Raw genomic sequence first — 57,762 nt, forward strand, 5'->3', positions numbered from 1 at the left:
CGTCTCGAGGGTGTAAGCCGGTACATCGAGTCGAAGCGAGGGAGGGACGACGCCAGGCCGGGCAAAACACGAGAGCGAAGGGAAAGTCGCAGGTGGGAGCGAGGAGGCTGCAAACGGGAGAGCGTGGGGAGCATCGAGTTGTCCGGGGACTGAGAACGAGAACGGGAGGGTCAGGAACACGAGCAAATGCGAGGGAGAGGTACGGTAGGGCTCTCACCTTTTCCCACAGCTGAACGACGCACGAGGGCACCCGCGTGAACGAGGCCCTCTGTGAGGTGATGCTGCGATGACTAGCGACCCTTCGCACGTCTCCGAGTCGACTCCATTCTCCTCATGAGAGGGGGATGGGGCAGGTGAAGAAGGAAAGAGAGAGCGTGAGTTTTTTGCGCGAGGTGAGGATGCGAGCTCAGGGGAGGACTCGGTTTCAAGAGTGACGATTACAAGTGAGGACTTGAGTGATTTGGTCACGTCTCGCAGTCCCGCATCCCAGCAACAGAAATGGCCAAAGTCTCCTACCCGCACTACGCCTGGGCAGGTGAGCTAAGTTTTGACATTCTCGTGTGGGATCCGAGCTAACTCACGTCGTGCGAGCAGTCGGACATGCCCTCGTCCTCCTCGGAACGATCCACACTTTCCTCGGCTTCATCACGTTCTCGTTCCGTTCCAAGTCATACTATCTTGCGTACGCAGGTGCTATCGTGTCCTGGGGTATTGTAGTGGTGAGTGATCTTTCGCTGCGTGCCGAGTCGACGCCCGAAACCCGCTGACGTCGCCAATTGCTATCGTCTTAATGTGCCGCGTGTCCGTTCGCCTGGGATTCGCCTACAGTACAAATCGCTTGGTGCTCCACAACCGAGTCGAGCTTACGTACAGCGGGCACTGCTTGACGAGAATGTGCAATACCTCCTCCTCGCGTTGTACTGGTTCCTCACCGTGAGTTGGAACCTATTCAGGCCCCCGCAGAGTGCGCGTAACTGGACTGATAAGATCCGCTGTCTCCAGAAACCCATCGCTCTGACCCTCCTGCCCTTCGCGACATTCTCGCTCTTCCATACCCGTAAGATCCGTCTCTGCCAGAACCAAAAGCGACTCAAGATTGACCCCTCGTCCGCTCGTGCAGTGACTTTCCTTCGAACTTCTGTTCTCCCGAAAGTCCCGGCCACACCAAACGGCAAGAACTCGGGCGCCTCGGCCGCACCGCAACCGCCGACAAGTGCTGGAGCACGTCTCTCAAAGGCAATCCAGGTAAGCCATGTCTATGGATCGTCTCAAGTGCAACATACTGAGCTTTATATTATCTTGCCAGACTTGGGTCAAAGCCAATTACGAGACTGCGATGCTCTTTGTCGCGTACATCGAAGTCGGACTCGTCTTTGGCCGCATCCTCCTCGGCGCCATTACCTTCCAAAATTCGTGAGCTCGCCCCAGTCTCACTTTTGCCATTGTCAAGAGACTAAAACCGATTTCGAATGCCAGTCTCTTGACGCCGTTGATTTTCGGACACTTCCTTCGACTTCGATACTACCTTTCGCCTCCAACGCGGACGGCGTTCGGATGGCTCAACTCTCAAGTCGAGCACTATGTCGTCAAGAACCAATCGTGCCCCGCGATCGCCAAGAAGGGTGTGGTCACGATCAGGGAACTCGTGAGTCTTCTTCGTTTCGCATTCTCCACCAGAGCTGCCATACTGAGCACAAGGCAATCTCACTTCTGCAGATTATCCGTTACTCCGAGTCGATCATCCAAGTCCAACAACCGGGAGCGGCCGGTGCTGGCCCGGCGCAACAACGCCGAGCACAGTGATGCGCGACTTTTCCCGCTCTTGAACTCTCTTCTCGCATCCACTCACGCAGTACAAAATCAGTCTCGAACTTTTTGTGTTTGCTGCGCTTTCCCTTTTTCCCCATCTTTTCGAACCTTTCTCTTAGCCCAAACGCAGCGATAACCTCCTCCCCTCTTCTTTCCTCGTCAACACGTGTATCAAATTTCCACATCCTTGTGTCCCTGAGCACGTGAGAACGAAGGGCCTCTGAGGCGAGAGAGAGATCGAACGAAAGACAAATGAGTCTAGAACGCTCGAATCTCGAGCGCATTCAGCCTCATAACAGTAGAATAGGTGGCAGGTGGCGGCACTTGGGATGAAGTATGCGTGTCGTATTACGCCTAATACGGCTTGTAACTACGGCCCTCACGCCCTCCGCCTCCACCTCTGCCTCTCGACGAGAACCCGCCTCGACCCCGTCCTCGACCTCGACCTCCTGGCCCACTTCGCATACGATCGACTCGTGCCTTGTCCTCCTCGAACTTGGATCGCAATGTGGCCAGACCTATTCGATGGAAGCGAAAGTCAGATTACCCAATCGCCATTCTGTAGAAATCCTGGGTACCTGAGTACAGGGAGATTAAACTGACTCTTTCGCCTCGAATCGGCTTTGTTGAACCGATAGAACCCATCTCCGACGATCTTCTTGATCCCTTGATCGTTTGCTTCCTCCTCGAGCGGAGTCGATTTGCCTCGCTTCTTCTTTGCGACCTTGACCGTAACTCCACCATAGCCATCGACGGTCGGACTGATTCCAGTCGGCAATAGACTCTTGCCATGTTTGCCTCCTCCCGTCACGAGAGTCCATTCACCATCTTGAACCTCGTCCGGGTTGTGATCCTGATCGAATCGTTTCCTCTGTTCCTCGGCATGACGCGCGAGTGCTTCCGCAGCTGAACCTGGCAACGGTCCAACATCGGTCGTCTTGCCCTTCTTGCCCTTCTTGTTCTTCTTGTTCGCCGCTTGTTCGAGTTGTTCACGTTGAGCAATCGCGACGTCTGCCGAGTACGATGCGGGTGCTGCCGCGAGTTTGCGAGCGTCGTACGCGTTCATCCAAGTGTCGACGTGAGCGATTACGGTCGAACGGTGAGGTCGAGCGAGCGCATGTCTTTGCGCCGAGGTGGACAGGAAAGATGGTTGTACAGCAATAACGAGGGTTGTCGTCGCAGGGTACGCTGGCGGTGGTAGAGCTGGTGCGGACGAGAACGTGACGATAGCCGATGAGGCAGACGCGGGAGCACTGGTTGAAGTCGAGGAAGACGAATCGTCGAACAAGGGAGAAACGGTGATGCCTTGGAACGCTACTGCATGTTTCGCCGCCGTAACTTCCTTGGTCAAGAGCGACAAGACTCCCTGTGACGCGTTCGAAGACGGCAGGAACGACACTTGCTTGACTTTGGTCGGTTCAAACACTTTCGCGAGCGTCTGTTTCAACCCTTTCTCGGTCATGCCGAGGGGTACACCAGTCACAAACAACTGGTTCGCGCTGCCTTGCCCTGCTTCATCTTCGAGGTTCTCGTCTTCGTCGTCGGCGAGTTGTTGCTGGTGGTGAATCCGAGCAAACAGGTGACTCTGTCCCTGGTTGAACGGCAGGGCGAAGAAGCCGGATCGTAACGGGATTGTCACAGCAGTCTCGGGTTGCGTGGCGAGTTTGGCCATCGTGGTCAGGTGTTTGATCAAAAAGTCTCGAGCGGCGGCGAACGCGCGCAGATGATTTATATCGAACAAGTCTCACATCTCGTATGACATATTACCCAGCCATAGCTTCGGGTAGACCTAAACAATATACATGGCAGATAGTACAACGACAGGCAAATTCAAAAAGAGGCAGAAAATCGCAAAATCAAAACTTCAGCAGCCGCATCGCGTCCTCGAGTCCGGCATCCTCCTGCTTGTCCCGCTCGAGCTTAGCCAGTTTCCATTGTTCGGAGAGGACCTTCATGACCTGGGATTGAGGGATCGATGGGTTTTCTTTCCGGATTCGAGGCGATTCAGTCTATTTCCAAGTCCCTCGAGCCTGCCGAGTCAGTACTTCGTGCTTGTCGAAACAGATATAGACGAGACAAGGAAGCGCACAGCGACGTATTCCAACCAAGGACTCTTCTTCTTGACGGGAGTTTCCACCATGTCTCCGTTCGCGTTCTCCTGCAACACAGTCGTGACTTTCTTCGGCAACCCGTTCTTGTCCAACTGGACCAGTTTCGATCCGCAAGGACAACCATGAGTCGCAGGATTGATCGAGTTGGAATGTCGACCGAATCTGCTCGAGCGGATCTCGTTTCGTGTGGTCAGCTTGGGTAGCGCATCTCTGCCAGAAAGACCAAAGGGGCTCACATTTTACCGCACGAGTTGCCAGTGCATTGCCACCGGTACTTATATACAATCTGGTACGAGTGTGTTGTGGTGATTTCGATATCAGGTCTCACTTGCATGATCCTCGCTGCCCTGAACAGATCAATCCGAACCATTCAAACCGAGTCATAAGCGCTAGGTTAATGTGTTTGAAACGGAGGAAAAGGTCAACAGAACAAGGTCGCACCATAGTTTAAAAGCGTTACCATGAGGAGGCTTGATCTCTCCGCTCAGGATCCAACTTGCGATGTGGCACAGTTCGTGCGCCAGGGTATGTTTGAGCTTTTGCTCGGTGTCGGTCACTTTCGTCGCAAGCTCGATCGTCGTGGTATGTTTCGTCTGATCTCCTGTCTTGGTCCTGGAGAAAATATGCAACGGAACCACCGATTAGTCAAGTTTTGCCTCGCGGAGACAAATTGAAAGAGAAAGAGGTTTTTGAGAGGAAAGCGAGCATACTTTTTCCACTTGGCTCTTCCAGCCGTATTGCGCAACCGACTGTTCCACACGACTTCCAACCCTTCCGGTAAACCTTCACCTCGGTATTCGTCCGCGCGATCGAGACATTTCAACCCGTTCCACCGCTTCCGGAAAACGAGTTTGTCGAGTTGTCTTATAAGGTTCAGCGGCAGAGTCGTGCGATCTGACGCGGTCAGAGTACTCTGCGCGACAGGTGCAGAACTTGGGGGATCAAGTTTGGAGGACTCCTTGGGTTTCTTGATGGTACGCGTGCTTCGAGGTGTCGCGGCAGGAGACGCAGGGGGCTTTCTCGAAGGAGTCCGTGGATGGGGGGGCATGTAATCGCTCTCCTCACTGCTGCCGCTGCTCGCGGTCAGGTCGAGATCGATTCTCGATTTCGTTCTCACGGGGGTCTTGTTGCCTGTCCTGGCTGGGATTGACGTAGCCGGACTGGAAGGTGTGGTGGTCCTGTGAGGAGTCGCAGAGAGTTTGAGCAGGGAAGGAACAGGTTTCGGAGTCATCGAGAGTTTCGTTGGACGCTTCCTAGGGGTCGGGTCACTGATGCACGAGCGAGTAACAGTCGATCAGTATGCGCTTGTGAACCTAAGGATCGGTCGAAAGCGAACCAACGGAACTTACTAGATCAGAACTCCGTCGTTCTCCCAAACATCGTTCATCCCTTTGTACCCGACTTGGCCCCGAGATTCTGGGGAGTCGCCGACCACGTGACTGTTGAATCTCAACTCGGGTTCGAGCATGGGCAATATCGAGACGAGGTCATTCCGACCACCTGGTTCGTCTTCGTCGTCCGTTTCGACAATCACGACTTCTTCCTCCGGGATCTGCTTCTTGCTGTACTCTCGCGTCTGCTGAAGCACATTGGTATTGGTCAAGGCTGGCAAAGCCTTTCGAGCGCGATTCGGGATGTCTTGCTCGTCTTCGGATGCCGATGAGGAAGACGACGACGAGGAGACGATGGAGATCGTAATTCTTCTCTTGCTCTGGGAGATGTGCGAGTGACGTTCGAGTGCTGGAACAGGAGCATCGTATTTGCGTGGTCGAGAAGGATCAGTCGCCTGTGCGGGGGTGGCTGTATGGGCACGTCTTTGTGTTGTAGGTGCAGCTTCGATCGGAAACATCGCATCGGTCACGCGTCTGCGAGGTGTGAACCGAATCAGTCGGCTAAGATGAGTGAAGTCGAAATCAAGACTCACGTGGAAATGCCCAAAAGATCTAAGCTTGCTGCCAGGGAATTGTCGAGGACCCGCTGATTGCTGGAAATCCTATCATAGTCGCTGTCGTCCTCGTCAAGGTTGAAGGACGTCGATACTCGTGGTTTGCTCCGTCTCTTGCGACTCGGCGTCTTGTTGATGCTACTGGAGAGGAGGACGCCGTCAGTCGCTTGGTGCAAGCAGGGCAAGCAGGTGTCCCGACGCACTTGAGATCATATTCAGGTTCACTGTCACTGATGACAGTGTCTTCACGGAGGTCGCACATGTAGTTGTACCCCTCGGTCCTTGCGGCGGTCGCGCTGGACTGTGGTGCTTTCGTTTCTGGTTCTAATTTGACGTTTCCAGGGATCGATTTCTTGCGCGTATCAGGCAGCTGGGCAGGAGGCGACGGCGGGAACAGCTCGTTTGCCAGATCGGTGTGTCTTTGCAGGTCGTGATCAGGAGCAGCAGGAGCTGCTTGGAGCTGATTGGTCTTGCGCCGAGGGCTCGACCTGGTTGAATCTGACTGCGCAGCAGTTTCAAGGCCTGAAGGTGGCGCAGCTGGTGCTGGTGAGACGCGGATTTGCCGAGCTGCAGGATTGTTGATTGAACCGTGCAATGATGAAACCGCTGGAAACCGCTGATCGGCGAGTAGCCTGTCAAAGACTAGGTCCGGGTCGAGCAAGTCTTCTTCCGAGTCGGACATGGCGCGACAGCTCGAGTGGGTCCGCAGCCCCTATCTATAGGAGGAAGAGAGAGCCGGGATGCAGGCGCGATATCCTCTTTCTCTCGAGGTTGCTCCCCTCCCATTCGGATGCTCGGGATATCCGTCAAAAATTCTCAGGATACCTCCTGCCATCGAGTAGTTTCACTCGTCGAGAGTGACCGCACCAAATTCAAACCCCCGCATCCTCCCGAACTCGCGGGAAGAAGCCGCGGCCCGTCTCTACGTCTCTCTCCTTTGCTCCAATTCGTTCAAGATGCCTTCGGTCCCAAGCCATGCCGCTGTCGTCTCGAGCATGTCCGATCCCGAGCTCCTCTCGCAATCTCCCTTCCTCCTCAAGCTCTCTCGCCGGCGACTCGCGCCGTCGCGAATGTCCGATCTGTACACCGCTGCTCGAGCCGCGAAACCTCCGAAAGAGCCTGAACTGTGGGAGTGTTGCGGCAGCAGTTGCAAGCCGTGCGTCAACGACCTGTACCGGGAGGAGCGCCGAGTGTGGGACGAATGTCATCCCGACGGCGAAGACTATGTTGAATCGGCACACTCCGAATGCGATGATGACGGCGACGACGAGCCAGCAAAGCAGGGCAACCCTCAAATCGAAATTGGCATTGAGCAGAGTGTCACACAGCTCGACCTCGGTATCAGCGTCGACAAGGCAACGAAACAAGAAGATCCATAGAGGACGCCGATGACGAGGCCCCGTCTTTGGGCCAAACGCAATCACAGAAGATGCTTCGTGAAACGCATCTAGGCGATTATGTCCTGGATCATCGGGTAAGACTGACCCTAGTTCCCTCGCCTAGCAGTCCGTCTCATTTGGCTCATTCCGCAGCTGTCACTGCCATCTCTATGTACCAGCATCAGTCGTCTCCGTATTTGGGAGGACGTGAACGATCCCTTCACGCGAGTCCGAGCAAGTCGCGAGAGGTTGTCATTCCTCGTCTTCGTCCTTGCCTTTGTTGACGCCCGGTTCAAACAAGCTCAACACTCGCCACCGCGTGTCTCCACCTTTGTCCCACGCCCCGAGACCTGAGCTCTTCCACTCGACCATGATGCCTTCCGGGGTCCATTCGGTCCAGATGCCCATTCCTTTAGTGTCGCCTCCGCCCTTGCGACTCGGCTCGCCGTACACCGCAACGAGGTCCTTTCCGGTTGTTGTCGGCCTCAGGAACCGCGACTCAGGATTCGCTGGCGTGGTTGGGGGATCTGGTAGCAGGATCGGATATTGAGGAAACCGAGAATAGTTTGAATGCACTCCTTTCTCCTTTGCGTCGTCTTGCGCGTTTGCCGCTTCGTCATCGTGATTGTAAACGTCGACTCCGACGCAGTAAAGCTTGTCAAGCTCGAGCTGGTCGAGAGACGACAGTTTGTACTTGGGTCGGTACGCCGATGTTGTCGGTTCGAACGAGAGCGAGATGCCGAGGGAGTAGTACGACAAGTAGACGATGTCGGGGTAGGTTGCAATCGTAGGCAGCGGTACCGACGAAGCGGGTGTCGACGAGTTCTGCGTCGAAGTCGCGAGACGCGACAGGATTGAGGCAAGCTCGTCCGAATTGGGAGCGAGGCCCAGCAAAGAGCTGAGGTCTGTTCCTTCGGCAATCATGTCGAAATCAGCCGTGAAAACAGGTTGAAGAGAGTTGGTGACTATTCATGCGCTCATCGTTTCTTGCATCAACTTCTCTCGCTCTCTCTATTCTCACGCTATCTCAGATGCCCCTCTTCAACACTTCCAATCCATTCAAGAGTAGAAGTAGTACTACCAGCTCGAATCGTCGCAGTGGCCGTGCAGGTGCATCGAGCGCATCGTCTTCACAGCCTCCTTCGCGACCGACTCCTGCCAAACCTCCTCCAGATCCCCGGCTCGTGTCCTTGTCCCAATTGGATCAAGCCTCGGATCGATTCAAACAGCTGAAAGAAGCGTTCGTGTTGCCGCACGCGCTCGTCTTTCAACCACCGCAGCAACCTGGGCCCGCTTCTTCCGACGCACCGACACCAAAACTCGACTACACGGCCAACAACGCACCGGTACATGCCTACGACGAAGCGTTGACCAAACTCTTGATCTCGCTCGATGGGATCGACAGTTGTGGAGGAGACCCCGATATCCGTGCGCGCAGGAAACACATGGTCGTCACGGTCGAGAACGAGTTGGAACGACTCGATCAGATCAAGAAACGAGAGTACCAAAGGCAGATCGAGAACGGGGGCCTGATTACCGAAGCGAACCTGTCAAGTATGTCTCCTTGTGATTGTCTTGCCTTTTTCTATACTGATCTGGGATGACTCATGCTTGCTCGTGTCTTACAGATGACGGTAGCAGTCCCTTCACTGTGAATCAGCGATCGACGTCTGCCAATGGTCTCCCACTTCCGCCAAAAGATTACCCTTCCGGGGCAAAAGTCCCGTTCGTACCCGGGCGCTTCGAGCCTCCTCGGACAGGTGAGGAGAAGACATCTTTACAAATCTTCGAAGCGTTGAGACCCACCAAAGTTGACCCGAACTATGATTATCGTGTCCGCACAAGCAGCCCCTCCTGCACGCACCTCGGTCCCGAATGGGCACGGTAGAGGGGTCCAACCGGCTCGTGGTACCCCAGGTCTCAATCCTGCTCAGAACCCGGCATCCGTCTGGGGCAATTTTCAGAAAAACCCAATGTAGATGCCCCTGACCTCACATGCACACCCTTGCTCCCCGATAAAATTCCCCTCGATCGTCCCAGGCGGACTTTGTCGTTCGTAAATAGAACCTAGAATTGTTGCAACCCCGAGCTCAAGCTCGACACTCCCTCTTCATTTTGTTCCGCATATACTGTCGCTCTGCGTTCGGCGCTCGCTCGCCCAGCTCAAGCCCTTCTTCCCGGCCCAAGAGCGAAAGAGCGAGCGCATCACTTACTGCGTTTGTCCAAAAGGAAGTATAGCCAAGTCTCGGATGCCTTGGCAGGTCATAGGTCATGAGTCCTCTGGGAACCCAGCGGTACAGCATGCACAACGTGCAAGCTCAAGATTCGACGGGCTCGAGCGTCTGCAAGTCGACAGAGTCGGTAAGAGCTACTCTCATCCCTGCGATCGTCACAGGAAATCAATTGTAATTCAACAGCTGAGTGGCGTACGGGCGATTGCGAGAGGCTTCAACGACGTAGCTCGCTCGTACCTTTCGCTCGCTCCGCGACGAACGAATGAATAGACCGGTTTCGCAGAAGAATCCCACGCGAACAGCGCTCGGTTGTTGCGATTCCAACACGAGGTGTACCTGAATTGCCACGTTACTCCGCGTAAAACAGAGAGCGACAGAAGCGAGAAGTGAAGTTAATACAGGGGGAACCTCGAAACTCGGTCGAAAGTATTGACGTAATCTTTCGGCCTTCGCAGGTAGCTGCTCGAATTTGCGGGCTCCTCGAGCTGCTCCTCTACCCATCCCTCTGCTTTCCCCTGCACCCAAACTCGATCGAATATCTACGCTATCGAAGCACCATGGGATTGTTCAGCCACAAGAAGGATGTGATCGTTGGACCGTCTGGCTACGCCTATAACGCCGAGGAAGATGACGGCTCGTCGGCCCCGCGCCGTTCATCCGTCGACCACAACAGGTCGTCTCGCACCTCTCACGAATCTCCCAGGAAGAGCATCGACTCGAACAGCGCGAGGAACTCTGGCGCTGGAGCTGGAGTTGGAGCTGGAGCTGCTGCCGTTGCTACGGCTGCTGCTGCGAGGAGCAGCACCGAAGGCTCTAGGTCGGTCCCCACCGCCAACAACGAGCATGAGCGACGTGCGGTCCCCGAACAATTCACCGCCGGAACCGTACCCCCTACGACGACCGCGAGCGCGGTCCCTGTCGCTCCCATGAACTCGACCCCGGTTGTTCAACCGACGTCCTCGCTCGACCGAGGGTCTGGATCGCTCAGGCAGAAGGTGGTCGAGACGGCGAAAGCCCCTCACGCTCACCCTGGCAGGGAGAAGGACTCGGTCTTGAGCGAAGAAGACGCCAAAAACGCTGCGCACGACCATAAGTACTTGCAACCCGTCATCCGTGAGCCTCAGTCCTCGCAGACTAAGCGAGTTTGCACGCGCTGACAATCTTTATCGCATTCGAGCCTTTTAGACGAGAAGATTCACCACCACCACGTGGAGGAGATTGAATACCACCGCACTGTTGACCGCCACGTTCACCACGTTCAACACCACAGTAGGCAGCAGAGACACTCGATCCCTCCAAAGATTTTGGAGCTGACTTCGTCCTGATCCCGCAGTTCAACCCATCGTGGATGAGCGACATGCCGAGGAAGTTCACTTGTTCCGCGAGGTCCCTGTCACCCACATCAAGGGTGAGTCCCGTCTTGCAACCTTGAGATCCGTATCGGAAGCTGACTCGAGCACGGACGTGCACATTGGCAGAGAACCACGCCATGTCGGAGGAAGACCGAGCTTTGTTCGATAGGCTCAACGTCGGCGGTGGAACGACGACAATCATTCCCCACGAGAAAGTCGTTATCAACAAGGGCGAAACGATGAGGACCGAAAACATCATCCACCATGTCGTGAGTTTTTTTCGCAAGACCAGAGTGTGTTCCCGTTCGCCGTTCGCTGATTTGGCTTCTTTGGATCGTAGCACCACATTGTTCAGCCCATCTACCAAAGGGACCTTCACGAATAGTAAATTCTTTCTGGTTTCTAAGGCAGCGAGCAAATTCTGACCAGCCTGCTCACAGCTTCCGCCTCAACCCGCCCAACCCTGCTCACGCCGCTCCCTACTCTACTTCATACACCGGACCTGGCGCGCTCGGAACCGCGTACTACCCGAACCCTGCTTCCATCGCAGTTCAGCACGGTCAGGCGCAATCCGTGGGAGGTAGCATTCCGCAGGGAGTCAAGGAAGGTCACAAGCTCGTCCCGATCGAAGGCTCGCGTCACGAGATTCACTACGTCAACCGCGAACCCGTTCAATCGGTCGAAACTGGGTGCGTCCGTGCTGTATCTGCTTGCCGCCAATTTCCTATGGCTCATGACTCTTTTGCACATCAGTCGCACAGAAGTCTTCCCTACTCGCCACAACGAGACGGCTCACTTGCCTTCAACCTCAAAGGCTCCCTACCAAGCTGTTGACACGGTCGAGACTACCGTTCACACCGCTCCTCCTACGGCTGCTGCCGGCCAAACCGCTCAAGCCGAACAAGGCATGCGCAACCTCTCCCTTGGACTTGCCAAGTAGAGTCACCGAAACCGATCGATGCCTCTTGTCAAAGTCCTGCGTCTTCCGCCATGTTCCGATTCTCAAGTTTGCTCTATCTCGCTCTCCCCCTCTTGACTGAGTCTGTCCGAAGTATTCCCTTATCCATACTTGCCATGTCTTCTTTTTGTTTCTTGTTCAATGCACATAGCCGCAAACGTAATGAATGCCGTACCTACTGAGACACCGCTCGTGCCCCCGACGTAGCCATGGCGAGCCATGCGGCTCGACCCAAAAGTGGGATCGAGCTCAAACCGGACGTTCGCGTGCAAACCTCACGGACAGTGTTCGCTTCTCTTCTTCCTGACAGTTCACCCCTCACCGCCAAATTAGTTGGAAATGGCTCCGATTCACCGCCTTCTGTTTCCGGCCGCAATCCTCGCTCTCTCAGCGGCCACGACTGCATTCGCCGCTGCCGTCGCGGCATCCATCGCACCCCGCACCAAGATCATTGTACCGCTGTACTCGTACTCGGAGGCATGCTGGCCAGAGTTGCAGTCCGCAGCGTGAGTCGCGCACAGCCCTGCACCGCCGCGCCGAGCAAGCCACTTTTTTTGAGTTCCCGGCTACAGACCTCGGGTCTCGACCGTGGTGCGGGCGGTGCAAAAAAAGGGCGTTTCCTCGTTTCCCAAACTCAATCCTAATCCCGTTCGGTTCCTCCGATGACAGGAAGGCGAATCCAACAGTCGACTGGATCGTCGTGATCAACCCCAACTCGGGTCCGATTAAAGATGCGCAAGACCCTTCGCTTTACTGCATTCCGACCCTCCGCTCTGTCCTCTCTCCAAACTCGATCCTCGTTGGATACGTCAGGACCGGCTACAACTCGAGAGCCCTGCGCCTGATCAAGCGAGATGTAGAGACTTACGCAGGATGGAACAAGATTAAAGCTGGACCGAATGGACAAACCGTCGGCTTGGACGGAATCTTCTTTGACGAGACTTCGGACACGACGGACAAGCGCTTGGAAGCATTCGCCACGTATGCCAAAGCTGCGTTCAGCAACCGCAACATCAAGGTAGGCTTGTGCTGTACTGCATGATGTAGAACTTATTTTGACACTGAACCTTGATTCCGTTTCGCGCCTTGACAGATCGTCTCGAACCCAGGCACTGCAGTTGGCTCAACCTACTTCTCGCAAGCAACCTATGTCGTCGACTACGAGTCGGCTTACAGCGATTACAGGTGCAGCCGGGATTGTTCTGCACTCCGCTCACCTTCAGGGCTGATGCGCTATGTATATCTGAAACAGCATCTCGAACCTCCCCACCTCGCAATCTCAACTTCGACAGTCTGTTGTCATGATCCACGATTTCCCCTCGTCCTCGTCGACCCTCGAGCAAGTTCTCGCACCCCTGATCAAGGCTCAGGTCGGTGCTGTATTCGTGACGGATCTCAAGATCGCCGAAACGGATGTCTATGGCAAGTTTGGCAACAACTGGCAAGCTTTCGTCAAGGAAGTGGCTACCTTGAACGGTTGAGCGGCAATTGCTCACTTCCTCCTGAACCCGCTTTCACGATGATATGCAATATCTATTTACGTCCATTTGTGCAATTTTATTTATCTCAAGAACGCCCGCTTGCGGCCGGAGCTTCGTTCCGGAGTCGACTCCACATCTCTTCCGCAGCCCACATCATGGCCTGTCTCCCACCTTGCGCATTCTCTTCGAACCGGCCTTTGCTGTACTCCTCGACCCGCTTGCCTGCTGCTCGCTGTGGGAAGAAACTCGCGGCCGGGAAGGACTCTGGTCTAATGGGGGAAGTCGGAGAGATGCCATGCGGTGGGTACGCGTTCGAAGCGATCGGACCGAGCGTAAAGATGAGGGCCGATTGAGAAAAAAGGGTCGTGGGCGGCATGGTCGGATGAGACAAAGGATGGTCTCCAGGCGAAGGTTTCGGGTAAGATGGGTTTGAAGTGTCTGCAGAAGCGAGTTCGGCGTCACTGCTTTCGCTGTCGTCTTCGTCGCGCAACGAAAGGGTTGGAGCAAGTTGCTCCCGGGTCGGTTGAGGCAGGTGAGGCCAAGGGTGTGGCAGGTACGAGATTGATTCGCGACATTGCAAGAGAGACGACAGCGAGAGGTTGGTCGACGCCATGAGGAGTTTTGGGGGTTCTTTGAGCGTGGCCGTCGGTGTCGGGGACGGATCGGACGGGTTCGGCAGAGACGAGGGCACAATGAAGGACACCTCTCGCGCGTAGGTCACTTCAGGAGTACCGAGGATCTGCCACACGAAAGCCGAAATCAGCCTCTAGCGCTCGACGCGAGCGAGAACGAGAAGGGGACGCACGCGACTGATCCATTTCGGACTGTCTTGACTGATCCCGAGTATCCGTTCACTCCTGATGGTTCCATCGGGCAAGATCTGGCGGTCTACGGTGTCGACCGAGACGACATGCGGCGCTCTCGGATTCGGGTACTTGTTCAGGACCGAGTACACCTGGGCCGGCCATGGATACTCGAACGGGAAGGACGTGTTGAACAGCGCGACCATGTCGGAGGCGAATTGTCGAAGTGCCGACCGAGAGTGTTTACGCGAAGCCGGCGAAGCGAGCGCGAGCGTGCGATCAACGTACCCGCCGCGGGGGCACTAAAGAGCTGGCAGGAATGGAGTGCGAGGTACAGCGGGATATCGAGTTCTAGTCGTACAAGGCTGGTTCCGGAGTCCTCCAAGCCTGATGATCGGATAGCGAAAGACGAGCGAAGCTGCGGTGCGATCGGAGAGAACGTTTCGCTCGCGTCGACGCTGTTACTCTGTTTCCTTGCGTCGCTGCTCGATTGGTCCGGTACAATCCATGCACAGACCGACGTCGCTTGGGACTTTGCTGCCATCGTATCTGCCGCATGAGGAACTGTCTCTTGCGCTGTCTGCTCTCGCTGCGCACCGGATTCTGACCGGTCAGTCGCTTTGTCCAAGCTGAGCGGGTCGCTCTGAAAGGTCCTGGACACTGAGAGCGTCGCTACAGACGTCGACCTCGTGTTCGCTCCCGAATCTCTCCCTCCCGACCCGAACCTTTCTCCTCGTTTGTACTCTCGCCTCAAAGCGTGCGCTTCGTCGCACCTGAGCGCCCCTTCGACGAGTGGCGTGACGCTGTTCCATCGCTCGGCAACCGCTCGCAGTGGTCGAGAGGTACAAGACCACATCGTTTCGACGTCTCTGCCCACGCTCGACAGCATCTTATCCAACGAGACAGGACCCGGCGGCTTCGCATCCGCAGCACTCGTCGAAGTCGTCGGGACCGCTGCGTCGGGTCGAACCGCGTTTGCTCTCTACGTCTTGCTCCTGTACCTGCTCGACCGGCCTCAACGGCGAGCAGCGTACATCGATTCGACGGGCACTTTCGACCCGTATCGCTGCCTCGACATTCTCAAGAAAGCACTCGTGCCGCGGTTGCGCGATCGAGGCACGCGATTCCAGTCGAGGGATACAGCCGCGTCAGCACAGGACGAGGCCAACCGAGAGCCGACCGATGAGCAAGTCGCTATGGACGTGCTCGACCGAATCTCGGTTTCGCGGTTGACGAAATCAGGTCAAGCTCTCGACAAGATCGTCGACGAGCAAGAACGAGACGTAGGCGACACGTCGGTCAAGCTCGGGATGGTCGTGATCGATCAAGTCGACCACCTCGCCGGAGGCGATTCGATCAGTTCGACAAAGTCAGCTCAAGGTGCGAAATGCTGCCTTCCTAGTGCGCGCATCTAGGCAGTTCAAACTTACTCAATTTAAGCCATGCCGCAGGTCATGCAAATCTGATTGCATTTGCGCGGCGCTTGACATCTCTCGCTCAGTCCGCTTCTACGCCTCTTACAATCCTCGTACGACGTCTTCTTTCCTGCGTTGCAACGGTTTTGATCGTAAGAATAACTGCTGACAACCCGCGATCCTATCCGCTCAGATGCTAAATACTCTCGAACCGGCTCCCGCTCCGACCTCGACCGCCACCAAATCTCCTGCAGCGCAACTCGTCTCTGCGAATCCACAGCCTCCTCCTATATCCTCCCTTCCACTCTTGAGTGCATTCGCACCCTACGGACTCACGAACGCTCTCAGTCCAACCTCGAGCGAGAGTTGGCCAAACTTGATCTCGACAAGTCTTGTTTTGATCAAGAGCGATCAAGTGTTCTCGACGAGAGGAACACCTCAGGGAACGGGGATGAAGAGCGGGAAGAACCGAGAGATGGTATCGCTCATTGAAGTCGGGAAGAACTCGCGCGGGATAGGCGGTACGGGCCAGATTGTTGGCTTCAAATTAGTACGCTTACCGGTTTATTCCAAATCTTGAGCCGTGCTGATGCGAGTGGTGCACACAGGAGGACGGCATCCGGATGAGCGAGATCTGATATGATCGAAGTAACACCTTCTTCAAGTAATGCCCATGCTCCTACAGCAGAGATCTCGGATACAACGAGTACAACACAACATGGATCAAGGATTTTCGTCTATGCACGACAACCACGAGACGTTCATTCTTCTTTGATGATCCCGCCAGTTTCCTTGACGGCTTTCTCCCACGCGGAACCGCCCGGCGTGACCGCTTCGAGTCCACCAGTGTACGAAGCTTCGCGCGTCAGATCTCCAATGATGAGAGGCGCGAGGGAACGAATCAAGGCAGGAGGCGGCAGGAGTGAAGGAATGGACCGGGAATCGAGAGATGGAAGCACGGATTCGGTCGAGAAATGAGAAAGGAGGTTCGTGAAGGACTCTAGAAGCTGATCAGCTGTAAAACGAAAACTCGATGATCAGCCTGGGAAGGAAGAGAGGGCGCCGAGGCAGACAAGGCGGGCTCGGCTTACCATCTTGTTTCTCCACGCCAACTGCCAAGTCTCGTTTCGTTTCGCCCTGATCTTCGTCTTCGACGTCCTCGCCTGCGCCGCTGTTGTTTGTGGGTTTCTTGGCTCCAGTTCTCCGTCGCCTTTCTTCCTTCTTTGCACTTTTCCGAACCCGCGCAATCTGTGCCCTCCCGAGGCGCTCGATTAGTTCGAGATTGCGCTCGAGCACCTGCCACACCCTCTTCTCGTCCTCGACCGCTTTTTTCGCCTGACTCAGGAAATCGGAAATCTCGACATTCAGCCCGACGAGCGTGTCTTGTTCTTCTCGTGTCAAGCCCATTTCCTTCTCTTCGTGTCGCACCGTACTACTCCGTATCACTGGTGGCAGAGGTTCATTCGCGACGAGGCCCTTCTCCCACTTTTTGACGCGCTCTCGTCCGACCGCTCGCGTTGCCGCTCTGAAGTATCCGCCGTCGGTGCTGCCAGTCGAATCGAACTTGGGCGCGAACCCGCTGGTCCAGACGCCATAGTCGAGCATCCTCGTTTCGCGCGTGAAGGACTGAGGTCGGCTCGGGGCGGCCGGCGTGATGAGGGCTGGAAGGAGAGGTGCAACGGCGGGATGCTGTCCTGGGGCCAAGTTGTACCGCGCCGATACTGGAAGAGACGGGGTCGAAGGGGGAAAGGGGGGATGCACCGTGCCAAGGGATGGAACTGGTGCGGCGTAGGAAGACAGGGAGGCGGTGGATGCAGGATGCACTGCCACGAGGTCCGTTTCTTGCACTGTATAGTTCAAAAGCGTGTCAACGATGGTATTGTCGGATGTGGAGAGCTCGAAAACGTACAGAGGGCGATTTGTTCGAGTTCCCGATCTGAAAGAAAGGCAGCCGAGGTGAACAGATCCCCGTCGTTTTTGCCGCCTCTGTGCAGCATGTATTTTTGCATCTTTGTCGCTGCTGTCGAGTCGGCGTCTATTTGGAATGTCGCACGTCAGTACGAGCGGGGATATGGTTGTCCAGACGGGCAGGTTCACCTTCTTCCGCCTCTCGCTTGATCCCATTTGTTCTCGGCTCGTGGGCCCTGTATCTCCGTTCCACCTCGTCCAAGAGACCGAGAATCGTATTTTGAAAGGTGTCCACCTCGTTGAGTAGCCGCGTGGTCTCTTCCGGCGAAGCATTGAGCGACGTTGCACTGCTGAAGAGCGCGTTGGTCGATGCTTCGTTGAGGCACGCCTATAGGACAAGGTTGCGGAATACTGTGCGTCAGGACCCATGCGGGATACGAGCGAGGTTAACAACGCAGAACGGGAACTGACTCGGAGGACCGAGATGGGCAGGAGCGGGGCATCCGATGCCAAACAGTGTCTCAGGGTCGGAGGTGCACTCGGTACCGACAAGGGTTGGTCCCACACGAGTTCGGGTGCCAGACTGGTTGCGACCATGCGAGCGGGTCAGCGCGATAAGGCCGATATGGAGCGAAGGCTGGCAGAGCATACCCTTGGGCTACGACTCGCAGCTGGTTGCGCTCACGTTCCCGCATGGTGGACGAGTCGAGAGGTCCATCCGAGCCAGTTGTCGCGAGGTGTGTCGGTTGGTGGTGGTCGGGGAAGAGTGCTGGATCGAACGCGGCCAACGACGGGTCGGACTGCTGCAGGCTGCTGCTCGCCGCGAGCAGAGTCGGCGACACTGCTGGAGCACACGAGGACGCGTGAGTGAGCAAATGGAGCGCGTCGACTGAGGCGCGACCGTCATTGAAAGTCGAGCGGAACGAGGAGGCGCGGAGGGGACGTGGAGGGCCGTGACGGGCGAGGCGAGAGCAGACGCGGCGCCGAAACGAAGAAGGGAACTCACGAGGTTTGGCCATTGCGAGTCGACGTGTGTTTGCCGAGGTTGGCGCACTTTGCGTCGCACAACTTGGGCGAGCCGCGAAAGCGCGCAAAAACCTCCTCCAATTGCAATTTCAACTTGGAACCGTGAAATTCAAAAATTCGGAATCTTGTAATCTTCGTCGCCCGCCGGATCTTGATCTCTCGTCTCGCCTCGCTCGCACCTGTCTCACCCAAGAAGCTCGAGCATGTCTTCACGCATTCTTCGAAGGTCTCTCGCCCTTCCGGCGTCGCTCACTCCCGCTTCGCCGAACGTGACTTCTCCATCACCGACATCGTTCGTCCTCGCGTGCAAGAAGCTCGTCCTGTCGTACTCGGAGGTGCAAGGCTCCGCAAAGGGTATGAGGAACTTTTTGGCTTCGGGCCAAGCCGCGAAACTCGCCAAGGAGTACCCGGGAGTCGAAGTGGTCATCAGGAGGGAAGAAGGCAAACACCCGCTCCTACGCGGAGTGTATCGTAAGTTTTCGTCCACACTGACCTGGGATCCTTACACAGGCGTGACACTGACCCGCCCGGGATTTCCCTCTCGCGCACGTAGTGAACGGCCGAACAAAGGAAATCTGCGTTCGTTCGCTCGAACCGTCTTCGATCGCCCAAAAGGTCAAGCTCTTGCTCGACAGTTCGGGAGCCAAGATTACCCAAATTCGACGGCCACAAGTTGAGAGCACCAACGAGAGCGTCAGGGGGATGTGGTCCGCATTCCACGAGGAAACTCGATAGAGGCCCGCGTTGTATATCACCACTGTCTTACTTGTACGATCATTTGCACTTTACACTTTGAACCCGCACAGCGGAACCCAGTCCAAAAGACACACATCTCGACGTCCCTTCCTTAAATACCGCCAAGGTTTCGCTGTTCCGACTTCCTGGAAATCTTGCAGCACGGGCAGAGAAGTGGATTCGTGACAATGGGTACTAATTCTTTGGCGTATCGCTTTAGCTACAACTATCGCTACATTGACTGTTCGGGTCGTTTTCCATGTTTGCGAGTTTTATTCTTCAGAACCATTCGATCTCGCCGATGTAGTTCCTCGGGATCATACCCTCTCTCAGCTTGAGCCTTGCACGCCACCATTCCTCGTCGTCTTTGTCGAGGATCACCAACACATCGTTCTTCGAGAATGGCAGGTCCGTGGCCTGATTTTTCAGGAGCGAGGGCAAAATCATCAGGTAGAGCTCGCAAGCTAGCGCAGAAAAGGAAACCTTTACCTCGACCCCTCGGAAATCGTACTTGGCGATGGCCGTGCCAATCGCGCCCGCACTGCTCGTCGTCGCTGCGGACGTGACCGTCCCACTTCGGCTCCTGCCGCCGTCCCTCGGTGTCGCGGTGATCGTCGAGCTCCTGCTCCTGCTCCCGCCGGCACCCGTATAAGAAGAGAGTCCGTTCCCATCGGCGACCGAAGCGAAATCAGCTTCGACCTGCCTCAAGTCGAACGCTCCTCCTCTGCCTCCTTCAGCTGCTCCTCTCGGTGGTTCAGGTCGAGCAGATCGAGTCGATTCCTGCAAGAAGTTCTCATCCTCCGAGTCCCACGGCTGCGGATTCGAGTTGCCCCGAGCGCGCCCAGTCGCAGCGGTTGCTTTCTTGGCATACGCGGGCTCGTTGAACTCGTAATCACTGTTGTTCGAGTCGTTTGATCGAATCGGGTACAGATCGTTGCCGTTGTTCTCGTTGCGCCTCTGATCGTTGTAGGCTGTGCTCTCGCCCTTCTTGTTTTTGTTGCGAGAAAATGGAGAAGAACTGCCGAACGGAGACGTGAAAGAACGGTTCCTTCCTCCAGATGATCGTGACACGAGGGGTGGTCGATGGTAGGAAGACATCGTGTCGGACGGGTTCGACGACGAGATGGTCGTAGCGCGCTTCCTCCCGGTCGAGTACGCCTCATTGTCGTCGTCGTCGAGAGAATCGAACGAATCTCGGGCAGGGTCTTTATGATCGCTGGCATTGTCGAAAGTCGACCAGTTCATCTGTCCAACCCTTTCCCGCAGCCCGTTCTGTGCAGCGGCTCCTCCATTGCCCGTGCTACTCTTGCTCTTTGTCAACTTTGATGTAACCGAGGACGAACTGACTCGACTGAGGAGCCCAGGTCGACTGGCAGGTTTGACATTCGAGGGCTCGATTGCGCTTTGTGCCTCGGAGAACGGGTCTTGCGCATCGATCAGACTAAAATCCTTCTTCGAAAGGGTAGGAGAGGACAATCCTGATCCGCCTGCTCCTCGCTGCTGAGATGCCGGAAATCGAGGAGATCTCGATTGCGAATCGTCGAAATCGGATTCGAACTTTGTGTCAAAGTTGTATGCGTCTCCGCTGACCGGGCCTTCTTGTCTTGACGAAGTGGATTTGGTGAACGAGTTTGAAGCACCGCTACCGCTCCTGCTTCGCCCACCAGCACCACTCAGGCTGCCGAGCATGCCGCCGAATCTGCCGCTACCCTGAGAACCGGATCTGTCGCGGGTTGGACTTGTCGACTGCGAAGTCGATTCACGCTGTTCGAGCTGCTTCTTCGTTTGGTGGGATCCGCCACTCGCGTACTGACTGCCGAACGAGTACCCTCGTTGTCCGTACTCCTTCGGAGTCAACCCGTCATCTCGGAACACTTCTCGCGTACCTCCTTCGTCGTCGTCCGAATCGTACTCGCGCTCGATCTCGGCCCCGTCTTCGATCCACCCGGGGATGCGATTGTCCTTGCCACTGCGCGCCTTGATCGTCTGTCCAAGCTGTTCAGCCCAGGGTGGAACGTCGACGCTGCCGCTCAGAAGCTGTTTCGCAGTCACGTTGAACCCGTACGCTTTCGAGTTGGCATCGGAGCGCTCGACGATGATCGATCCCTCGATCGACGCGCCTCCAAACAGTCCTTTCGAGCGCGAGTACGAATACATGGCCGAGACGCCGCCTTTCGCAGACAGCGTGCCCGTGCCTTCGACGTTGCGACCCAAAGGTCCGGCCGAGATTGACATGTTGCCACCTCTGGAATTTGCAAGACTCGGGTCAGTGCAGCTCGCAGCGTAAAAGACGTCGAGTGGAACGAAAGCCATACACGGTAAGGGAACCTTTCGCCATGAACGATTTTACGGCGGCGCTCGAATTGAGAATGATCATGAATTCGGTGATCTCGGCTCCGGCTTGGAATCCTGCACCGACGCCAGCAGTGCCGATCGCACTCGGGGCGGACCAACTGCCGTCCTTGAGGCGGGCGATCACGACACCGGTCCCTGCGCGCGCGCTGAAGACGAAGCCAGCTTTGACAATCGTGATGAACGCGAACCCTTTCGCCTTCCTGAGGATCGAGGGCGGGATAATGTGGTCGAGCCCATTGACAGCTGTGCGGATCGTGAATGAGGATCAGCGCTGCGAGAACCGGGACAGAGGAAGAAATGGGGGAAAGGCAGTACGATCGGCAAACGAGGCAAAGATCTTGCACGCCTTGCGACATTCTTGCTGCAGCGAGACGGGAAGTGGGTTGCTGCGAGACATGGTGGCAGACGAGAGGGTTGCGAGGTGCTAGAATGCAGCGGGGTGCGCAAGCCGAACTCGGCAGAAGAGGGGGTCGCGGTTCGGAATGGCCGGGCAGCTGCGGGATGCCAAAGATCAAGCGTCTCGAGCTGTCGCCCAGCTACTAGGAGAGCGCCCGCTGGATCGGTCTGTTGGAGTAGAGGAGGGATGAGGGAGGAGAGATTCAAGCATGTCATAACCGCGGAATTCGGAACTCGGCGCCGGGCGAACAACCGCGGGCGCAGCAACCTGCAGCCATCCCTCCTTGTCCCGCCATGGTCAGTCTTGCAACGGCGTCCTACGAGAGTTTGCTTCGACACTGACTCCAGCGTGAGGACAGGCAGCGGCGCAGACTCTGGCGTTGCCTTCCCCTCACTCGGATCTCATCACCTCGCTCTTGTTCTCGCCGCAGTCTACCCACCTCGCAACCGCTTCACTCGATTCGCAGATCCGCATCGTGCAGCGCAACCCGGCGACCCAGGTGTACGATCACGAACCCGTCGTGTTCAAGGCGCACGATGGCCCGGTCCTGTCTCTCGCATGGAGCCCACCTCGCCTCGGCCTGATCCTCGCGTCTGGCGGCGTCGATGGCACGATCAAGATCTGGAGGCAACCCGATCAATTCAACTCGACCAATCTCAACAGTAACCGCACCAACCTCGCTTCCGCTTCTGCGCACTCACGACCGCTCAACTCGTCGCCGCACTCGTCGACCCGTCACTCGAGCCCGAATTGGATCTTGACAGCAACCCTGAACGAACCGCGAGGGACGGTGCGGTCACTTGGGTTCAGTCCGAGCGAGTTTGGCCTCAAATTGGCAAGCATCAGCAGCGATGGACGACTTCGAGTATGGGAGTCTCTCGACCCGGTCAAAGCCGACGAATTCACCCTGCTCGAGGAAATTGATCTCAACGCGCTGCCGTTGCATCCCACCACCGCGAACGCATTTGCCGCTGGCGCTCAAAACGGAGTTCCGGGCGGTGGCACCAACGCCAGTGACGTGAGCTCGACTACCGGCATGAGCTCCTCGAACGCTGCGAATTCAGGTACGACCATGAACACAACCTTGTCGACCATGACTGCAGCGGGAGGAGGAGCGGGCGCGAGTAGCAGCGTGAGCTCTTCGGTCGAAGGAAGGCGATTCAATACTTCGGGAGGCACGGTCGAAAGTGACGGAGGGTGGAGCTTGAGCTGGTGCAGAGAGCACTGGTGGCAAGAACGGCTCGCCGTGTCTTCCGGTACGAACGGAATCATCCGAGTAAGCTGATCCTGTCCGCATCATAGGTCCAAACTTCACCGACTGACTCCGATAGGGTCGCAGTTATTTCACTTGCCTCCACATGGGCCATGGTCCAATTTTTTGAACCTGTATCCGACGCGGCAAGTTTTGTCCTCTGCCACAACAAACCCCGACCAGCAAAACCCTCCGCCTCCGGTACACCTTCCGCCAACATGTTCGATCAATTGGGCTCCACCGTCAGGGCGCTCATTCCAGTGGCTGGCAGCAGGGTCGAAAGATTCGAAGATCAGGGTGTACAAGCTGTTCCCTCCGAGTCTGCAGCTCGCTGCTGCTGGCACGGCCGCGACGGGCTCGTTCGAAGGTGGAGCTACAGGAGAGTGGACTGCGCAGCTCGACGTCGAGCTCGACGAGTCTGGCCATCACAAGAAGAGCGTTGCAGGGACGGGTTCGGGCGCGGGCTCGAGCGCAGGCGGCGGCGGGAGCGGCACGCGTTCGGGTTCTTCACCCGTGACGCCTTCGAACCTAGCAAATGGTGCAGCGGTCGCGAGCGGAAGCGGAAGTGGTGGAATCGGGGCGACCAAAGTCGAGTGGAACGTAACTGGCACGGTTTTGAGCACTTCGGGAGGCGAGGACGGCATCGTGAGGCTCTGGAAGTGTCAGTCGGCATCGCCTTTTCCCTCTCTCTCGCGAGCTGCCGCAGCGACGCTCAGTGAAAAGCTGACGTGTGTGTCAATTGCGCCCGAGCATAGCGACCTACACGGGGCAATGGAGGCAAATAACGAGTCTCAAGACCGAGACGCCGCATGCTGGTCAAGCTGGCGACAGTCGACTGAGCGTAGAGCATTAGCCATGGATCGTCGACCCGGAATGGGGTCCGAGTACGAGAATGTATTCCCAAGATCTGCGACCAGTTCATCTTGCTATATCTTCGCGAGAGTGGGCGCTCCTGGGATTTGTAACGTGTACTGCATATCGTGGGAAAGTTATCGAGATATCGCGCGATCTTGAGAGCAGGAAGGGCCCCGAATTGATCGAGGATTACTGTTTTAAATGGACGCGGCGCATGCATACTCTGACCCACACCATCTCAAGCAGCAGCACGTGTTCAAGCCTTGCCACGAGCAGTCGACTGGTGAAGCACAGAATCTGGAACCGATCGCGCAGTCGTTGAGCGTACCCCTTTTCTGAACGACCTCGCCTCGCCGCCCCCTTTCAACCCGCAACCCTCTCGGCGGTCGATCCCTCGCGCATTTCGCCTCTCTCCACCACGCACACGCTCACCAGCTCCTAGACCGACTTTCCTTCCAGTATACCTTGGACGTAAGCGGCGGACAGACGAGAATGGTTACGAGCGTCAAACTGGTCGTGCTGGGCGACGGAGGAGTCGGCAAAACCGCTCTCACCATCAGGCTCTGTTTGAATCACTTCATCGGTCAGTCAGAACCGGCGCCGTATCCTCGCTGTTCTCGTGCGATGTCTAGAGGCTGACGCCCTTTCTCTCGCATTTACCCCGGTGGTGGTTGTCGACCTTTCCTGCCTGCAGAGGTGTGCACCTCTCCTTTCTTCCTCAATTGCCTGTTCTCTGCTCGGGTCTATGCGCGCGACTGACGTCTATCGTTTGCCCGGTTGCCGATCTAGACCTATGACCCAACAATCGGTACGTAATTCCCCTTTCTCTCCCGCGCAACGATCAACTGCATGAGAAGCTGATGCGGTTCGAGAGGGCAACGTAGAGGATTCGTACCGAAAGCATGCAATTATCGACGATCAGCCGTATCTGCTCGAAATTCTTGATACGGCAGGACAAGGCGAGTTCTCGGAAGGACCACCTTGTCGATTACTATGCAAACTCTCGCTTACAGTTTTGGCGTGGACAGAGGATTACACGTCGCTAAGATCTCAATGGATACGGTGCGTTCAGTCTTTGCCGGAACCCCCGACTATCGTTGCATTCGCCTGACGCGTGTTCGATTTAACAGGGAAGGAGACGGTTTCCTGGTCGTGTACTCGACAACATCTAGATCGTCCTTCTTGCGGATCCACGAATTTATTCAACAGATCACGCGCGTGAAAGACTCGGACCGAGTGCCGATAGTCTTGGTCGGGAACAAACTCGACCGGATCAACGAGAGGGAGGTCGACACGAGAGAAGGGCAGGATCTCGCGAGACGGTTAGGATGCGAGTTTGTCGAGACGAGCGCCAAGACGAGGGAAGGATTGGAACAAGCGTATCACACTGCCGTGAGATTGAGTAAGTCGAGCCTTTCTCCTTCAGTTTTAACACCTCTGCAGATCGCGAGGCAATCTGACCCGCGGTACACTGTTTCACTAGTTCAAGGTCAGAATGCAAGCGGTCAACAATCGGGTAGCCCATATGGGGCTGGCAGCACAAGCGGCGGTAAAGGCAAAAAGCCCAAAAAGCCACGAAAGTGCACCATCGTTTAGATGGGGCATCGATCGCTTCGCCACTGTCAGCTTGACTACCTGGATTGGCAGGACAGGACGCGTTTCATATGTGGGGACCGCCCACGTCCACCTACGATCTCGACTGCTTGTCCGCAGATCGTCTCTCCAGCGCCTTCTACTTGGGCAGTCAATCCTGCGCCCTTTTCTTACCCTTCCTCTCGTGTGTTTGTGTGTTTGTGTGTGTCACATGTGTCCTCCTGTTGAGTAGTGACTATACCCCTTTGCCCACCTGTTCTCTCTTTCTCCCCCGCCTCTCTCTCTCTCTCTCCTACATCTCGACAGATTCCCTCTGCCTCATCAGTCTTGAGACTAATTTCACAATATAAAGAATCAAAGTTGAGAAATCGCTGGACAGTGATAAATACTTTTACAACACAGTTTACTCAGACCTTGAATCTCTTGCCTCGCAAGGCGAACGCGATTCCGACAATGAGAGCACAATAGACTGTCAGGATCGCAAACGAAGTTGCGTTTGTAGCGTACATGGTCTCGATCGACACGTTGACGAGACCGGTCAACAAGTTGGCCTGTCCAATGCAAATGTTTTAGTGTCGTATCGGAGGCTTACCGCGTACTGCAACATAACGTACGATTAGGAAGACAGCGAGACCATTGCGATTGATAGCTTCGAAGATGAGTGGCGAAGTCCCAAGTCCTGAACGTGGAGGGGGTTGTCTCGCTGCAGGCTCAGGTCGGAGCACATGAGAGGAAAAGATGCTCGAGCTTGCGCAGAGGTGCACGACGAGGTAGAGGAATAAGAAGGACGTATTAAATGCAACGATCCAGAGGACGTATGGCATGTTTGCCTGTTGAGGAGGACAATGGTGGATCAGGCATGAGCTTTGGCGCAAAACAGTGAGACTCACCAATCTTCTTGACACTTCCCAACCCGAGACGCGGACGAGGAGGTAACAAGTCCACCAAACGACCGCATAACTTCCCAACAAATTTGCCAATTTGCCAGGCTTCGATCTCCACGTTTTTGCACGCTTCTCTTCATACTTTCGCTTCATCTCGGGGGAAGCATCCGGCGAGAGCAATCGTCGATGAGTCGAGAAAAAGTACGGGTCCGGCGGCAGGATGTAGAGTCCCGAAGCGAGACCGAGCAGATGAATCGCGAGGTACCCTGCAGCGAATCAGGCATCAGATTCGGCGCATCGTGCACGCATTACGAGCAAGAGACTCGCGGCCTACCTGGAAGGCTGACGATGCCCTCCTTGTTTTGCGACACTAGGCCGGTACGAGCTGCAAGGAGTGTCCATTCTTGCAACGGGGTCGCCGTCAGGAGCATCTGGTGCCCTGCAGTCACAAGGAAGGATGTGTTTAGCGTCAGACAAGCAGTCTTGACACACAGACTATTCGAAAAGAGCTGTACCGAGAGAGATGGCGAGTCCGACCCAGTGCATGTCAATCGAGCTGGCACAACGCTCAAATACCGTGCCAAAAATGTTGATGAAGGCCATCGTGAAGAAAAAGTTCCAATGCACTCCATATTCGCTCACATGCTCCTGTGGGATTGCGGAATCGGATTCAGCAAAGTCAGGAAAATCGGGAAGAGGGGGTTTTCCATACGGGATACTCGACACCTTTGACCATGACGACTCTGATCATGCCGAGGGCCAAGATGGGTAGTGACTTTTTGATCGACGACAGGATCGTCGGCAGGTATGGACGCGTCCCGTTCTGGCGCAACAAGGGGAGGGCCGAAACGACCCCAAGGGAAAAGACGAATGATCCGACTCCGAGATCCATCTACAGCGAGCATGAACGGTTTTGAGCAAACTCATTACACGTACTCTGCTTGTTGTGAGTCAGTTGCAGCGAGACTCACGAGCGAGGTCCCCCAAGTTTCAGCTTTGGCGAATTCGCGTGGAAAGACGGGAAAGTCGACCGCAAGAATACAGATCACGGTCATGACCATCATGATCGCACGGTACGAGGTGACGAAAGGCTTCGAGAATGGCTTGACCTCGAACCGAGCATCGGCAGAGGCTGCCCGGGATGCCTTGTCGGGCATCGGTGACAGTGGAGGAACATCCTCGGGTACGGGCAAGGCATACAGTCCGAGCGCGACAGTCGACACGACAGCGTTGAGCGCGAGTGGATGATCCGACAGGAGGGTCAAGGCGAGGAGGAGGGGCACGATCAGGGTCGCGAACTCGATCGAGGCCAGCTTCCACGACGGAGTCTGAGCGCCATGACGCGCGACCACAACGGTCCACAGCGCGTAGGACGTCTACGAGGCGCAGACAGATGGATCAACGCGAGCAGACACGAGCAATACGAACAGCGAGGGTGACGCACGAGGGCAGTCAGGCAGACGAGGTTGATGCGGGTGACGGTCCCTCCCGTCGAGCCCGACACGAACAGCTCCTTGTCCTCCTTGTACCCCATTCAGAAGCGAGCGCGAGAGTCCAGAGCCAGCTTGCGAGCTGTTGAAGCGCGGAGCCCAGAGCCAGGAGCGCGAGAGATCTGAGCCGGCTCAGAGGGAGATCTCACGAGAGACGCACCGGCGACGATTGGCTCGCAACTCCTCCTCCTCATCCTCGCTCATCGACCATGTCTGCCCCGAGGATGTTCAGCCGGCTTCTTGCGAGCACCTCTGCTGTTGCGCGCCCGACCGCTGCCCGATTTGCCGTCTCGGTCGCGCGTCCTCTTTCCACCTCCGCCCTCCGATCTCAAGGTGAGTGTCCCTGCTCCCCGCCACAGGCCCGGGCCGCGCTAGCATGGGCGTCTAGACTGTACATGCTGACACTCTCGACGTGCATGCTCAGCTGCGCCGACTGGCAAGGAGACTCCGTTCGTCGAAACCGCTGGGCGCAACCCGGCAGAGGACTCGCAGCCCTACTCGGCCGCGCTCCAAGAATACGGCGCGTGGATCATGGCGTCGCTGCCCAAGTTCATCCAGCAGACGTCGGTCTACAAGGACGAGTTGACCCTCTACGTCGACCCGCAAGCGATCGTGCCCGTCATGTACTTCCTGCGCGACCACTCCAACACGCAGTACAAGGCCGTGATGGACATCTGCGGTGCCGACTACCCGACCCGACCCAAGCGTTTCGAGGTCGTGTACCACCTGTTGAGCGTCCGACACAACTCGCGCATCCGGGTCAAGACGTACGCCGATGAAGTCTCGCCCGTGCCCTCGATCGTCAAGGTCTTCCGCGGTGCCGACTGGTGAGCAGCGTCTCTCGCTCAGAGCGAACGTCAAAAGTCTCGGCGACTGATCTCAATCGGGTGTCTGTCAGGTACGAGCGAGAGGCGTGGGACATGTACGGAATCTTCTTCAGCGGCCACCCCGATCTTCGTCGCATCCTCACCGACTACGGCTTCGAGGGACACCCTCTCCGCAAGGACTTCCCGTTGACTGGGTACACCGAGGTGCGATACGACGAGGAGAAGAAGCGCGTCATCTCCGAACCGCTGCAGCTTTCGCAAGCGTTCCGCAACTTTGAAGGAGCAGCTTCGGTAAGCTCGCCTGGCTCCAGCACGTCGAGCATCGACTTGAACGTGATGAGCTGACCATTGGCTTGCTTGCACTGACTCTCAGCCCTGGGAGGGAACCGGAAACGGTATCGACGCTCGTGCCCCTCAATTTGTCTTGCAGCCGCCAAAGGAGGAGGCCAAGTCGGACGAGAAGAAGTAGACGTGTAGTTACCAGTCTGTCGAACCAGCTGTCCCCTGTAGAATCGTGTACCTATCGTTCCTTAAAAAGCGCTTCCTTTGCAAAAAGGCATTGAGCAAAATCCGATCTCTTTGGGCTGTGTTATTCCGATGTTCTAGACCTCGGAATTTACATCAAAATGATCGGTCGCGACGCGTCTCGTCTAGATAAATTTGCTGATTGCAGTGCCATCACGTTCTTCTCACTCCGCTTACAACATGGACCAAACGCGGATGGCGATGTCAAGAACAACTTGCGGGCCCATGTACCACGGTGCCGAAGTCGAAGAGCAGCTTGCAGCACACTTCGCCTCGACCCTTCTCGACTGCAATCGTCGGCTGCGCGAACGCGTGAGTGCTGATCTCCATGGCCTTCCCTGTAGCACGACACTGCAAGCTGACCATTGTGCACTTTGATACAGGAACCTCTCACGAATGATGCGCTCGAGCATCTGCGCAAAGAGCTTCTCACGTCGCGACAGCCCACCTCTCCCGCTGTTCCGGCGTGGTCCCAGCATCCGGCAGATCGTTCTGCTTTTGACGATACAAGAGCTCGAGGTGGCTCGTCGAAACCATCGAATTCTCCTCAAGAACCTACGCGAGCGCGCAGGCGCTCCTGCCCCGACCCTGTTGCGCACTATCACGGAACCGACGGGTTGCAGAGACTTCAAGCTATGAATTCCTTGGACGCAGATTCTACTGAGGAAGAGGACCCATCAGAATCGAGCAAGATCATCCAATTCCCTCCGCGGCGCCAGCTGCTGCATCGTCGACATCGTTCGGATCCGGGACCTTCGTCCTCCGCTATCACGGACACGCACACCAAACGCGATCTACGCCGCACTCTCTTGAAACGGAGAGCGACGCTTTCCAAGCACTTCAATCAGCCCGTATTGAGCTCTGAACTTCCATCTCGTCCACGGGTCCGACCATCGTTTACGGAAACCGCCCAATCGATGCGCCTCAAGACATTCAACTTCCCCTCGACTTCTTCGTCACCTTTCCTCCTCGTTGGGCAACCCGCTTCTTCTCCCGCCGGCGTCCATTCTCTCGCTTCCTCTTCGTCGTCATCCTCGTCGGGACGATCACACTTCTCCGAAGACAGTTCCTCCGAATCGTCTTCGTCAGAGACTGAGTGGTCAGAAAGCGACGATGACGAGGATGATGAGCCCGAAACAAGAAAGAACGCGTTCAACTTGTCACTTGATCTCTTCCCGAGACCCCCCTGCCCTCCTCGCCACTAATACAGGTGAATATCTGTCTCAAATACTGTGTCATTCGCTCAATGTTTCATACTGTTGTCTGCTTCAATCTGGTTATTGTTGTCGCTGAGTGTAATAGCTATGATCTGCTTCGAGGCTTCATCTGTCATCTATTCAGCCCAACAAGTCTTATCAGGCAAAGCCTCGTGTCATGTGAATCTCTAGTACGCGCTAGGGTGGAGAGTGAAACAACGGCTTCTGCGGTGATTGGACGATTGAAAGACGAATTTATTGCGAAGAAGGCAAACAGATCAAAGAAGGGTATAACAAGATCGAGCGTCGCAAGCTCCTGTATGGGCCGAGAGCAAGCGATTTGGTGATGGGTATTGAGCGAGAGGAACGTTCCGGCCGATCGTCTACTTCTCGTCTTCAGACGAGTCGATTGTGTCCTTGCTAATCTTGGTCTCGTCGACTTCGTCTTCGAGCAGATGACCGTGTTCCTCGGGATCGAAGGGGTACAGATGAGCACTGATTCAGAGCGAGGCATCAGCGATCGTGCCTTTGCGTCGTGCAGTGCGTGCCGCGTACCTGATATGCTTGGCCATGGTGAACGAGCTGCGGCAATTCGCTCATCTTGTCAGTACCATTCTATTGATAAGAGACAATAAGGCAAACATACTTGATTCGTTCAAAAGGCAGGACACGCTGGGGGGCAGTGCAGAAAACGGTCCGAGTTAGCGATAAAGGGAATTCAGGTAAGATCGAGGTAAGTTCCCAACCTTGAGAGTTTCGTCAGGAAGGATGTCAGTCTTTTTGTTCGGGTCTTGCAGGCCGTTTGCCTTGATGTAGGCCCACATCGCCTGACCGGTGCAGCGGATCCATGAGCGCTTGAGCTATACGTGCTGTGCATGCAACTAGATCCGACGCACCTTTGTGACTCCAGGACGACTCAAGACTTGCTTTCCGCAGACTTCAGACATTTCGGGAGACAGTAGATGAGGCTTGTTGAAGCCCGTGTTCGAAACTTTGCGCTTCTTCTTGGGAGCTCCATCCTCTCCCGATTCGTCGTCGCTGACTGTACTCTTGCTCTTCTTCTTCCGAGGTTTCGCCTTGACTTTCCTGGTGGCAGCACCTCCGTTCCTCGTAGCACGACCTGTCGACGACATTCCGTTCATCTCCTCCTGAAGGCGCCGGGCCATCTCTTCGTCGGTCTCCTCGCGTTCGCGTTTGACTGGCTTCTTCGCAAGTGGTACGACGGGCGACGAAGCAGGTACTTCGGCAGACGTCGGAGATCCTTCCTTCTTGATTTTGTGCAATTTGGGCATTTTCGGTTCCCGAGCCGCCGAAGCTTGCGGAGGTTCTGCTACATCTTGCGGGTTCTGAACTTCCTTCTGTGTGATCAGAGTGGGGGAGGAACGGGAGTCCTCAGCGATGAGCATTACTGGCGACTGCGGAGCGCTGAGGAGTTAGACGCACGAAGAAGATGGACATGGTGAGTTCATCGATCGCTTTCTTGTGAGTCTTGACGTCGAGTTCAGGATACTTCTCCTGTGTCGGGCTCGGATCTCGTCAGCATTGGCGATTGCAACAAGTCCAGAAACGCAAACAGGGGTGAGATTGACTGACCTGGAGAGCCTTTCGAACGGCTTTCGCCGAGACCGCCTCCTTGTCAGCTTGATCCAGGATGGCCGACTGTATGACCAACGAGAAGCAGCATCAGGCCGGTTCGTGTTCAAGAGCGGAGGTTCTGGTCAGGAGGTTCGATCTGAGGCGAGGAGGTCAAACAGGCAACGGAGATTCGCGACTGACAATGTCGGTTCTTAGAGACTCTGCCTTGAACGACGCCATCTTGTGATCCCGAATGGTCGTGTCCGGTTCAGGAGCAACCGATTCTTGATCAATGTCTGAGACACTGCGGAAACTCGTAAGCGAAAGTCCCAGTATTTTCGACCAAACCTCAAATGTACAGCTTCGCTAAAGCTCAAGGCCAGCCAACGATTGCCCCGCAAAGTCTGCTTATTGAGAGCAGCGAGAAGCAAGACAAAATGTGGTCTAATTTCGACGAATCTACGCGGAATAAATAATGTGACAACAATGCACGAGAATCTTTGCACAATGAAGGGGCAGGATGGCAAGAGAGGATCGGGTCTGTCGCTGGATCATGCCGAAATTGTTTTAGTACGTTATCACCCTCAGCTCGCCATCCTCCTCGTCTCCTTCGTCCGCAAATTGGACCTCGAGCTCAAACCGCCCAACGATCTGTTCAATCGTGTCCTCATCGCTGATGACACGGTCGGCCCGTCGAGATGGCGATCCAGGCGTTCTTGCGGCTTTGCGCTCGAGAATCATGACCGGCAGGATCCCGACGTCAACTCGCCGCGGCAAGCCAAACACTTCGATCGCGTTCGCGTCGAAGTGCAGCCAAGGCGGGAGCGATTGGCGTTCGGACGTTGCAGGGGATGCGAGAGAAACAGTGTCGAGGTATGCGTGATAAGTGGTCTTAGGAGGTCCCCCTCGACCTGGCGAGGAGTTGATGGATGCGAACGGCGGAGGATCAAGACGAGGTGTGAAGCGTAGCGGGTGCCCGACCGCAGCTCGGATCCTGCACATGGTTCAGTACTCAAGGGTCAGAATTTTGGACTAAGGAGTCGCTCGGACATAAGTGGGAAGCGTACCTTATGGGCTCAAGGTAGGACGAGTTGCGTTTGTGATGGGACGTTCCAGGCGATGAAGGAGGGAAGGCAGCGGAAGTCGGAGTCTCGGGCTCGGTCCCCACGTGCGGCGAAGCGTTCGATGAATTGATCGAGCCAACGTATCGCATAGCGTCGTTTCCTCCGTCGTGCGACGTCCTTAGCAGGCTGTGAGCAGAGTCGGAGAATCCCGAAGGCGAGCGCCAGTTCTCGCGTGGCGTGGTGTAGTAGACAGCAGAAGTCGTGGGCGAGCCTTCCGCGTCAGAGGGCACATACACTGCACTGTGAGGCCGAGGCGAACGTTGATCGATATCCGATTCGTCCTCCTGGGCGTCTTCAATGGCCGAGATCCGATGCTGATTGCGTAGAGCTGTGAGCGACGGTTGGGAAGTGAGACTGCGCTCGAACGCGGGAGGTTGTCTCTGGTTTGTGAACGGAACGAGTCGGAATGCGGGACCTCGTTCACCCGACGAGTGCTCAGACGAGAAGCTGCCGTCACCCGAAGGCGATGAGTACTGTTGGAATTGGTGCGAGGCGTTCGTCTCTTCGTCGAATTGGCTTTCGTCTCCCGGCCCATGTCGGCTGTTGGACGAGCCTGAATGCGATCCGACAAGTCGGATGCCGCCGTCCTGTTCACTTGCATTGCTGCCAAAGCCGCTCGACGAATGTGTCACGTCGTAGGTGTCACGCGTCGGGGAAGGTACTGGAGAAGTAGACGGAGATGCGTTCGGGCTGCGCAGGGGTAGCGGGAGGAAATCCCTTCGTCGGATTGGAACCGAGGCTTGGCTGCGTTGCCTCGAGGCAATCGACCCGCTCGAGCTCTCGTGGAGGTTGCCGGACCCTGCTCCAGATCGATCCGAGTAGAACAGGGACGAGCTTCCGCCGCTCTCCCAACTCCTGCCGCTCTGCAACGTTCTCGGGCCGCTTGATCCGGTCACACCGCTGTCCTCGCGGTACGTTGCGCCTGGACCGTCGGCGACCATGACGATCGAGTGTTGTTGAGGCGCACCGGTTCTTCCCGAGTCGTTTTGGTCCTCGTCCTCCTCGGCATCGAGGCCAAGGCCGAATATGGGGACTCCATGCGAGACTTCAGGAACCGGAGGTGCGAGCTGATTGTTCGAGGCACTGCCGGAATGTTTGAACATCGAGCTATTGCCGCGGAACATGCCGAGTACATCGAACCTGCGAGCTTGTGGCGGACTCGGGGCGCCGAGAGCGAGGGGCACTCCCTGTTGAGTTGCCCTCCGTACGATTCCAGGTTTCTCGTTGAGCATGGACTTGTCTGCGGTGGTCGCGATTGATTCTGGGTTGGGAGAGTTCTCGTTGAAGAGTTGCGTCGAGTGATCGCGTCGCATCCTGCGATCCTTTTCGTCGCCATCTGAGCCACCGCCGAGCAAGTTCTTCTTCTTGCAGCAGAAGAGGAGGAGGCCGAGCAGGAGCAGACCGAGTCCCAAGCCAAGGCCAAGTCCAAGGCCCAGCTTAGCGGATCGACTTAGACCGTCAGGAGTAGGATGGATTGCGCCAGTATTCGTCGAGTTGCCCGGACCTTGAGTGATGGCGACGACCAGGGTTGCTTGCGAAATGGCATTTGTGGTCGGATCGAGACCAGAGAAGACAATTGAAGCATTCTCGTAGGAAGGTACCGCGGTAGGAGCGGTGCCAGACACCATGAGGTTTGAAGCGTCGAGTTTGAGCCATTGCTGTGCTTCTGCAGGCGAAATTTGAGCCGTGAAGTTGATGGCACTGTTCGAGCGTTTCGATTCAACAACGTAGCCTGCGATGTTTTCTTTGAACTCTTTGCCGATGCGGACGTCGACGAGGGGGATCGAAGAAACCGTAAAGAGGGAGTCGACAACGACGAAGGAAAGATTGGAATGCAGGGTGTCGTTGTAAGTGTCGCTGATGGTGAGGGGAATCGAAAGGTTTTCTCCCTTTTCGAAAGTCGGTGGAACCGATCCGGTGATCGAGAGGTTCGAAGGGTTTAGAGTAAGGAAGGTGAGGTTCGCAGCGCCAAAGTCGGCTTGCACGTTCGAGACGTTTGCGGCGGACACTGTCGAGTTGTCAATCCGAAGACTGTCGAGGGGAAGGGTATACGAGACGGGTCCTCCCGGGGTCACGTTCAGGCTCGGGATTCCTGCTCCGAGCGACTCGAACGAGTGAACTGCGATCACGAGTTTGAACGTTTGCGAGACGTCGCCGTAGCCGTAGTAGTCGCTTCCGAGGAGTTCGAGTTCGTATTCGCCATTCTGCGAAGGCGCGAGTCCGTTGAGCGTGACCGTGTCGTTGTCGAACTGCATCCAGCGCGGAAGGTTCGTCGTGCCGGCTTCGTACAAAGTGTAATAAATCTTTGATTCCCGGCTGTCGGCGAACGTGTACTGCTGGAAGCCGAACGAGAAGGTCCACTCGGGCGGGACCTTGAGCGACCCGTCTGGAGTGAGAGTACCTCCTCCACTGATCTGGGCCGCGGGTCCGAGCTGCTGTTCGATCGGCAATTCAACGTACGGTGCTGCAGTGTCGGCAACGAGGAGAACAAAATCGTCGCTGACGCCTGTCGCGACACCGGACGCGTTCGCACGGACGGTCACGACCGAAGTTCCGATGTCGCCGTTCGAGGGATGACCCGAGAACGTGTTGGTCGTCGCGTCGAAGCTGGCCCAGGATGGGAGGGACGAATCGGTCGAGAGAGCGAGGCTCGAGCCCGACGACGCGTTGAAGGTTCCAGGCAAGAGCGTCCAGGACCAGCCTTGGTTCACTCGGGCGACCGGTGGTCGTTGAGCTTGAAGTGGATATACGAGGTTCGGAGGAGCTGGAGCGGCCATTGCGAGAGTAGATGCGAGGATCCAGGACAGGCAGGCGCCGAGCAAAGTGAGCGTGGACATTCTGCCTTGAAGCGCCGTGAACGCGTTTCAAGGGGGATTCGTCTAGGATGTGCGATCGAATGTCAGCACGAAACGATTCTTGCTGGTTCGTCAAGCTAGACTATCACGCGTACTGTGGCCCGCAAAATGCTCAAGCTTCACTGTCGTCGGCTGACGAGCGTCTGATACCTTTCGACCGATCTGAGCAGCCTGCAGAGTTACAAAGCAGTGTCAGTGAGCTTCTTCGATGGCGACAGGTACTGCAGACGTGTTGGTGGCCCACCTAGCCTTCGCGTTGTTTGTTGAGAAGCGCGACTTTCTCGGTAGTCGAAGATGCAAACGAGTGTACGGCGTGAAGCGGGCTCGCGAAGGGTACGCAGGTGCTGACTCGCAACTTCGTGTGTGGGCGTGAGTAGTGTCTAGGGCGAGGGGAGCGATGCCGGGTTGGAAGGTTTGGAACGCGGATCGCGAAAGTCGCGTCGACAGTCGCGATCGACGCGGTCGACGCGTGCGCGACAGAAAAAATGCTGCCGGGTCTGACCACCCCTTGCACAGCGAGGCTCTGATCTGGTTCGGACTGTGACTCTCTCACGCAGCGATCAGAGAATTCCCACTTCTGGTTTGAGCGTTTGAATTGACGCGCAGAAAGAAGCAGGACAATTCTAGCGAAAAGGAGAATACTAGGGTAACAGGTGCATGGGAATTTTAGATATCAACGGGAAGAGCTCGTTCAAACAATGGCTGAGGGCGCGAGCAGGGCATGTCAGTACGTGCAGCTCCCGTGTGCATGGCGATCAGCTGTCGGGTGAGACGGTTACTTACCCTTGATGATGGCTTGCGTGAAGTCGGTGGTGTGGCTAAGAGTGCAAAGCAGGTGTCAGTCAGCACATGCGGACCCGTGCGAAGCGCTCGAGACTCACGATTTGCCGCCCATGTCAGGAGTTCGGACCTTGCCATCAGCGATGACCTTGTAGACAGCGGAGGCAATTTGGTTGGCGTGGTGGTCGAGACCGAGGTGTCGGAGCATCATCGTGGCCGAGAGAACCATCGCGGCGGGGTTGGCAACATCTTGACCTGAGAGATGATGCACCAGACCGCGGTCAACATAACGACCTCACAACTGGCAGATGAAATGAGAAGCAGGTTACCCATGATGTCCTTGGCGACGTGTCGGCATCCAGGCTCGAAGAGCGCGAATTCCCGTCCAATGTTGGCTCCGGGAACGATTCCGGGACCGCCAACGAGGGCGGCACCGATGTTGGAGACGATCGAACCGTACAGGTTAGGCATGACCATGACGTCGAATTGCTGGGGTCGGTTGACCAATTGCATCGAGGTGTTGTCGACGCTGTGAACAAATCGAGGCGTTCAGTAAATCATTGTTCTGCTCCAGGGCCCCATTCGTTGGTCAAACCGCGCACTCACATCATGTCGGAGAAGGTGATGCCAGAGTCCTTGTACTCCTCGGCAACCCTGCGGCAGGTGTTGAGGAAGAGACCGTCTCCGAGCTTCATGATGTTGGCCTTGTGGACAGCGGTGACGTGCTACGAGATGCGAATCGCCGGTCAGTGCAAGCGCTCGCGAGAGGGGAAAACTCTTGACCCCTACCTTGCGGTTGTTCTTGATGGCAAAGTCGAAAGCGAAACGAGCAATTCGCTCAGTCTTGTGGCGGGTCATGATCTTGAGCGACTCGACGACACCGGGCGACGACTGCAGAAAATGAATGCGAGTGAGCACACTTGGGACGCAGTGAGCATTCGGCAAAGTGGAGCCATACTTGGTGCTCGAGGCCAGAGTACTCTCCCTCAGTGTTCTCACGGATGATGGCAAAGTCGACATCGCGGTGACGGGTGGGGAATCCGGGAACGGACTTGCACAGGACGAGGGAAGCGTAGATGTCGAGTTGCTGGCGCATGGCGACGTTCCACGAGGTGTGGCCGGATCGCTCGACCGGGGTGTAGAGGATACCTGTGTGATCGACGCGCAGTCAGCTCTCGAGCTCGCTGTTGCGTGCAGAGACCACAGCGTCGGCGTACCCTTGAGTCCAACCTTGTTCCTGCGGAGCGAGTCCATCGAGCGCTTGAAGACGGCGGCATCTTCGGGGGTCTCACCCGAGACATTGAACTTTTCGAACTCGACGGGGACGTTCGTGTGCTAGGGGATCATGGTAGCTGTAAGTTGGATGAACCAGTTGACGATCAAGGCTCGCAGGGGCGAGTGGAACGGACCTCGAAGATCTCCTCGACCGACTGGGTGATTTCCTTGCCGACACCGTCACCGGGGATCAAGGTGACCTGGAGGGGGGATCGCGATCAGCAAGGGGCTCATGAGCTAGACAGGGTGACGGAATACTGACCGAGTAGACTCCGCCGTACTTGGTCGGGGTCGCGGGCGAAGGCTTGGTGATGCCAACGCCGAGGGTGGTCGCGAGACGCGATTGACCGGCCTGGATCGAGCGAGGGCGCAAATGTGAGCAAGTCGGGTCAGAGCACGCGTGCACAGGGTGTCAAGGCACGCCGAGCGGGAGAGCGAGGTCCACGCGATGCGCTGAAAGATAAACGACGAGCCCGCGCACGACGGCCCTCGGGACAGGGGCAGGACTCACGAGCGCTTGCCTGGCGGGGAGGAGGATGTTCGACTTGGGGAACATGGTGCGCGACGCTGTAGAAGGAGCACTCGCAGGTGGACGGGAGGAGAGACGGTGCAAACCCGGAGACTCTTCGGACTCGAGACCTCGTGTCTCTCACTCTCGCTTGCCCTCCCTCCGCCTCTCCCAGATCCACTCGACCCGCGTCATGTTTGCCCGTCAAGCCCTCCGTTCGTCGTCCCGCGCCGTGCCCGTACGTCCTGCGCCTGCTGCTCCGGCCGAGTGTCGGTTTCACTTTCTCGGCGATTCGCCTCGCCTCGCTTCTCGCACTCTCTCATCCGCAGCGCTGACCTCGAGCGTGCGGCGACAGGTCTCGGTCCGTCAGTACTCGGCTGTGCCCAAGCAGGCTGCGACGCCCTCGTTCGTCGGCAACAAGAACGCTGATGGTTCGCTCTCTCGTCGCTGCCTTCGCGCCTGTGCGACCTCGCTGACGCGCCTGACTCGCTGTGCATCCCTGCACGTTGACAGGCACCTTCAACGTCACCTTGATCCCCGGTGATGTGCGCTCACTCGCATGAGCTCTGCGCGTGTTGCTCCGACCTGCGATACTGATCTTCGCGGTTGATCTCGCTCACCACCTTGCAGGGTATCGGTCCCGAGATCTCCGAGTCGGTCAAGCAGATCTTCTCGGCCGCCAAGGTCCCGATCGTCTGGGAGGAGGTCGACGTCACCCCGACCATCGTCGACGGCGTGTCGACCATCCCCGCCGACGCCGTCGCTTCGATCAAGAAGAACACGATCGCCCTCAAGGGTCCCCTCGCGACCCCGATCGGAAAGGGTCACGTCTCGCTCAACTTGACCCTCCGCCGCGCCTTCTCGCTCTACGCGAACGTCCGACCCTGCCGCTCCGTCGAGGGCTTCAAGACCCCGTACGACAACGTCGACTCGGTCATCATCCGTGAGAACACCGAGGGAGAGTATTCGGGTATCGAGCACGAGGTGAGCCCGCGTTTCAATCGAGAGAGCGTCGAACAGACGCGGTGTTCTGACGCGCGTCTCGCTGCCAGATTGTCGACGGTGTCGTCCAGTCGATCAAGCTCATCACCCACGAAGCCTCTTCCCGTGTCGCCCGCTACGCGTTCGAGTACGCACGATCGAACAAGCGATTCCACGTCACCGCCGTGCACAAGGCCCCGATCATGAAGCTCTCCGACGGCATGTTCCTCCGAGCGTGCCGAGAGATCGCTCCCGAGTACCCCGACGTCAAGTACGACGAGGACCTCCTCGACCGAGTCTGCCTCAGGGTCGTCCAGAACCCCGCCCCTTACGCCGACCGAGTCATGGTCATGCCCAACGTGGGTGCTCTCGCTGAATACCCGAAGTGTACAACACAGACACTGAGTGATTCTGCCCCCTGCAGCTTTACGGAGACATTCTGTCCGACATGTGCGCCGGTCTGATCGGAGGTCTCGGGTAAGTCTCGTCTCAGCTTTTTTGGTGATGAGCATTCTCCGATGACTGACGCCTGCCGCGGATTCAATAATTTCCGCCAGTCTCACTCCTTCCGGAAACATTGGCAAGGACGCTTCGATCTTCGAGGCTGTCCACGGATCTGCTCCTGACATCGCCGGTCAAGGGTACGTCTGTCCTCGTTTCCGTTGTCCCGAGTGCCGGCGAGCTGACCACCCGCGCTTCCTCCCGCTCACAGCAAGGCGAACCCTACCGCTCTTCTCCTGTCGGGTATCATGATGTTGCGCCACATGAACCTGTTCGAGCACGCTGCCAAGATCGAACACGCCGCTCTCTCTGTAAGTCTTTTGCTATTCGCCAGGACAGGGGCAGCCATACTCACTCCCCGCGAATGACTCTCGCGAACGTAACAGACTATTGCCGAAGGCAAGAAAATCACGGGTGACCTCCGAGGAAACGCTTCGACTGCCGAGTACACTGCCGAGATCCTCAAGAAGCTCTAAACCGTCGGCTTGTGTTACCTTTCCTGTTACCAATGAAAAATTCTATTAGATATCCCCCACACCAAAGCTCGCGCGTTAGATCGACCCCCTTTTTAAAACAGATCATTTCTGCTTCATTTTCTCTTTCCTCTTTCGCACTACTTGATGTAACGCCCGATTCTGCGCCAGCGTCTCAAAACCGTGAGAGAGCGGATGCTGCTCGCCTGTCGTCATTGACGCATGCGCACCGTCGGCCAAGTAGCGTAACGCGAAACATGTGCAGGAACAGCTCTCGTTTGGCATCTCTCGTCGATGATTTCGACTTGGCACATGTTCAGGCTCGTGACCAACAGATCGATTGCTATTTCTCTCGAGTACAACATCCATTTTCAATCGTGCAACCCTTTCCACCCGTCATCCCTCTTGTCAGGCTTGCATCGACTCGTCTCGGATGCTTGCTATCCTCGGCACGCGTCGTTCAATCAAGAGGACGAATGACGAAACAGAGCGAGTTTCGATCGGAAACGATGATTCGGGACGAGAGGTTGGAGTGGATCGGGTTTTGGACCAGCAGGATAGGCGCGCGAGAGAGATTGACGAAAGATTATGTGTGGACACGAGTCGAGATTTGTCGTTTTTGATAGGGTTTATCCCAGTCGAGACATTTACCTCGAGGCGAAGTACTCGAGGAGGACGGAGAGAGCCTCAGACTCTTGTCCGTAGTCCTTGACGACAACCTGGACGGAACCAGGAAACAACGTGATGAGCTCTTTGATCGATGTTCGATATTCCCCTCGAGATGAGCAACTTACGCAGGAGCAGCCGACGACCTTGCGGGCAACACCCTCGCGGTCGACCTTGCAGAGACCGGCCCACTCTCCGAGGAGCTTGGGGTCCGAGATCTTGATCAAGTTGATCTTGTGCTCGGCGCAGAGAGCCTCGATGAGCTTGGTGTACTCGGCCTCAGTGCAGGCCTCGTTGAGGACGCAAAGGTGGGCTTGACGCTTGTCGAGGGCCTTGGCAGCCTCACGGAGACCACGGGCGAGTCCGTCGTGAACCATGGCGATCTTGAGGACTTGCTGGAGAGCATCCTGTTCTCGCGTGAACAAACCAGCATAGTCAGCTTTTCCGGTCCCTAGACGCGTCCAGCGCGTGGAGAGAGGAGATTCGACTGCGACTAACCTCGACCGACATTTTTCCCTTGGGAGCCTCGGTTTCTTGAACCTGGGTCTCCTCGACCTCGACGTTGTCGACAACAGGGGTTTCGCTTCCGTTATCACTCATGTTCTGCACGGGCGAGAGAGCGACGCGGTCAGCGCAAGGTTGACGAAAATTTGCTCGCCTGCAGAGCGTGTCTCTCGGGCGAGCGCTAGGCGATCGGTGTGATAGGCAGGCTACGCGCAGGGATGTGTGTTGTGTGCAGATGACGGTGGCGGAACTCACTGGCTGTTGGAATGGGTGATGTCGTCCTAAGCGAATGGAGAAGAAAGAAGAGCGAGCAAGCGACGCGCGAATTTGCTCTCATCAACGGAAGCGTCACGCCGCACCGGTTCACCTCGACCTCGATTAGTCTGGGACAAGGCGTGATCTCGAGGTCGGATCAGTTGTCCTCCTCATGCAAGCAGACGCAGAGTTGGGACACAGTCAGTCCCGTTGTAGCTCCCCACTCTCACCGCGACCCGCCGACGGCTCATTTCGCTCGATCTCCTTCGCAGTGGACCGCCTCACCCAGACTCAGAACAGTATAGACGAGGTGCGCCAACTGTGTCCCTCGGCTCAGGCGCTGAACTGTGCCTGATTGTCCCTTGCTTTTGGCTAGCTCGTGCGGATCATGTCGTCGAGTCTCTCGTACCTCTCGCGCAAATCCAATTTCAAGCAAGTCAACGAGAACTTTCCCATCACTCAGTCGATCCCGAACGCCGATCCCGATGACGTGTTCGAAGGTGTGCACGTCCCGCCATTCCTCGGACGAGTGTCGCCCTGACTCGCTATCGAAACCCTGGACAGCGAACCGCAAAGAACTCGTCACAGATTTGCTGCGCAAGGCGAAGCAGCTCGAATTCTTGATCGACTCGTTGCCTTCTCCGCCGCCGGAGGAAGATGTGAGGACCGGACAGGATCTCGCCCATCTCGAATCAGAGCTGCAAGCCGCCAACCAAGATTATCTTGAGACGCTGACCGAAGCTGGTGAGCATTCGTGACCGCCTCGATATTCCTGCAGCTCTCGCCGAAGAGCTCAAAGCTTTGTCCGTCTTGTCAGACCGATTACATGCCCGCCTGAGCGAGAGTTTGAAAGCTCTTCTCGAACCGAATCACTCGACGTCCGCTCCGCCATGAGTACTGTACGAGCCGAGACATGCATATAAGCGCGTCATGGTTGATCCTTCATACCCTCTATCCCTTATACCCGGAATGCACCTGCAACTCTCGAACCTGGGCTCTCATGCGACGCTAATCCACATCAAATGGCTGCAATGAACCTCCTTTGCCCAGAGAAGAAAAGAATGTGCGTAGGCGGACCCACTCGAGGGTCAGAACGGAAAGAAAGAAAACAACTCGTGGCACATCTGGTAAACAACAAGAGAAGCAGGACCAAGCGCGACTTGCTTCAAGCTAGCAGATCCTCCTCGTCATGTGGACTCTCGTAGGAGTGGTTTTGTGATGTCGGGGCGTCATCATAGACGATCGGGACGGGCGGCGGCAGCGAGTCTGGAAAGATCACCATTCCGGAGTCAGTCTGTGAGGGTGAACCAGGATGGAAGAGCCTCAAGTTCACGCACCTTGGTCAACCCCGCCGAGGAGATCGTCCTCGTCGCGCTGTTCCTCTGCATGCCCATTCTCGAGTGACAGACCTTGCACGCCATTCGATAGCGGATGTTCCTCTTCGCCGTTCTCGATCTCGATCAAATCCTCGCCGGTACCAGCATTGCGTTCTCGCTCGAGCGCCGCTTCCCACCCTTCCCGGAATTCGTGCGGGAACTCTTTCGGGTCTGCGATCGCGCTCGCTTGTTTCGGTTTCTTCGCGGCTTCGAGTTGGCCACGCCAGGACTGAACCGCGCGAGATGTCTGCGAGGGCGCATACGTGCGGGCAAAGAGAGCGGCTTCGGGCGCTCGGTCGGTCGCGAGCAGGATCGACACGCAGGACTCGTTGTCGCCGAGTTGCAGCGCGGCTGCGAACGCAATGTTGAACAAGCCTTGCTCGACTACCGTATGCATCATCAAATGAGAATCAGTCTCGGAAGTGGGAGATACTATGGGCTCAAAGCGACGAAAAGTTGCACGTACCGGCGAGGTCTTTCAGGCGCGCGAGGCCGTCTCGGTCCCCGGTCGAAGTGTACACGAGCAGCAGGGCCGAGAGGTCGTTGGCCTGTTTGAAGCACTCTTCTGCGAGCTGCACCTTCCATCCTGCGAGAGCGCGGTCTCCGACTGTTCTCCACTTGCTCTGCGATCCGAGGTGAGGCGAATCGCGCGCGATCCGAAGTGCAGTTTCAAGGTCGTCGAGTTGGATGGCCAAGTCGAACTTGTGATCAGGGTCGGTAGAGATCTCGAGCGCGAGCTCCCGGAGCTCTTGCTTTTCGAGGAAGCGGGCGAGACGATTGCGCTGTTCAGGCGGTACCGACTCGAGGATTTCGGAAGCCGAGTCGAGATCTCCGCGTAGGATTGCCGTTTGGTACTCGATGACCGAAAGCGACAACGAGTAGGCATAGAGGTTGACGTCTTTGTCGCAGAGATAGATCCGGTTGTGGTTCGGCAAATATCCGAGAAGGTACATCTGACTGTGAGCTCGTCGGGCGCGGTCAGTATTAAGATCACGACATTGGCGCAGAAGCGTGACTCACGTGTCAAAGTGGGTAATAGTGTGTGTTTGCCCACCGACGAGGTAGTTCAATCGGTTTGCGGCGGTTGTGTAGACAAAGCAGTCTCCGATCCATTTTCCGGTTTGCACTGATTCCGAGATCTCGGCTTCAAGGTCAAACGCTTCCTCGACTCCCTCGTCGTCCAACTCGACCTCACTGTCGAGCCGCTGCTGGTAGGCGTCGCGGTCGAAGCGCAGGACGTAGAACGAATCTTCGCCGGCGATGGCGACGAGGTTGCCGGTACCGGACCAGTAAACCTGTGCGAGCGAAACAACCACGTCAATTCGCTATCGCGAATTTGCGCGTAGATTTATAACGAACAGCACATACACTCTTGGCTTCGACTTCGATCCTCCTCACGATCACGCCCGTGTCCCAGTCGTAGAACACGACGAATCCCATGCCTTTAACTCCAAGCAGTGTTCCGCCGTAGATGCCATCGGTCGTGTAATTCGCGTTGACAAGTCCTGGCCGCTCCTTGAAGTTCCGGTACACCTTGATCTTGTTGCTCGCCTCTCGCACCGCGTACGTGTTTGAGTCACCAGCCCACGCAAAGCCCACGCCAGAGCCGAACGCCTTGTTCCTCCATGCGAGAGAGGTGTAGATGATGTACTCTCCGTCTCCGCACACGGTCACGAAGCGGCCGTTGGGAGAATGCTGCAGGGACGATGCGTAGACTTCGGTGTTGCCGAGCTCCCGAGCCGCGACGGCGAGTTGCTGACCATCCGGGATCGTCTCATCTGAAAGGTACGACCATGGTCAGGAAACAGTCTTGTATCGTCGCAGGTTTCGCAGTAGCGCTCACCCGCAGCGCTCTGGAGCGCAACCGTCAAGACCTCGGCGTTTTTGGCGTATACCACTTTTCCAGCAGAGTCCATGCTGACGCTGGGCTCTTCTCGGCCGAGCTTGACCACGACTGCACCTTCATCAAACCCGAAAGCGACATCGTTGCCCTTCTTGGCGTACGCGACGCACCACGCTCGCTCGAGGCCGTAGTCGAGGGTGTTCTCGAGCCGATAAGTCGAAGAGTGCCAGATCTTGACGGTTCCGTCTTCAGAACCGGACACGAGGATCGGGAGCGAAGGGTGGAAGATGGCGAACGATACGTTCGAGGTGTGGCCTTCGAGAGTCTGAATGCAGGACTTGGACAGGTAATCCCAAATTTTGATCAACCTAACGATGCGCAGTGCGCGTCAGTGACGATTCCGCTGGGCCCAAACGCTAGGACCAGCGCGGAACTGACCGATCGTCTCCAGTCGTGACGAGGTAAGGCTTGTCGCCTCCGTGATAGTACTCGACGTAGTTGACACCCTTTTCGTGAGCGTCGAGCGTGAAGTTGGCGGTCGAGGAACCAAGCGACCACACTTTGACGGTGCGATCAAGACAGGCCGATGCGAAGGTATTCGAATCTTTCGGGTTGAACGCGATGTTCATGATGTAATGCGTGTGGCCCTCGAAGACCTGTGAATCCATACAGCGATGCTCTCAGTGGTCCTAAGCTAACCCTGATCGCGGAGCGAGCTGCGACGAACCTGCACGCATTTCCAGCCTTTCTCCCAGTCCCAGAGCTTGATCGTCATGTCGTCGGATCCGGTCAGGACGAGAGGCTGTGTAGGGTGAACTGCGAGGCAACGGATGTAATCCGGGTGCGCCTCAAGGGCGGTGACCTTCTCGCCTGTGTTGTAGTTGAAGACGCGCAGGTGGAAGTCGTCGGAGCCGCACACGAACCAGTTCTTGCGCGCAATGAAGCGCACGCATCGGACTGGCACTTCTGTGACCTCGAATGTCTTGATGACAGCCTGTTGCACGGGGAGCCGCCAGGCGGGGAGACAAGCGTCAGAGACGTGTCGAGACTCGACACAATCGGCGTCGACATTCGCCAACGCACCCCAGTATCGACATGATAGATAATGACGTTTCCAGTGTAGAGACCGGTGCTATCGAGCAGGGCGTCAGTCGGTCTGTGGGAACAGGACGGGACGATCGCACTCACATCAACCCTAAGGACACGAGTGAGGGTCAGCATGGAACGCACACGCGCGCGTCGAGCGACTCGAGGGCACTCACAAGGCTCGGTCGGGTGGAAGTCGACTGCCTTGACGCGGGCACAGCGCGCCAGCAGCCGCCGCTGTGACGACGCGGGTGAATCACCGTCAGCATTCGGGTCGCAGCGCTCACGAGCGAGTTCTGCGGCAACTCGGCCCAGATCACACAGCCAGGATCAGCTCACGTTGATGTCGAGAAGCATGCGGGGCCGGCGAGGGTGATGAGGAGGAGACGGAATGTCAACACCGCGGCGGCCGGCGCTCCAAGTTGCAACAATAACTCGACAACCGCTCGACCTGCCGCGCTCGCCTGCACCACTCCGCTCGCCTACTCAGCACGCGCTCACGTACGACTCTGCCGGATCCGGTTGCACCGACCTCGACCGAGCCGCGCGCGCGGGATGGCCCTCTCTCGTCCTCACGCTGGCTGTTCAGCCTCACCTGCTGCGATAGCTCCGGCTCGGGAGCTATTTGGCAGTCTCCATAGCGTTCCTATTCAAGCCCTGCATCAGGGCCAGGCGCGTACAGACGCTTTGGGGCCGCTCGTGCACAGGAAACCTGTTCGTCCGCGGTCGCCCTCTCAGCCCACGCACCTTAGCCCCTCGAGCCCGCACGTGCCGTCCCCGCCCCAGCACGAATTCGGTCCGACTCAGGGTGTGAGTGACATCTGCTTGCAGCGTTGCGCGGGCAGGAACTCGGCTCAGGGACCGTCACTCAACTGACTTGCGTTTGACCTTGGCGCGTTGACTTTCGTCTTTTGACATTCGACCCGTGCCTCCAGTCTTCTCTGGTCAGACAGCATCGTTCTGATTGGTGTGTAGGCAGCACAGACTGACCGCTTTGACCCAGTACAGCCAGCAGATCATGTCTCCGGATGCAAGCTCGACCCCAATATCGACCGCCTGGATCAGCACGAGCGCGTCAAGTATCTCGAACAGGTACCCTCCTCCCCTTCGAGCTCTCGAGTTACGCAAATTGCAAGCTGACGCGTGTGCCATGGTCTGATCGCAGCTTGAGCGAGCGAAATCTAGGATCGCTCAGCTCGAAACTCAGCTTGCCGAGGTGTTGCCATTTCGCGTCGAGCCTTCAAGCTTCGAGCTCGAACGCTTGCAAAGTGACAACCATCAACTCACATTGCAGACCTTTGCACTCGCGAGGAAGCTCCGCGATACGGTTCCGAGTACGCGGATCGAGCCAGAAGCGGCGTCGATCGAGTTGCAACAGGAGAATCGCAAACTGCTGGCAGATGTCCACCTTCTCCAGTCCCGCGTGCGTCTATCCCGTCCCACTTCACGCCATTGACGGCTAACATGATCGATCGCACGTCTCGCTTTATGGCCACAGCTGGCTACGTCTGAATCGCAAACTTCGAGGCTGTTCGAGGAGCTTCGTCGATTGCGCCCGTACTATCTCCAAGGCTCGCCACTCATCGTCCACGATACCGAAATAGACCTGTTGTCCGGTCAGACACCGAAGCCAGGAGCGCGGGCCGTCCTGCTTGGGGACGCGGAAGCAGAGCTCCTGCTGCATGCAGGCAAAACTCAGAGCCACGTCCGGAGGATACAAAGGATTTCGCTCGAAAAGGCCTTGGAGGATCATTCCGACGCAATCGCACAGGTCCTTGCGACCGGGCCCCGAGCTCGTTCCGAGGTTGATCCGGATGCATTGCAAGACTCGCAATCGGTGTCAAGCAACAACACGCTCCCGGAACAGTTAGCAAGCTTTCACCTACCCGTGCCGCCACTGGTGGCTCGAGAGCAAGTCCCTGCACAAGCTGGTGTATCGTCATTCGCAGGAATGAGCCATCACGTTGTCAATCCGGGTCTGATGGACAATCGCATTCCGGCACAACCCATCCTTGAGCCGGGAAGCGAGCTGCTCCCGAGTGCCGCGGAATCTCGCGTTGCTAGCGGCTCAAGCGCATCAAGCCATTTAGACGCACCCGTCGCAAAGCGCAGACGCATCGAACCATCGCCCGACAGCGGTATATGGCTCCCGGCATCCGTCTTACCTACCGCGATTCCTGTATCAGTCGATCACTCTCGAGCAATCCACGAGCCATTGCTTCCTCGCGGACGATCAGTCGGAAGACACTCCGCCACGCACGCAACGACCCAAATCCGAGGTGCCAAGGTCTCGCTGCCCGGCAAACCTGTTGGTAGAACTCCTTCGGCGCTTGATCTCTTATCGGAAGCCGCGGGTGCTTTACGCTCGGATCGTGAGTCCAGCCTGATGTAACCTTGGGCGAGGCAAAATCAACGATCTTGACACCGTTCTCTGCGCGCACAGCCGATGTCGTGGCGAGCGCAGACTCCGACGACGTGATGCAGTCTCGGACGGACGAGGCATCAAAAGCGCTCGAAGTCGGATCCTTGTCGTACAATCCCCGTTCGAGAAAGCCCAAACTCGATGCAAATGGAGAAAAGAAAGCAAGATCTCCCTACATCAAGGTGCGTCAAGTCTCGTCTCCGAGCATTCTTCAAGCGCAGGCACGTGGCCAGCACTCATGCTCTTGACACCGCAGTGGAATGTTGAGGAAGACGAGCAACTCCTGAAAGCCGTGATTCAGTGTGGGTGCGCATGGGATGCGGTCGCGAAGCTCTGTCCTACGAGAGCGTACCATCAGGTGAAGCTCTTCCACTGGATTTTTGCGACCCTTGGAGCTAAGACGGCTCGGAGTGCAGGTCCGCCAACGATTCTTGCGGGGTCTGCGTTCAGGCGAAACGCTTCCGCCCGAACTGATGTACCTACAGGTTGCGGTGAGGCAGAGCGTAACCGAGTACGAGTCGAAGAGGTCCGTCAGCCTGTGCTTGATCATCCCGCTCTGAGAGACCGTATCTGATTCAAGCGCAAACTTTCCTCGCTGTCTCTCCCTTAGGAAGCGGAAGAAACCAGCGCGCCAACTTTCCAACGATCCGCAGGGATACCAAGATCCTCCCATTGATTCCGAGCATCCATCCCCAGAGCCGGACGGCCTAGGCTTGCCAGGCGAGGAGGATTTTGTTGAGCACGATGATTGAAACTCGCGCTCGGTTCGCTTGTAGTCATATGTCGGGCTCGCTGTGACACGGGGCATCGATACTTTGACTGCTCTCGTCCGATACAAGAGAAGATTTTTTGGGAAAACAAAGGCCAAATTGCGGTGAAACTAACAGTAACCGAGCAACAAATGCTTCATGCTGAACCCGCGCCTTGTTGTTGCTTTGCCCTCCAGTACAGGTAGGCAAGGGAATGAGTCGGCTTCGAGGCGACAGGAGGCACGATTGCGGGAGCTCCGAACCACAGCAGATCGCCAAGAGCGGTGTTGCGGAACTTCGATTCTGTCACAATCGGGCACAAGCAGAACAATCAGCACCTGCAAATTCTCGTGTGAATCGAGCCGGACGGGATGGACTGACTGAGTGCGGAAGGGAGCGGTGTGAAGAAGCTTGCAGTGTCGAGTTCCGCGGGACCAGGGGTAGAAGTCCCAGCCAGAGTGGGATCGGCTCCCTCGATCCCAGACCCATATGGCGCGAGCGAAGAGGCGTCAAGCAATTGACCGAGTGGCGCGACATGGTCGAGGGAATCGATCTGACGCGGCTTGTCTTGAGAATCTTGCATGTCAAACTCCATCGGGATCTGAGTAGCTTCTTGAGGAAGACTTGTTGCGCTAGATACGCCGTCTTGCCCAAAGTTGTAGCCAGACTCTCCTTCGCCTACACCCTCGTGCTCCCGGACGAATGGTGATTTGACCTTCGGCAGAATGTCGACGTGCTCGTCGGCGTAGGGCTCGAAATCGTATTCGTGCTGCCGGATCTGCTCGGGCACGCAAGTGTTCCAACTCTTGATCTTCTTGAACACTTTGGCGTCGTCTTTGTACCGGAACTCGCACACGTAAAGGGGAATATTCGGTGTCCAGGCGGGCGGTCTCGGTCGTCCTCGGGTGTATCGAGTGTAGAACATGACGAAGCAGCGCCCGATATAATCCTCGATAGCGCTGCACCGCAGGGTCGAGTCAACATCGAAGACTCACAAGATGAGACCAAACGGGCTCAGACAAAGCAGCACAGGAAAGAAAAGAACATACTGTTCTGTGAAGATTCCTGTCTTGAACACTTCGTTCTCGTAGAATTGTCGAGACACGGGGTGGACTGTATCCTCGGGCTGTCATGCAGATCAAATTAGTAAGGCATGTATCCCGTTCTCAGGTCGCGCAGTCATGACATACGCGATAGTACCAGCAAACAGTTAGAGACCGTTGACTCGAGCTAATAGGGATCGGAACGCAGCACGTTGCTCATCAATATGTTGATCGCTAACGGAGAGGAAAGGTTGACGTTTTAAGTCCGGACATACTCGACTGGCCGGTAGGTCTGCCATACTTGCGCAATCGTCGGTTTTCCCGGGTTTTGAGGATTCGACAAGTAAATCCAATCCCCTGAGTTCGGTAGTCTCGTAATTAGAGACTTTAAAAGCTCAGAAATACCAATGCTATGTAATGGGGACATACCAACTCGCAGGGTTTCTCCTTTGAAGCGGATACAATCGAGCAGGACCTTGTCTTTCGTCGTTGGTCGAGCAGTAGGCCGAGGTCCTTGACTGTCGCTAGGATTACCATCCTCGCGTTTGATGCTGGCGGCGGTCGCCCCGGCGTCAGAACCTGCTCCGCGCTTCGTAAGATCGTGGTAGAGCCGCTGTAGGCGCAGCATACGCAAGCATGAGCTGCGGAAAGAGGCTGTGATACATGAGGATGCCACAATGACGCACTTGGAGAGTCAGGAGGTCGCCATAAAGTGTACCAGGCGACTCGGGACGAATGAAGACCTTTGCCGTCTCAAAGAGGCGCGAGAGATCTCGATCGAAGGCTTCGCCATCAACGTATTGTCCACTGTTGACTTTTGCCTATATATGATTGTCTTTCAGTCAATCCGCCAAATAATGAACGGTACCTAATGCAGTATGAGCGCAGGCTTACCTCGATTGTCGACAGTGCAACGGGATTGTTGATGAGCTGATAATAATCGGGTCGAGCCGTTCGATCCGGGAGGTCAATCAACGGCGTCGCCAGAATCCGTCCGCTGTGCGAGCGTTCCGTAAAAGTGTCAGCATAGCTCGGCGCGATAGAGGAATGAGAAACTGACGAGGCATCCGTTTGGCTTGAAAGTCTGTTGAGAATGCTGAGATAGAAGCCATTTGTATCGTGTATCTGCGGTGTACTAGTTGTCTCAGCGAGTACACTCGTTGGGCGAGCGATGTTCGCGGGCAAATGCGAATTGGTACATACCCCGTCGACGCTCAGCCAACCAGATTCAGCATCTGGAACAGCCACACCGTGCGATCCAACATGCAATCCGCTGTCGCCTTCGCCACCCTCAAATTCGGGGTCTCCAGACTGTTTACCCTTCTTCTTCGACTCCTTCCTATGCGGCACAGCGCTCGTAGAACGTTCCAAAACCTTCCGTCCCGGCACATCGTTGTTGTTGTCCATGTTGAGCTGAGTCGGCGTAGAAGGGTTCATTGGCTGACTCGGCAGATGTGGCAATGCCAAGGGAGGGAGAGCGGGCAAAGGTGCTGCCTCAGGGGCGTTGGCCGCGGCGGTGTGACTGATGGTCGGCTTGCCTCCGAGTCTCAGGGTGATTCCAGGCGTCGGCGTCTGGGGTGCCGCAGGAAGAGCAGCCGCTGTTGAAGTCGAAGGCACCGGAGCTGCGAACCGAATCTTGGTGGACGAGCTACCGAGCGACGCTCCGGTCAGTTTGAGGCGTTTCACTTTGCGTTCGCTGTCCGGCGCTGTGGATATCGATGCAGGGGCATTTGTCGCGCTGAGACTTCCGGGTCGCGGCAGAGAATCGACGGACGGCAACGGAGGCGAGCGATCTTGCCAGAGGCGTTTCATGTATTGCTGAGACACGCTCCGAATATGAGCCCATCGTATCAAAGCCAGCGCGCGACAAGCCGGACTTACTTCGAGCGTGTCGGCATCGGCGTAGACTTGACTGCCTTGCTGGTTGTATTGTCTCGCATTCGACCAGATGAGGAGGAGGTCGTACGCGACTCCTTGCGGCGTCGAGTAGCGATTCTGACGTAGACTGGCCTGTACGAAGAGATGTCAGCGATAGCCCACTCCCTTAGGGCGCTGATGCCTGCAAAGAGCCCGCACAACACTCGTCTATTCGACGTCGCTGGCTTTCGTCGGGCGTCCTGTCGGAAATGACTGGATTGCTTACAGAGATGTCGTTCAGACTGCGGGGTTCTTTGATGAACAGATAATAATCTGGGTAGTCTCTGCGATCGGGTAGATCGCGGAAGATGAGCGAGTAGTAGCGTTTGCCGTAGGGCCCTGGAGGCGACTGCAGATGATAGATCGCGCTGAGAATCGCCTCTATCGCTGCTTGCTGATCATCCGGCAGCGGCATGGCACGATTGACGTCGCGTGGCGCCGCAAACAGCTTCCGAGGAACTTCGGCGCGCGCGCGCGTCGCTGCAGGTGTTGCAAACGTTGCTTGCTGTCCGATTTTTCGCCAGGCGTGTCGAGGGGCCAGGGAAGCGTACAGAAGCTTCTCAAAAATAGTAGTATCGTCCAAAATTAATTGGCCAATTACGAACGGAGGTGATCCTGTGCAAGTCTTGGTCCCGCGAATTTAATCGAGCTCGCGCTCGTCCCCTGTCTCGCTTCGCTGGTTTCAGGAGGTAATTAGCCCTCTGCGACGTTCAGAATTGCGATGATTGGCCCCATGAGCAAGGCAAAGTGTTACTCCGACCTTCTGCCGAGGGGGCGTTAGACCCCTCCGAATCTTACTGCTCTCTGCACCCCTTCTTAGCCCCCGAAGCGCATATAGCGGCAGTACCCTCGGCTCGTCACGAGAACAATACTATCATGCTGGGTATCGTCCCCAATGTCCAAAGATAACAACTGTGTACCCCGCGAGCTATTCCCACTTACAAGCTGCCCCTCTTATCTTTAGTCGCTGCGATGGCACTACCAGGCAGAACTATATCAGTTCATCGCCTGATCTCCGCTGTCGACAATCGATATATCCAAAGCATCGGGGGTCTAGCCTGCGGGGAGGGGTAGACAACGTGCTTTTCCTCGATCCTTCAATGGCTTGCTGGAGATTGCGGCATCATCTACTTGATGTGTGCTAGACCGATCTCAGAGGTCGCGCAGGCAGTCTAGTTCGGGCCCGTCAACGCTGACAATGCAGGCGCCCGCCTCCCTCAAATGATCCAAAACTTGGGTCTGGTCTGTAGTGTTCACCGCCCTGACGCCCTCCTTGACGACGATAACTTCCCACCGTTTGGTTTCCGGGAGCTTTGACGACTCCGCGAGCGCTGAAAGAACTGTTGCTTTCACGCAGAAGTCGGTAGCTAGTCCGACAACAACAACTTTGCTAATCTCGGCATCTTGACAAGCGCACTTTGTCAGAGTAAGTTTGCTGACGTTGATTCGCTACGAACGGCAATTGCTGACCTTCAAGAATAGCACTCAGAGGGGAGCGGATCTGACAGGCTGTATGTTTCTCCTCTGTGAGAATCCGAAGAGGTTTCGCAAAAGCCGAGTATGCGTCGAGACCTTTATCTTCGCCCTGTCGCGAAATTGTAATGGTCAAATTCGCCTCGTGCTGCTCGTCTTCCATATGATATAGTATATAACATCGAACCACACACCTTCCGGACTAGTTTCGCTTTACCGCGGGTCATCCACTCTGCAAATTTCTTTGCTACGCGTCCCTCCAGCTCGGCACCCGGAGTGGCCTGGACACAGTGATCCGGCCAAAGCTCTTGTGTCTGTGCGAGGCCTGAAACTGGATGCCTGATCTGAATCTCATTTCCCGAAGCGGCATGCGAGCTTGCGAAGGATATGTGCCCTGGAGGATGATAGTCCTGATTCAGAAGTGCTGTCAGTGGAGATTAAGTGACCCATGCAAGACTCAGCTGCCGCGCCCACCTGTGACGCTATCACTAGCTCGAACGGGTACGCGAGCAGCTGTAGGACTGCGGGGATGATGTCATTGCCGAACGGTACTGCAAGACTGCCCGAAGGAGGCAGGAAGTCGTTCTGCACATCCACAAGGACGAGAGCAGCGCGAGGAAGCATTATTGCGAGTACTGAGGTGACAGGCGAATTCCAGGGTGGATAGTCGAGATGAAATGAGGTACCAATCTCCAGAGCAAATTCAGGCGATTGGTTAGCGTAGAAGCAAAGGCTAGGCGGTGAGAGCTGGATCGTGTCGTCGCGAACCGAGCAGCAAAAAAAGCAGGACTCCAGGTGGATTGATTGGCGCTGAACGGCAAAACAAAAGAAGACTTTCCCCGACGGGGAATCGAACCCCGCTCGCGGCTGTGAGAGAGCCGAATCATAACCACTAGACCATCGAGGACTTATGTTCAGACAGGTGTAATACCCTATATATAATACTTATTTAACGTTCGCTTGAGCGTGTACGTTTGCAGGCGCATGCGTGTTGGGCCTGATGGAGCATGTGGCATCTCTCGAGCTTGCTCGAACAAAGGCGCAGCCTGACAATGATTTGGCGCGTATTCAAGCAGTGATCAAGGTGTCTCGCGACTCTTTGACGGCGGGACCCGGGCAGCGATGGAAGGTTTGGCGAGCGCCTCACTACCTTCTTATTATATGTGCAATACTTTTTCGCCACACTATCGAAATTGGCCAGATGCCCGAGCGGTTAAGGGGATAGACTCGAATCTACTTCAAGTTCGCCATCTATTAGGCTTTGCCTGCGCAGGTTCAAATCCTGCTCTGGTCGCCATTACTTTTGCTTTTTGGCTCGACTGCGCTGCGTATACATTCTGCGCCTCTCCCAGCTCGATAGGGCCGGCGCTGAATCTATCTGCTGGCCGATACAGCTTAGCACAGGGGGTCTGCCTGCAAGCTTCCCAGGGGAGTATGGTTAGACTGCAACACCGGTTTGCCTGTCCTCTCCTTCAGGTTTCATTGAAACTGGTGCTTGCATGCTCGTGTACAGGCGTGCAACAACAGAGTGGCCTGACACCCATTGACACCATTTGGACCTTGGTGTCATGTCGATCCGCGTCATTCACTCTACTGCTGCCTGTCGTGGCTGAAGCTGTGACTTGACCTTGGCAAAAACGAAGAGCTTGAACGTCATGGCAATACTTGTCGTTCAGAGCAAAAGGTATGGCGTTTCCCGGGCTTGAACCGGGGACCTTACGCTAGATGATGCCTGACAACTTCAGGCGTACGCTACTCCCAACTGAGCTAAAACGCCAATCGATTGATTGCCGAGGTAATCAATATACTATACAATCACATACTGCTTGTTTTCGCTTATCGCTGCATGTTTCGGTTTTGCTTTTCTTAGCGAACATTTTCCGCCCACTCACAGGCACGTCCGACGCGCTCTAGTATACGCCTATCGGGAATTCCTCGGTGGCTTGTGCTTCGACTCGCCTTAGGTGTTGACTGACAACAACAAAAACAACATGCAAGCTCAACTCGAAACATTCGCGGTATATTTCTTCTCGCCCTAGGATTGTTGCGTGCAGACTTGCCTTCACTTCGCCTTCGCTATGGTACGCAATATTAAGCTTCGCCAAAGCCGATTGGGCGCTCATACTCCCAACCCTGCCATACCTGTAGGCCTGGTTAGCTGGGGCATAGGAACCTTCTCCTGGCCTGATGGACTATATGGAGAATGTCAGGGCTTTTGTCTGAAGGCTGTACTCGATCTGTTCCGTCTGAAGAGCCGACGGCCAAGAGTAACAAGGGAGAGTTGATGTAGACCAATGCACCACTCATTGTCCAGGCAAGAATGGCCCCACATCTGCCTGCTGCACCTCTGCGCTGTTTTGTGCATTGCGTTAACACTATATCTTGAATGGCGAGGGACTTGTATGTTCAGGTCGACAGGAACTCGTCTGGCAACAGATTCCAAGAGCTTGCAACATTGTACTTTTTGAAAAAAGCAGGCTTCTCACGCATTCATCTGCCACGCTGTGCAGCCGAAGATTCTCTAGTCTGTCTTATCGGCTGTAATGAGCTCACCTGTGAAAAATATGCTTTATTCCGAAACCTGCCACTACTAAGGGCAAGACCTCTGTGCAGCAGCCCTACTAAACCTTGATGCTCAGCCAGTGGGCGGCGAAGCTCACAATTGCAGAAGCTGCCGACCGAAGCAATCACCAGTGAACGACAGCTGTCGCAGATAAAGAGGTGGGAGAACTATAGAGACAAAGAAAAGAGGAAAGCAGACATTATATTGGATAAACTAAGACAGAGGGCAGCTGAGATGTAGCAAGGCTGGGCTCATACACACAGTACAGATAGGTTTTTTGACGTCCTTCCCATCCACCTTGACCAGAATGTGTGCAGAGCAGAGCGCTTGGGAAGCATGTAACCAAAGGCGAATCTTTTAGAGATTCTTGTCCTCAAGGAAGAGCAACTGGAGGAGACTCAAACGCATGGAAGGTCATGCTCGAGGTGACAGCAGTCTCATTCCTAGCAAACCACCCATCAGAATTGCCAGGGCACTTCAGTTGTCCTTGGTGTTACAATCTACAGCTCACATCCGCACTTCCGCACTTGGAGACTTGCAGTGTCAAGCTCCAGATACCCAGACTCGCACTCATGACTTCAAGCTGCTCTGTAAGTGGGCTAAGGTATACTAGGACAACAGCAGAAACACGAGCCATTTGTTGGTCAAGGGACCTCAAAGCCAGTTTCGTGAGCTACATCGATCTCTGCGACATTCATTGAGGCTTCTCACAGAGATGCAATGAGAACTTGCAAAAGAAGCCAAGAGGAACGGGCAAAAAAAAGGTCGACCAGAGCAGGATTTGAACATGCGCAGGCAAAGCCTAATAGATTACGATCTGTATCAGATTCAAGTCTATCCCCTTAACCGCTCGGGCATCTGGCCTCATGCTAGTTGGAATGTTCCTTCAATAAATATACCGTCATGCAAACGAGCCCCAACAGCCTACTCTACAAGTACTTCGGTTGTTTCTTTGACGTGTAAGCCTGAAAGCTCGGCGACCGGCGCCACCATGTCCGAGACATTCTGGATGCCATGGGTTCATAGGACTAGTGTGACCTCTTCTATTTCGACATCCAGGTCAACTGAGTTTCAACTTTTCTCTACCATACATCAACGTGCTTATATGTCGAGGGCTATGATAGACGTTTCTGATCAACATTGAAGCGCGTGACATTGCAGAGGTCACCGCTTACCCTGCAGACGACATTTCTTGCATGAATGCTGGAGCAGTGACTCACTTCCTTGACCTGATTTCTATCGCACACAATACGGAAGTGCCTG

At 56.1% G+C, this 57,762-nt stretch overlaps 27 protein-coding genes across 27 annotated transcripts; 14 read left to right on the top strand and 13 right to left on the bottom strand.

Annotated features, from left to right (window-relative positions):
• Positions 1-498: 498 nt before the first annotated feature.
• Positions 499-1,803, top strand: JCM15063_000161 (uncharacterized protein; the record flags this gene model as incomplete). Its single annotated transcript, XM_076681342.1, has 8 exons — positions 499-535; positions 595-719; positions 829-933; positions 1,003-1,057; positions 1,121-1,245; positions 1,307-1,413; positions 1,477-1,645; positions 1,717-1,803. 8 exons carry the CDS (start codon positions 499-501, stop codon positions 1,801-1,803), a joined length of 810 nt encoding a protein of 269 aa, XP_076531503.1.
• Positions 1,804-2,163: 360 nt separating this feature from the next.
• Positions 2,164-3,481, bottom strand: JCM15063_000162 (uncharacterized protein; the record flags this gene model as incomplete). Its single annotated transcript, XM_076681343.1, has 2 exons — positions 2,164-2,327; positions 2,413-3,481. The coding sequence occupies 2 exons, from the start codon at positions 3,479-3,481 to the stop codon at positions 2,164-2,166; spliced, it is 1,233 nt and encodes a 410-aa protein (XP_076531504.1).
• Positions 3,482-3,665: 184 nt separating this feature from the next.
• JCM15063_000163 (uncharacterized protein) lies at positions 3,666-6,547 on the bottom strand (the record flags this gene model as incomplete). The annotated part of the gene is made up of 8 exons (XM_076681344.1): positions 3,666-3,818; positions 3,899-4,082; positions 4,157-4,267; positions 4,362-4,532; positions 4,631-5,188; positions 5,270-5,785; positions 5,845-6,006; positions 6,069-6,547. 8 exons carry the CDS (start codon positions 6,545-6,547, stop codon positions 3,666-3,668), a joined length of 2,334 nt encoding a protein of 777 aa, XP_076531505.1.
• A 274-nt stretch (positions 6,548-6,821) lies between these two features.
• Positions 6,822-7,244, top strand: JCM15063_000164 (uncharacterized protein; the record flags this gene model as incomplete). Its single annotated transcript, XM_076681345.1, has 1 exon — positions 6,822-7,244. One exon carries the CDS (start codon positions 6,822-6,824, stop codon positions 7,242-7,244), a length of 423 nt encoding a protein of 140 aa, XP_076531506.1.
• Positions 7,245-7,496: 252 nt separating this feature from the next.
• JCM15063_000165 (uncharacterized protein) lies at positions 7,497-8,168 on the bottom strand (the record flags this gene model as incomplete). The annotated part of the gene is made up of 1 exon (XM_076681346.1): positions 7,497-8,168. The coding sequence occupies one exon, from the start codon at positions 8,166-8,168 to the stop codon at positions 7,497-7,499; it is 672 nt and encodes a 223-aa protein (XP_076531507.1).
• A 107-nt stretch (positions 8,169-8,275) lies between these two features.
• JCM15063_000166 (BAG family molecular chaperone regulator) lies at positions 8,276-9,223 on the top strand (the record flags this gene model as incomplete). The annotated part of the gene is made up of 3 exons (XM_076681347.1): positions 8,276-8,798; positions 8,873-9,004; positions 9,093-9,223. 3 exons carry the CDS (start codon positions 8,276-8,278, stop codon positions 9,221-9,223), a joined length of 786 nt encoding a protein of 261 aa, XP_076531508.1.
• Positions 9,224-10,035: 812 nt separating this feature from the next.
• Positions 10,036-11,770, top strand: JCM15063_000167 (uncharacterized protein; the record flags this gene model as incomplete). The annotated part of the gene is made up of 7 exons (XM_076681348.1): positions 10,036-10,591; positions 10,664-10,747; positions 10,812-10,886; positions 10,957-11,099; positions 11,171-11,214; positions 11,271-11,519; positions 11,584-11,770. The coding sequence occupies 7 exons, from the start codon at positions 10,036-10,038 to the stop codon at positions 11,768-11,770; spliced, it is 1,338 nt and encodes a 445-aa protein (XP_076531509.1).
• A 227-nt stretch (positions 11,771-11,997) lies between these two features.
• Positions 11,998-13,269, top strand: JCM15063_000168 (spherulation-specific family 4 protein; the record flags this gene model as incomplete). The annotated part of the gene is made up of 5 exons (XM_076681349.1): positions 11,998-12,048; positions 12,122-12,294; positions 12,458-12,806; positions 12,882-12,973; positions 13,041-13,269. 5 exons carry the CDS (start codon positions 11,998-12,000, stop codon positions 13,267-13,269), a joined length of 894 nt encoding a protein of 297 aa, XP_076531510.1.
• An 85-nt stretch (positions 13,270-13,354) lies between these two features.
• On the bottom strand, positions 13,355-14,278 carry JCM15063_000169 (uncharacterized protein; the record flags this gene model as incomplete). The annotated part of the gene is made up of 2 exons (XM_076681350.1): positions 13,355-14,008; positions 14,075-14,278. The coding sequence occupies 2 exons, from the start codon at positions 14,276-14,278 to the stop codon at positions 13,355-13,357; spliced, it is 858 nt and encodes a 285-aa protein (XP_076531511.1).
• Positions 14,279-14,579: 301 nt separating this feature from the next.
• JCM15063_000170 (uncharacterized protein) lies at positions 14,580-16,125 on the top strand (the record flags this gene model as incomplete). The annotated part of the gene is made up of 5 exons (XM_076681351.1): positions 14,580-14,682; positions 14,751-15,452; positions 15,524-15,600; positions 15,681-16,037; positions 16,096-16,125. 5 exons carry the CDS (start codon positions 14,580-14,582, stop codon positions 16,123-16,125), a joined length of 1,269 nt encoding a protein of 422 aa, XP_076531512.1.
• Positions 16,126-16,248: 123 nt separating this feature from the next.
• JCM15063_000171 (uncharacterized protein) lies at positions 16,249-18,414 on the bottom strand (the record flags this gene model as incomplete). The annotated part of the gene is made up of 7 exons (XM_076681352.1): positions 16,249-16,502; positions 16,579-17,334; positions 17,397-17,522; positions 17,585-17,783; positions 17,867-17,978; positions 18,047-18,239; positions 18,402-18,414. 7 exons carry the CDS (start codon positions 18,412-18,414, stop codon positions 16,249-16,251), a joined length of 1,653 nt encoding a protein of 550 aa, XP_076531513.1.
• A 210-nt stretch (positions 18,415-18,624) lies between these two features.
• MRPL51 (mitochondrial 54S ribosomal protein mL43 MRPL51) lies at positions 18,625-19,156 on the top strand (the record flags this gene model as incomplete). Its single annotated transcript, XM_076681353.1, has 2 exons — positions 18,625-18,892; positions 18,975-19,156. 2 exons carry the CDS (start codon positions 18,625-18,627, stop codon positions 19,154-19,156), a joined length of 450 nt encoding a protein of 149 aa, XP_076531514.1.
• A 279-nt stretch (positions 19,157-19,435) lies between these two features.
• Positions 19,436-21,908, bottom strand: JCM15063_000173 (uncharacterized protein; the record flags this gene model as incomplete). The annotated part of the gene is made up of 4 exons (XM_076681354.1): positions 19,436-19,573; positions 19,646-21,401; positions 21,472-21,754; positions 21,827-21,908. The coding sequence occupies 4 exons, from the start codon at positions 21,906-21,908 to the stop codon at positions 19,436-19,438; spliced, it is 2,259 nt and encodes a 752-aa protein (XP_076531515.1).
• Positions 21,909-22,201: 293 nt separating this feature from the next.
• On the top strand, positions 22,202-24,013 carry JCM15063_000174 (WD40 repeat domain-containing protein; the record flags this gene model as incomplete). The annotated part of the gene is made up of 4 exons (XM_076681355.1): positions 22,202-22,204; positions 22,267-23,184; positions 23,248-23,821; positions 23,916-24,013. The coding sequence occupies 4 exons, from the start codon at positions 22,202-22,204 to the stop codon at positions 24,011-24,013; spliced, it is 1,593 nt and encodes a 530-aa protein (XP_076531516.1).
• A 494-nt stretch (positions 24,014-24,507) lies between these two features.
• JCM15063_000175 (uncharacterized protein) lies at positions 24,508-25,611 on the top strand (the record flags this gene model as incomplete). Its single annotated transcript, XM_076681356.1, has 4 exons — positions 24,508-24,598; positions 24,900-25,077; positions 25,146-25,417; positions 25,499-25,611. 4 exons carry the CDS (start codon positions 24,508-24,510, stop codon positions 25,609-25,611), a joined length of 654 nt encoding a protein of 217 aa, XP_076531517.1.
• A 404-nt stretch (positions 25,612-26,015) lies between these two features.
• Positions 26,016-28,026, bottom strand: GWT1 (glucosaminyl-phosphotidylinositol O-acyltransferase; the record flags this gene model as incomplete). Its single annotated transcript, XM_076681357.1, has 8 exons — positions 26,016-26,159; positions 26,223-26,438; positions 26,499-26,758; positions 26,827-26,931; positions 27,008-27,140; positions 27,205-27,384; positions 27,464-27,868; positions 27,937-28,026. The coding sequence occupies 8 exons, from the start codon at positions 28,024-28,026 to the stop codon at positions 26,016-26,018; spliced, it is 1,533 nt and encodes a 510-aa protein (XP_076531518.1).
• A 165-nt stretch (positions 28,027-28,191) lies between these two features.
• JCM15063_000177 (complex I 30 kDa subunit family protein) lies at positions 28,192-29,278 on the top strand (the record flags this gene model as incomplete). Its single annotated transcript, XM_076681358.1, has 4 exons — positions 28,192-28,315; positions 28,407-28,809; positions 28,881-29,100; positions 29,183-29,278. The coding sequence occupies 4 exons, from the start codon at positions 28,192-28,194 to the stop codon at positions 29,276-29,278; spliced, it is 843 nt and encodes a 280-aa protein (XP_076531519.1).
• A 236-nt stretch (positions 29,279-29,514) lies between these two features.
• JCM15063_000178 (uncharacterized protein) lies at positions 29,515-30,539 on the top strand (the record flags this gene model as incomplete). Its single annotated transcript, XM_076681359.1, has 2 exons — positions 29,515-29,646; positions 29,718-30,539. The coding sequence occupies 2 exons, from the start codon at positions 29,515-29,517 to the stop codon at positions 30,537-30,539; spliced, it is 954 nt and encodes a 317-aa protein (XP_076531520.1).
• A 374-nt stretch (positions 30,540-30,913) lies between these two features.
• On the bottom strand, positions 30,914-32,345 carry JCM15063_000179 (uncharacterized protein; the record flags this gene model as incomplete). The annotated part of the gene is made up of 8 exons (XM_076681360.1): positions 30,914-31,025; positions 31,086-31,112; positions 31,177-31,202; positions 31,277-31,357; positions 31,427-31,888; positions 31,974-32,045; positions 32,124-32,189; positions 32,307-32,345. The coding sequence occupies 8 exons, from the start codon at positions 32,343-32,345 to the stop codon at positions 30,914-30,916; spliced, it is 885 nt and encodes a 294-aa protein (XP_076531521.1).
• A 327-nt stretch (positions 32,346-32,672) lies between these two features.
• On the bottom strand, positions 32,673-36,066 carry AXL2 (Axl2p; the record flags this gene model as incomplete). The annotated part of the gene is made up of 2 exons (XM_076681361.1): positions 32,673-33,099; positions 33,173-36,066. The coding sequence occupies 2 exons, from the start codon at positions 36,064-36,066 to the stop codon at positions 32,673-32,675; spliced, it is 3,321 nt and encodes a 1,106-aa protein (XP_076531522.1).
• A 709-nt stretch (positions 36,067-36,775) lies between these two features.
• IDH1 (isocitrate dehydrogenase (NAD(+)) IDH1) lies at positions 36,776-38,695 on the bottom strand (the record flags this gene model as incomplete). Its single annotated transcript, XM_076681362.1, has 11 exons — positions 36,776-36,786; positions 36,868-36,902; positions 36,966-37,119; positions 37,194-37,393; positions 37,471-37,589; positions 37,654-37,755; positions 37,823-38,013; positions 38,082-38,199; positions 38,274-38,339; positions 38,402-38,491; positions 38,651-38,695. The coding sequence occupies 11 exons, from the start codon at positions 38,693-38,695 to the stop codon at positions 36,776-36,778; spliced, it is 1,131 nt and encodes a 376-aa protein (XP_076531523.1).
• Positions 38,696-38,840: 145 nt separating this feature from the next.
• Positions 38,841-40,605, top strand: IDH2 (isocitrate dehydrogenase (NAD(+)) IDH2; the record flags this gene model as incomplete). Its single annotated transcript, XM_076681363.1, has 9 exons — positions 38,841-38,885; positions 39,003-39,078; positions 39,161-39,192; positions 39,278-39,631; positions 39,700-39,987; positions 40,053-40,105; positions 40,186-40,269; positions 40,341-40,440; positions 40,516-40,605. The coding sequence occupies 9 exons, from the start codon at positions 38,841-38,843 to the stop codon at positions 40,603-40,605; spliced, it is 1,122 nt and encodes a 373-aa protein (XP_076531524.1).
• A 644-nt stretch (positions 40,606-41,249) lies between these two features.
• On the bottom strand, positions 41,250-41,868 carry RPS12 (40S ribosomal protein eS12 RPS12; the record flags this gene model as incomplete). Its single annotated transcript, XM_076681364.1, has 3 exons — positions 41,250-41,321; positions 41,397-41,675; positions 41,767-41,868. 3 exons carry the CDS (start codon positions 41,866-41,868, stop codon positions 41,250-41,252), a joined length of 453 nt encoding a protein of 150 aa, XP_076531525.1.
• Positions 41,869-42,199: 331 nt separating this feature from the next.
• On the top strand, positions 42,200-42,921 carry SRB7 (Srb7p; the record flags this gene model as incomplete). The annotated part of the gene is made up of 5 exons (XM_076681365.1): positions 42,200-42,227; positions 42,300-42,337; positions 42,404-42,527; positions 42,592-42,771; positions 42,845-42,921. The coding sequence occupies 5 exons, from the start codon at positions 42,200-42,202 to the stop codon at positions 42,919-42,921; spliced, it is 447 nt and encodes a 148-aa protein (XP_076531526.1).
• Positions 42,922-43,192: 271 nt separating this feature from the next.
• Positions 43,193-46,689, bottom strand: SEC27 (coatomer subunit beta'; the record flags this gene model as incomplete). Its single annotated transcript, XM_076681366.1, has 12 exons — positions 43,193-43,293; positions 43,365-43,787; positions 43,870-44,360; positions 44,424-44,698; positions 44,772-45,181; positions 45,247-45,614; positions 45,685-45,902; positions 45,974-46,240; positions 46,330-46,378; positions 46,435-46,441; positions 46,509-46,569; positions 46,672-46,689. 12 exons carry the CDS (start codon positions 46,687-46,689, stop codon positions 43,193-43,195), a joined length of 2,688 nt encoding a protein of 895 aa, XP_076531527.1.
• A 671-nt stretch (positions 46,690-47,360) lies between these two features.
• JCM15063_000186 (SANT/Myb-like DNA-binding domain-containing protein) lies at positions 47,361-49,314 on the top strand (the record flags this gene model as incomplete). Its single annotated transcript, XM_076681367.1, has 6 exons — positions 47,361-47,411; positions 47,498-47,755; positions 47,831-48,704; positions 48,776-48,936; positions 49,011-49,112; positions 49,171-49,314. 6 exons carry the CDS (start codon positions 47,361-47,363, stop codon positions 49,312-49,314), a joined length of 1,590 nt encoding a protein of 529 aa, XP_076531528.1.
• A 346-nt stretch (positions 49,315-49,660) lies between these two features.
• JCM15063_000187 (uncharacterized protein) lies at positions 49,661-52,878 on the bottom strand (the record flags this gene model as incomplete). Its single annotated transcript, XM_076681368.1, has 12 exons — positions 49,661-49,806; positions 49,885-50,462; positions 50,553-50,629; positions 50,694-50,733; positions 50,822-50,903; positions 50,976-51,159; positions 51,233-51,367; positions 51,441-51,543; positions 51,607-51,671; positions 51,750-52,364; positions 52,428-52,556; positions 52,690-52,878. 12 exons carry the CDS (start codon positions 52,876-52,878, stop codon positions 49,661-49,663), a joined length of 2,343 nt encoding a protein of 780 aa, XP_076531529.1.
• Positions 52,879-57,762: the final 4,884 nt, after the last annotated feature.

This window comes from Sporobolomyces koalae (assembly GCF_050403365.1).
Source record: "Sporobolomyces koalae JCM15063 DNA, S_koalae_JCM15063T_v1_ctg66, whole genome shotgun sequence".
Classification (NCBI taxonomy): domain Eukaryota; kingdom Fungi; phylum Basidiomycota; class Microbotryomycetes; order Sporidiobolales; family Sporidiobolaceae; genus Sporobolomyces; species Sporobolomyces koalae.